At 38.0% G+C, this 72,089-nt stretch overlaps 4 protein-coding genes across 7 annotated transcripts; 3 read left to right on the plus strand and 1 right to left on the minus strand.

Moving 5' to 3' along the window:
* Positions 1-8,057: 8,057 nt before the first annotated feature.
* LOC142627394 (phenylacetaldehyde reductase-like) lies at positions 8,058-32,173 on the minus strand. 2 transcript variants are annotated; one of them, XM_075801244.1, is made up of 6 exons: positions 31,884-32,173; positions 30,292-30,461; positions 11,548-11,739; positions 10,045-10,207; positions 8,793-8,985; positions 8,061-8,397 (listed from the first exon to the last, which is right to left on the minus strand). In XM_075801244.1, exons 1-6 carry the CDS (start codon positions 31,999-32,001, stop codon positions 8,253-8,255), a joined length of 981 nt encoding a protein of 326 aa, XP_075657359.1. In that variant the 5' UTR covers positions 32,002-32,173; the 3' UTR covers positions 8,061-8,252. The 2 variants fall into 2 exon arrangements, with proteins under 2 accessions (XP_075657360.1, XP_075657359.1); XM_075801245.1 differs by lacking the exon at positions 11,548-11,739 and having other exon boundaries at positions 8,058-8,397.
* Positions 32,174-35,704: 3,531 nt separating this feature from the next.
* Positions 35,705-36,409, plus strand: LOC142628877 (F-box/kelch-repeat protein At3g24760-like; the record flags this gene model as incomplete). The annotated part of the gene is made up of 1 exon (XM_075802911.1): positions 35,705-36,409. A coding segment is annotated over one exon (705 nt), but the record flags the coding sequence as incomplete, so codon positions are not given.
* Positions 36,410-38,865: 2,456 nt separating this feature from the next.
* Positions 38,866-43,766, plus strand: LOC142629285 (uncharacterized). Of its 3 annotated transcripts, none has more exons than XM_075803236.1 (3): positions 38,866-39,427; positions 39,588-39,732; positions 43,350-43,766. In XM_075803236.1, the coding sequence occupies exons 1-3, from the start codon at positions 38,934-38,936 to the stop codon at positions 43,416-43,418; spliced, it is 708 nt and encodes a 235-aa protein (XP_075659351.1). In that variant the 5' UTR covers positions 38,866-38,933; the 3' UTR covers positions 43,419-43,766. The 3 variants fall into 3 exon arrangements, with proteins under 3 accessions (XP_075659351.1, XP_075659353.1, XP_075659352.1); XM_075803238.1 differs by having other exon boundaries at positions 39,579-39,732; positions 43,350-43,599; XM_075803237.1 differs by having other exon boundaries at positions 38,870-39,427; positions 39,568-39,732; positions 43,350-43,599.
* A 17,259-nt stretch (positions 43,767-61,025) lies between these two features.
* On the plus strand, positions 61,026-61,568 carry LOC142628878 (uncharacterized). Its single transcript, XM_075802912.1, has one exon. It carries the CDS (start codon positions 61,026-61,028, stop codon positions 61,566-61,568), a length of 543 nt encoding a protein of 180 aa, XP_075659027.1.
* Positions 61,569-72,089: the final 10,521 nt, after the last annotated feature.

The raw sequence follows: 72,089 nt of genomic DNA on the forward strand, positions 1-72,089 counted from the left end.
TCCGGTGCTCAATGTTCCATGGTCGTGGTAGTTTCTGCCCATCTAAGGTTTCTAGGTGATAGCTGCCTTGTCTAGATTAATGGACAACCCGTAGGGTCCCTCCTAGGTTGGGCCGAGTTTCCCATAGGCTGGGTCTTTGGTTGCCAGGGTGACATGTTGTAGGAATAGGTCCCCAATGTCTAATCGTCTTAGCTTTACTCTTTTGTTGTAGTACTCAGCCATCTTCTACTGATACTTCGTCATCTTGTTAGAAGCTTTATCTCTAACATCGTCCAAACAGTCTAGGTTTACTTTCAGTTGGTCGTCATTGCTCTTTTCATGGAACACCTCTTGTCTGATGCTGGTTATCCCTACTTCGACCGGGATTACTGCCTCGGTACCATAAGTAAGTCTGAAGGGAGTTTCTCTGGTCGAAGTTCTTGCTGTAGTGTGGTAAGCCTACAACACATTGGGTAACTCCTCAGGCCAGGCCCCCTTAGCGTCGTCCAGTCTGGTTTTGATGATCTTGAAGAGTATTCGGTTGGTAACCTCTGCTTGTCCGTTTGTTTATGGGTGTCTTGGGGATGAGTACTGGTTCTTGATTCCTAGGCCTGAGCAAAAGTCTCTGAAACCTTGATTGTCGAATTGCAGTCCAATGTCCGATACAATCGTCCGTGGGATCCCGAATCTATAGATTATGTTCTTCCATACGAAGGTCTGGACTTTTGCTTCAGTGATGGTTGACAAAGCCTCTGCTTCAACCCACTTCGTAAAGTAATCAATAGCGATTAGTAAAAATTTTACCTGCCCCTTACCTCGTGGCAACGGACCAATGATGTCAATTTCCCACTGTGCAAATGGCCACGGGGAGGCTATTGTCGTCAGCGTCTCAGCTGGAAGGCATTGGACATTCCCAAATCTCTGGCACCTGTCGCACTTCATGACAAGCTCCCTCGTGTCTACCTGTATAGTATGCTAAAAATAACCCGTTCGGATAACTTTGCTTACCAAGGCCCTAGGGCCTGTGTGGTCTCCACAAACCCCTTCATGGATCTCTTGTAGAATGTACTTGACTTCCTCTTCATCGACACACTTTAGATAGGGCATTGAGAAGCCTCTCTTGTACAGGGTATCATTCAGGATCATAAATCTGGCTGCTCTCTTCTTGACTTTCCTAGCTTCTTTGGCATCTTATGGGAGGTGCCCATCTTGGAGGAAGGATATGATCGGGCTCATCTAGCTATTTATACTTTGGATTACAAATGTAGGAGCCTTTTCAATACTTGGGGTGTCTTTGAACTTCCATTTTCAAGTCCATGTTCGTTGATCCTTCTTCTGATGATGCTAGCTTCGTTATTTCATCTGCCACCATGTTCTTGCTACTTGAGATCTGCACAAATTCTACTTTGTCAAACTCTTGTGTTAAATGCTTCGTCAGCCTGAGGAATTTTTGCATTCTCTCTTCCTTTGCTTCATATTTGTCCCTTATCTACCCTATCACTAGCTTAGAATCAATCTGGAGGAGCACGTTTTTTGCTCCTAGTGCTTTCCCGACCCTTAGCTCTGTCAATATTCCTTCGTACTCAGCTTCGTTATTGGTGGCCGGGAATTTCAGTTGGACCCCATATTTAAGTATCTCTCCTTCCCTCTTTTGGCAAACGAACCGTCGGTCTATATCGTCCAACGCTCTATCTGGTTAGAGGGGTTATCCTCGTCTGGGAAGGTGAACTCGACAATGAAGTTTGTGAAAGCCTGTGCCTTAATTGTTGTCTTAGGGTGGTACTCAATGTCGAACTGGCTAAGCTCAATTGCCCACTGGACCATTCTCTCAGCTGCCTCAGGCCTATTCATGGACTTTTTGATGGGTTGGTCCGTTATTGCCAGAATGGGGTTCACCTGAAAGTATGATCGCAGCTTGCGCGAAGCTACTATCAATGCGAATGTAGTTTTTTCAATTCTCAGGTACTTGGCTTCTACCCCCTGAAAAGCTTGGCTGACGTAGTACACTGGGAGCTGTTTCTTGTCTTCTTCTCGAATCAAGGCTGTGCTTACGGTCGTGGTTGATACTGCGAGATACAAATATAGGTTTTTCCCCTCCTTGGACAGACTTAGGAGGGGAGGATTGCTCAAGTAACACTTGAGTTCTTGGAATGCTGCCTTATATTCGGCAGTCCAGACAAAGGCTTTCTTTAGTGTCTTGAAGAAGGGGAGGTATTTGTCCGTCGCTTTATAGACGAACCTATTAAGTGCTGCTATCCTGCCTGTAAGCTTCTGGATTTCCTTGACGGTCTTTGGCGATGTCATGTCGAGTATGGCCCGTACCTTCTCTAGGTTTGCTTCTATCCGCCTTTGGGATACCATGAATCCCAAAAACTTTCCTAAAGCTACCCCGAAAGCACACTTACTGGGGTTCAACTTCATCTAGTACTGCCTGAGTGTGGTGAATGTTTCACTGAGGTTATCCAGGTGAACAAGCTCTTCTTTGCTCTTGACGAGCATATCATCTACATATACCTCCATATTTTTCCCGATCTATTTGTTGAACATTTTGTTTACTAACCTCTGGTAGGTTGCCCTTGCATTCTTCAGTCCGAAGGACATTACCTTATAGCAATAAAGCCCTTGACTCGTGATGAAAGTAGTTTTCTCTTTTTCTTCTTCAGCCATCTTTATTTGATTGTATCCTGAGAATGCATCCATGAACATTAGCAGTTTATGCCCTGTTGTAGAATCCACGAGCTGGTCTATTCTGGGTAGAAGGAAGCTGTCTTTTGGGCAAGCTTTGTTCAGGTCTGTGAAGTCCACGCACATTCTCCATTTCCCTTTTACTTTCTTCACCAAGACGATGTTGGCAAGCCAATCTGGGTAGTAAACTTCTCGAATAAAACCCATTGACAACTTCTTGTTAACCTCGTCTGTAATTGCTTGATTCCGTTCTGGAGCGAAGACCCAGCGTCTTTGTTGGACAGGCCTCTTCTTGGGATCTACATTCAGCCTGTGTTGGATGACTTTAGGGGATATGCTCGATATGTCCTCGTGACTCTAAGCGAAGATATCCAGGTTCTCTCTAAGGAGCTGGAGGAGTCTCGTCCTCATCTTAAGGCTCAACATCGTCCCTATTCTAGTCGTCTTGGCTGTGTCTCCTTCGACCAGCTCTAGTGTCTCCAGGGCTTCCACTTTGTCTTCTTGCTCCTCCACAATCATCCATGTATGGTTTTCTTTTGCAGTTGGCACAGCCTGATAGCATTCCCTGACCAGTACTTGATCTCCCTTCACCTTTTCGACACCATTTTCTGTTGGGGAACTTCACCTTCAAGCAATAGGTGGATGTGGCCGCTCTCCAACGGTTGAGTATAGGCCTTCCCATGATCACATTATATGATGAAGGGCAGTCAACCACTAGGAAGTCCAATTGACAAGTCAGTTGCCTCGGGTGAGTCCCCACCGTGACCTTCAGTGTCACTATACCTTTAGGGTATACCCTATCTCCACTAAAGCTAACGAGGGGGGAATCAAATGGGAGCAGCTGTTCTGGATTTAGCTTCAGTTGCTGAAAAGCGGAAAGGTAGATAATATCTGCATAGCTGCCATTATCCATAAGGATTCTCCTGGTGTTGAATCCTTCTATTGTGAGCATTATGACTAAGGGGTCGTCATGAGATTGTTTCACTCCCCTAGAGTCATCCTCCGAGAAAAACATGTCTTGGTCTGTCCGTCTCTACTTAAACAGGGGTATACAGTGGACGCTATTCACTTGCCTCTGATATGCTTTCTTGAGAGATCTGAATGAACCGCCTGTGGACGGTCCTCTTGTGATCGTCTTTATCTCTCCTATCACGTTTGGCAGTCGTTGGGACGCGAGATCCTCATCCTTTGGCGTGGATTCACGCTAAATCTACTAAATTCTCCCTTTTTCACAAGCTTTTGCAGTTTCCCTTTTCGTATTAGTTCCTTTATCTGCTCCTTCAAGTCTCTGCAATCCTCAGTGTAGTGGCCATAATCCATGTGGAACCGGCAATACTTCTTTTTGTCGTGCATGTGGGGTGACGAATGCAGTGGTCTTGGCCATTTGAGGTAGTGCTCATCCTTAATCTGCGCCAAAATTTTGTCAACAGGCATAATTGAAGGAGTGAATATTACCGTTCGAAGAGTTTTTTCGTCCTTTCTTTTACTCCTGTCTCTGGACTGATGATCTTGTCCCTCCTTTTTTCGTCCTCTGTGATCATCCTACTTTATTCCTTTGTCATTGGTTTTTTCCATGTCCTTTATTGCGGCAAGAGCATCTTTAGCGTTCATGTACTTCTGGGCCTTTAGGAGCATTTCTGCCATCGTCTTTGGAGGATTCTTGGCAAGTGACACCACGAACTCTCTGGACTTCAATCCAACTTTAAAGGTGGTTAACTGCACCTTGTCATCAGTTTCATCTACTTCCAGAGTCTCGCGGGTGAAGCGCTTCACATAAGACCTCAGGGTCTCTTTCTCTCCTTGCTTGATGGTGAGCAAATGGTCTACTGGCCTCTTCGGGGGTTGCCCTCCTACCAAGTAGCGTAGGAAGGAACTGCTCAACTAGTCGAAGTTGTCAATGGAAGAGACAGGTAGCTTCGTGAACCATTCCCTAGCAACCCCTTTGAGAATAGTAGGGAAAGAGCGGCACATTATCTCGTCGGGGGGTTGTTGAAGACCCAGCGTTGTCTTGAAAGTGTTGAGATGGTCCAAGGGATCTTTAAGCCCGTCGAACTGTTTGAGTTGAGGCAGGTGGAACTTCGATGGTATTGGACCGTGAAGGGAGAATTGTGGTCTTGACCATCCTATCCATACTTCGATCTATTTTTTCTTTAATAGCGTTCCTTAACTCATTCATTTCCTTCCTCATTTCCCAAAGAAGTTCTGAGCTAGGTTCATCTGGAATAGTAGGCCTCTGGCTATCCCCCTCGTCTTCCTGATTGTCTTTAGATCGATTGATCTCCTACTAGAGTCGCTGCCTCATCTCCTGGTTTTGTCTGGTAAGTTCTTCCACGCTAGCTGTGAGTGCTTGGATTTGTAGGGCCAATGTCGTAGGGTCTGAACTAGACTCTATCTAAATTGTTGAGAATGGCTGGAACTGTATTCTCGAACCTTAGTACGAAAATGTCGTTTCCACAGACGACGCCAAACTAATGAAGCCTAATTTGTCAGCTATGTACATTCGTCCAGATGATGTTGAGACCTCGTCAAGGTTCCTGCAAAATGAGAGAAACTTATTTGAGGTGGACAGCGGTGTAACGCCAGCCACAACGTCTTCGATGCTTAAGTTAGTGATTAGAAATTCTTTTGAAGCAAAATGAGAAGTGTAAAAGTATGTCTCTGATGTTGGAGTTGTGTACCTTCTATGCTTCTAATGATCGTATATATATATATATATATATATATATATATATATATATATATATATATATATATATATATATATATATATATATATATATATATATAGTCTTTGGGGGTTTCTAGCCGTTAAGGCCTTGATTATGGTTTTAATGGTCTTCTCGTAATGCCACGGTCTCATGATTATAGAATTTAATGAGATTCCAACCGTCTGCCATTTAATCAGTAACCGCCTGAGGTATTAAGTGCTCTTTATTATTGATTTGCTTGTGCTTGTCCATGCTTTGTTCAGGTGGACAAGTGTGATGTCGTCTACTGAATGTGAGTTAGTCAATCCCATCAATATTTATAGTGGATGAGAAATTATATTTCTTTCATTTTCAAGTTTTGGTCGTGAATGTGGATGGAGGATTTGGTTCAGTGGTTAAATTTGACAGTAGATTGTAAAGTTGTGATTTACAACTATTTTGTGTTGGTTTTAATTTCGCGCCAAATTTGATTGTAATTTTGCTCAATCTTTGTACCCTGTATTTTTTGTGAGATTTAATTGTAAGGGTTGTGTGATAGAGAGAGAGTGTATAGAGACTCAAGCATTTGAAGACAGAAGAGTTTTCGCGGGTAGCTCGCGACTAAGCATCCCGCGAAGTGATGCATGTGCCTTGCACATGACTGGAATGCAAAGAGTCATGATAGATGGTGACAGCTGGTTTTTGAGAGTGTCTCACGGGTAAGGCCTTCCCGCGAGATACCTGCAAAACAGTCTGTTTTGCTATTTTTTCCTATCTGCTCCACTACATCCTCATACAAACTATATATACCATCATTATTCACATATTGAGTAGAGAGCTTTTCAGAAGAGAAAACCCCAGCCTCAAACCCGTAAGAATGTGAGATTGTCATACCCACAATTCTCTACACCATCCATTGTGGTTTTTCTCTACTCCTACCTCTCCATTTCCAAATCCTTGAGAAGTTGATAGCCCAAACACTTATTACACCCATACTGAGTGTCTAGTGAGTTTTTGGTGCTGCTGGGAAGTATTGGAAGAAGCCAAGCTTTGGCGGAAGTATTGGAAGAAGCCAAGCTTTGGCGGATGCAATCGGGCGCATTGCGGGATTCGGAAAGCTAGACAAGACACGGTTCTGAGAAGCCTTATTGGAGTAGGAGCTTGGAGGGCTTAGGTGCACTGGGTTGACTAGGCTTGGAGGGTCTTTTGCTATTCGTGTATCCCAACTTATTGTCTAGTGGATTGATTTACCACTTGGAGGGCGGCGGAAAGGTTTTTCATCGAGTTCTTCAGTTTTCTCTTCGATAACACATCGGAATGTTATCTTGTGTTTTCATCTCTCTTCCCTACTCTTTTAGCTTTCATTTTACTGCTGTGCTCTAATGAATATGGTTTAGAGTAGTTGTTGTGCTTGTTCGCTCTCATTTACTCTATTCCGCACTTAGTTTAAGTTAGAGTAAAATCAATCGAGCTGTAATCTTTTAATTTAGGATCTAAACAGCTCGTGTTTTTAATACAAATCCGAGCTTTCATAGATAACCCACAGTACGGGTTCTAAATTATCATTTTGCTTATTTCGTCATGGCATTGATGACGTGATCGTTGGCCACATCTTACCATACAGATAAATACAAATTTTAAAACAAAAAGTCAAAAACTAAAAATCAAACTAATACCACAATGAGCCTAGTTGCCATTTTCACCATTTATTCTTTGCATCACAATATATTCATAGCTATTCACGAATGTAGAGAAATTGCATGGCAGGACTTTGGAAGCAGAGGATTCAACTACTGTATAGTGTTTATTGAATAAGTTATTGGAGGTTTGGAAATTTTAAGTATGAGAAATTTTGCAAATCACATCCAACCCATTGAAATTTTGAAGTCAAAATCTTGTCGTATGGGGAGTACTGAATAATTTGGTAAACACTAGTTGGACAAACAATTTTATATATATATATATATATATATATATATATATATATATATACAGGGACGGAGCCAGAACTTTGAGTTAGGGGGCCGGTTTTCCTGTTGACTATGTGCAGTGATTTCAACCTCTAATTTTGCTACTTAGCTACTGAGAATTTTTTTTTTTTTTTTGTAGGTAAGAACAAAATTATTTTTGTTTAGAATTTTTTTAAAGGGCAAGGTTATTTATTTTGGATAAAATTAGTTAATTGAGCTTAATTTTGTTTTTAGTTTTACTGGTAATTTTTGTTGTTGGACTTTTTTTTTTTTGGCTTGTATATTTTTTTTTAGATTTTAGTTCTATAAATTTATTTACAGTCACTAAAATGAGGAAAATACTAGAGCTGCAAGTTTTTTTTTTTATATATAAATTACTTATGTAATAAGTGGTTACTGGTAAGTAAAAAAAATGATATAGATGATGTGTCTATATGCGAACTAATAAGAATTTGCTACCAAAAGGTTTGTAAAAATGTTATAAAAAAGTTTGTGAGTATAGCATTACTCTTAAAAGAATCAATGATATTATTAAAGGAAAATAAAATGTAATTTTATAAAACAAAATTGCTAAAATTAATACACATATATAATAATATTTTTTTTAAAAATTTAGGGGGGCAATCCAAGGGTAGTTCTGCCCCTGTGTGTGTATATATATATTTAAGACACTTCTCAGATTATTGGAACAGGGGACTTGAATTTTTATCTCAATGTCTCCAGAAAATTTAAAATTCAATGTCTCCTTACAAATTGAGTGAAACTTGATTTATAAGTTTTTGCAAAAAGATAAAAAGTATTACAGTTCATACATCATACATCTTGACATAATGGAACCTTCAAGTCCAACAAACACTAGCCAATTAAGATTGGACGTACACAAATTATTTGTACTTATCTGCGCGCATTGCTTCCCTTTCAGTAACATAATTCAGATAGTGAGGAAGCCGTACTCCTTAAAGCTTTCCATAGTGTCCCTAAGACTCACTTCCAAAGGAACGAAGCTAATACCCAAACTTTCGGCCTTATCTTGGGATATCTTGTATGCTGGCAGCAAAGGCTTGTCATCTTCACATCTGCCAAAAATGTAAAATACAAGTGACTATTCAACTTTTGTGATGTGTCACAGCAATTGCTATGGATGATAAAGGCAAATTCTTAATTAAACGGATCATTATGATTATTTTGTTAAATGAAACATTTATTTCACCTTAGTCGTACTTAATTTTAAGTTACACAAAAGGCACCAATAAGTGATGTTTAGTATCACCACCACGCACTCTTGGTGCAGTGATTACTCCACAAATATAAATACTTGTGAGGTGTGGGAGATAAGGGCCGGGATTCAAGTCTTCAAGAGGGAGCTTCACACACATGTATACTTAAATTAGTCTAGAGTAGAAATTCTGTCTGGTATAAAAATAAATAAATAAATAAGTGACATTCAGTATCACGCAACTAAATAACTTACTTTTCAAGTAGATTGAAAGTAGGGTAAAGTCCATGCAATATCTTGAAAACCTCAAAATAGTGTATAACTTTCGCATTTATACAATATCTACCACTCGCCGCAGGAATCTCAAATGCTTGAATATGTGCATTTGCAACATCTCTAACATCAACTAATATACACATTCCATCAGGAAATACTTCAGTTCCTGCATCTAAGAGTAAGAAAGAAAGACAACAAATTAATCACCTTTGTCTATACTACAATACCACTAATATCGAATTCAAGTACTACTACTATATTTAGGTTTTATCAAGGTATAAGTTTTGCTTTGATTAGAAAGAGATATTTTGTTTATGTTTGTTGGAGAAAAGGAGCCACGAATGCAGCCCATGAAGATAAATTTTTATCATGTTAGGGATACTACAAATTTTATTACACATAAAACTTATAAACTGTTGTGTCACTAATCACAATAAAACAATTTAAAATGCGGTGGTTAAAGTCCACCAATCTCATTCATTGCTACATAGTTTGTATGCTTTATGTAGTAAAATTTATAATAGCTTTAGCATTTTTTTTTTCTGTTTTTCTTTGATAAAAACTTAATTTTTATCTGTCTACAATATTTGGGAATCTATTAGTTAAAATTTGTAATAGCTTTAGAATTTTTCTTTTCCTTTTTATTTTTTCAGATCTTTGATAAAAAATTTGTTTATTTTTATCTATTATTGACTAATTTTTGGTACTTTATTGGTTAAAATTTGGAGGCCTTCTCTATGTGGGGCCTTAGGCGATTGTCTAACTTGCCTATTGGTTGGACTGACCTTGGGTATGGTGATGGAACCCTAGGACAAGAGAGAGCCTTATTGTTTGATTGCCTGTATTTATTGGTGACCATCGAGAACATTACACATCAATTGCACATTGCAAAACTATAGGTCTAGGGTTTTGTATTAATGGATTGCCCGCATGAATGCCAACTTGGGCCATCTTAAAAGGCCTAAATGTCGACACTGTCAGATGCCATCTTAATTAGATGAGACACTTGAAGCAGTACAAAGGAAAAAATGATTTATTGGGATTTACTAACGTAGGGCATACATTAGTAAATCATTTTAGGAAACTTTTTATGGAAAAACAAAAAAGTAATTAATAGTTTTGTCAGTTTTTTCAATTTCTCATAAAAACTTTTACAAAATTGAACTTTGGTTTTCGAGGTGAAGCACATACTTGAATATTTAGAATTTTATGTAGAAAGAACAAAGAACACCCTTTACGAGCTTTAGAACTGTCTCCAGACTAAAACCAAGAGTTGGCTGTATGAGTGGACCAATAACAAGGCCTGGGTTTATTGCTACCAAGTCAATACCATTCTCTTCAGCAAATTTCCAAGCAGCCTCCTCAGCCAAGGTCTTTGACAATACATACCAAAGCTGAAAAAATACAATAATAATAAATAAATAAAAAACAAAACAAAACAAAAACAACTTCGAATAAGAGATCCTTTCTTGGTCAGTACGTAATTAATTGTTGGACCAAAAAATAATAATAATAATTGTAGGGGTATTATTGTAGGGGTATCGGGCCCAGTAATTTATGAAGGACGGCCCAACGAGGTATTTTGGGCTAGAAACCCAAATCCGAAAACATCAAAATGATCGTAGAGTTATTTAAGTGTCCCATACCATCCGAGGAGTAGATTTGTCCTCGGAATGTTAAGCCGAGGATACACAGTATACGTGGAGGACAGTAGAAAGAGCGGTGGAATGTCTAAAGTAAAGCTGCTACCACCGCCCATATATTAAAGACTCTGTAATTGATACGCTGACAGTATAGATGGAAGGATGGGACCTGAGCATAAAGCTTGGAACTTGGTCCCAAAATCCCAGCGGGCTTTAGGGAAGAATGGATGGGACAAGTATCCAAAAATCAGGGTTGCAACCATAAAGTGAAAGATGATGAAGAGAAGAGGAGGAGTATAAATAGGAGGGAAGGCATACGAAGAAAGGTGGAGGACTTTGGTGAGTAGAAGAGATAGAGTCAATAGTAATCAACACTTGTATCCAAACTTGAGAAATATTATTATAAACCATCCTCGGAAACAATCCGAGGACGATTTCTCAGTCTTACTCTTTGCAAACGATTCTTTGTTTTGTTCCATTGGGCCCAAAGCCCGTTCTTTTTGTAATTGTCTAAACAATCCTTGAAATCTAAATTACAAACCCATCCTCTACAAATTCATTGTGAAGAAAGGCCTTTCAAGCCCATTTTCCTCCCAGCCGTGGTTTGGGAATTTGAATTGTGTCCTTACAATAATAATATGCTATATATCTCATTTCATTGAGAGCAAGAATCCATACAATTTATGTTTAGAAGTATCGAAACATAGAAATTTTTTTTAAAATTTTTTGATATGATTCTAGCAAATAAAATGAATTACTAGGTGAAATGATTACATTAAAAAATATTTAGGAAAGTATTATTACAAGAAAGAGTAAAAAGAATCTAGAAATTGACATGGATATATTCTCATGACTCATGAAGAAGCAAAGTAACAAAATTTATGATGCTAATCTCTAATGTTTCTCAAACAACAACTATAATTATTGAACCTCATGTATAAAGTTAAGATATTATGACTTATTTTTCTTGTATCATCATCATCAGAAAATTACCTTAGATCTTTCATTAAAGGTATCTTGAGATCAATTATATGTGATAGTCCTAATAAAGACACACTGAAAATTTAAAAAGCAGAATAGCAGATACACACCTTCAACTTCTCACAACTAATTGGATCCGAAAACCATGTCTCATCAATAACCACATCAGGGGACAAGGTTTTTCCGTTGAACATAACTGAAGCCAAAGAAGATGTTATAATCACTCTCTTAATAGAAGGAACTTTTACACATGATCTAAGAACGTTAAGTGTTCCCTTCACCGCCGGATCAATTAATTGCGACTGAAATATAAGAAAATATGAAAGTAGCTCCCATAAGAACAAATTTATGAAACTAAGTTATCAAAAGCATAATAATATTGGATAAATTAAATACACTTTTTTTTGAGGGGGTATTAAATACACTTCATTGAACAAGTTTATCATGTACCAATCTTATTATTGTTTAATATGGTAGAACTTCTCTTTATGTCTTTGTAAATAATAATATATACATTTACACCATAGTTGTTAAACCCGATCCGGACATTGATTTAGTGAGCCAAGTCATTAGGTCACTGATTGAGTTGAAAGATCAAATAAAAAATTTAAAAAATAAATATACTTAAAAATAAGTTTGAAAATCATAACATAAATATATAATTTTTTTTTAAAAAGGCATATGCCAAAATTAAACTGGCCATTGTAATTCAAAATCAAGGTTTCACAATATGAGTCGAGTTACTATGTCACCAGCCCAACCAGTGGGTCATTGATTGAACTGCAAGATCAAATATAAAAAAAATATACTTGAAAATAAGTTTGAAAAATCATAACATAAATATATACATTTAAAAAAATTTTAAAATAGGAATATGCCAAAATTAAACTGATCATTGTAATTCAAAATCAAGGTTTCACAATAATATAGTAGTCTTTTGGTAGGATGTGAGTCTTGGAGGTAGGCAAGTGCATTTTTTTCTTCTTAATGCTTTAGGTTTTCTCCTCTTTAAATTACCATATTATAGCACATTAAATAGTAAAGAAGTCAATAAAATGAAACTATATATAATTTTACAAAATTCACAAACCCAACCGGGTATTAAAAACTTATCCAGGTTACACAGGTCACTACAAACTCGTTAGGATTGACCAAATCTCTTGTGCATAAATGATCTATTTAAACAGCTGGACCGGTCTACGTACCAAGTCATCGCATTCCCAATTGGGTTTAATAACTATGATTTACTCCATTGTCTAATTCAATGAACTATTACTATGAGCTCTCTACTTTATATATATATATATATATATATATATATTTTTTTTTTTTTTTTTTGATTTTGATATTAATAAAATGTCCTCTCTAAACGATATGTCAATAAAAGTAGTTCATTGAAAATTACCAAAAAAAAAAATCGCTTCAATGTCCTCTATCAAAGTTTCAAGCTTTGGCTATGGAGAGAGTGAGAGAGAGAGAATTTGGGTTTGTGAAATGCTTGAATAATATGATTGATTCTGCAGTTTTAGCCTCTGTGTCTTTACACTAAACGAATGTAGTTTAAGCAACAGTTGATTCTGCAGTTTTAGAGCTTGTCTTCACCTTTTACATTTCTTCTTCAAGCTATAGATTACCTTCACAGCCCCTCACATTTCAACACTACCCCTCAAGATGTAGCATATATATTGAGTATGCCCATCTTGGAAAGGAGCTTGAAGAATTGAACCTTGCCAAGAGGCCAATGGCAACTCTAGGATTATTTTCTAGGGGGTTCAATAAGAAATATAAATTATACAAAATTTTAAACAAACGATAAATTAAATATATCGACATTACAAAAAAAAATCTTTAATACATAAAGTTTTACAATTGCTTTCTACAATTTTTCATATTTTGAAATTATTACATGATATCTTCATTATCAATCATACTAGCTACATATGTTTCAATGTACATAATCAGACAATCATTCATTCACTAATTTCTCATTTGATTTATTTATTTAAAATTTCTTAAGAGCTAAATGAGTTTTTTTTTTTAAGGTTTAAGATTAGCAAATTCTACTTTTGCTATTGGGCTAATTAAAATTTTTTCCCAAATTTTAGATCAAATTGATTTGTTATTGAGATATTTCTTTGTGTTTAAAAAGGTCAAGATATCTTATAAAATAAAAAGGCTAAGATATTGTAAAGATGATTATATTTAAGATTAGAGTGTTAAAATTTTTATTTTAAGTGTCAAAACAGAAAAAATAAAAAAATACTATAATAAATTTTTTTTTTTTTGGGGGTTCAATTCAGGGGGTTCATTTGAACCCCCTGGGCTCCAAGTAGAGCTGCCCCTGCAAGAGGCTTTGTGAAAATATCTGCTAGTTGACGTTTAGTAGGCACATGAAATGATCTAATTGTCCTTGATTGTTTTTTTTTTCCTAATGAAATGGAAATCAGCCTCAATATGTTATGTTCTTTCTTGGAAGACAAGATTGGCAGCAATGTATAAGGCTGCCTTGCTATCACAGTAGAGAGAGGCTGACTGTTTGTGTCTAAAACCAAAGTCTTGCAAGAGACCAATTAGCCTCACTAACTCACTGACCATAGCTATCATTGCTCTATATTCAGATTCTACTGATGATCTAGCCACTACTTGTTGTTTCTTGCACTTCCATGAGATTAAAGAATCTCCTAGAAAAACACAAAAACTAGAAATAGATATGAGATTAAAAAATCTCCCAAGAAAACACAAAAACCAGAAATAGATTTTCTAGTTTCAGGGCAGCCTGCCCAATTAGCATCACAATAGGATTTTAGAAGTAAACTGTGCAGAGAAGGAAAGACCCTATCCTGGACTGTTCTTTAAGTAATTTAAAACTCTATAAGCAGTTTAAAGGTGCAGAAGCTTAGGAGAACTGATGTAGGAGACGTAAGAAGATTTTTATTTAGTATTATTTATGCTTGCAAGTCAATTGTATTTTTATGTTTTAGGTCTTAGTAGTTTATTAGGCTATTAATATTTTAATTTGGAAGCAAGACTATTTTCTTAATAAGGCAATTAGGGTTTCCTAGCCAATTAGAACTAGGGTTTAGTAATCCTTTATAAGCAACCTATTGTACTCGTTGAGGAGATAGTTGATATTCTGATAAATGAAAAAATTGCCGTTTGGTTTCTCTTTTGCTTTGGTGTTGACTCCTGGTCTACCCTAGGTGCTGACTCCTAGTGGTTTCCTTGCTTGGTGTTGACTCTTAGGTTATATCTCTTTATTTTATTTTTGTTTTAATTTTGTTCTGGTTGTCCTGCATCAATTTTGGTATTAGAGCAAACACTAATCTGTTTGAAGCATCATCGCAGTCAATCCACAACCCAAAAAAAAAAGAAAAAAAAAAAGAAGCTTTCAACGTATATTTTCCACCACCAGAAATCTAGCCACCACACCACCTTCAAAATCCCTTCACAACATCTCTGCCAAACCAACAATAGAAAACCATCTCTCAATACCCACACGTATCAAGCCACCAGAAGACAACCAAAGCCCTTTGACCCAAAAACCAACAAACCCATCTGTCAATCTTGGCCATTGTTGAAGCACCACACCAACTACCAGAAAAGCCAACCACCAGACCAGAGACAGAGGAGTTTGAAAGCCAAGGAGAGCCGCCTACGTCAATATCGAATTTGCGCCGCCGAGAACCACCTACGCCGACTTGTTGTCAACATCGCTCCACCGTGCCGCTTCATGCTTCGCCGGTTCCATCACCGCGGTCTGACGAGCAAGCTCCGATCTGCACCATCGAGCACCGCTGATCGCAACGCCGATGAGCCCAGGCCGCCTCTCTATAGTTGATTCCAACGTTGCTTTGTGCTTGCTTCGCCGCCCTTTCTCTTTAGTTTCTTTTGCTTCTAGTTTCTAGTTTCGGTGTTTTTAATGTTTGAACTTGGAAAATTTAATTTTAAGTTGTAGCTCTTTCTTTTATTGTATTTCACCAACAAAAAAAAAATCTGACCAAGCAAGTTCCAGGTATGTGACAGACCAATCCAAGCCCAAGAGCATGTCATCCTAGTAGACTTCTCTTACAAGGATCAGGTTCTTGTTATCTGCGTCAATTTTGTTCTTGTTCCAACTTCCTACTATTTGTTGAAGCACTATTTTAGAGAATTATGGTAATATTCGAGGCACCTTATTTTGATGGTTGTAAAACTAATCCACGGGATTTTGTCAACTAGATGAATGGGATGGAGCAATTCTTTGAGCAAGCAAATTCGGAAGATAACAAAAAGGTTAGATATGCAAAGTTGAAGTTAAGAGGTGGAGCACAAATGTTTTGGGAGAAGCTTGAATGTTTCTGCTATCTAAACTATGAACCTGTCATTAGTGTGTGCGAAGATATGAAAGAAAAGATTTGTGATGAGTATTTGTCACCATACTTTCGAGTTAAGTATCTACCCCAATCTCAGCGTGGTACTTTTCAAGTTGAAGCAAATACGATGAATTCTCATTCTATTTCATGTCCTCAGTGCACTTTTGAACAATCTATCAAGACATTATCTACCATGGAATTAAAGGAATTATCTGTAAAGCTCATGAAAGATTTTCAAGACAGGATTACTCAGATGAAGCAAATGAAGACTCAAACTGATTCAATTGGGAAACTAAGGATAATTGATCACAATGAACTTATTGCTGCCCCCATAGAAGACAACATTGATGATTATATCTTGGTCATGGAGAATCCTTAAACAACACCAAAGCCTAATGTTGACACAAATGTACATGCCTCGACAAGTGTTGCCTTAACATGCGCGCAAGGAAATGAATCTATTGAAGAGCAGCAAAGTGAAGGGATTGTTTCTAAAGAGAGTATTATGTGATATTGGAAGCTAATGAATCTGCTTTTGATCAGCCTTCCATGGTGCATGAAGACAAACAGTTTGCTAAAATGGAGAAAGTGGATAACATAGTGCTTCCAATTGTGCAAGATAAGATTACGTTAATACCACACATTGATTTTGTTATTCCAGAAGAGTTTGACATGGTGGAATTTAAGGTTTTTCTTTTTCCTGTGTCCCTAAGCTAATTCCAGAGTTGACGCAAGTGTTACTTGTCAGCATCCTAATCCTTCAATACTTAAAAACTCAAGGTCAAGTTTTCTCCAACCAGAGGAGAATGATGCAGGAGAAGCAAGAAGATTTTTATTTAGTATTATTTATGTTTGCAAGTCAATTGTATTTTTATGTTTTAGGTCTTAGTAGTTTATTAGGCTATTAATATTTTAATTTGGAAGCAAGGTTATTTTCGTAATAAGGCAATTAGGGTTTCCTAGCCAATTAGAACTAGGGTTTAGTAATCCTTTATAAGCAAACTATTGTACTCCTTGAAGAGATAGTTGACATTTTGATAAATGAAAAAATGGCTGTTTGGTCTCTCTTTTGGTCTAGTGCTGACTCCAGGTCTACCCTAGGTGCTGACTCCTAGTGGTTTCCTCGCTTGGTGCTGACTCCAAGCAAGGCCTAGATGCTAACTCCTAGGTCATATCTCTTTATTTTATTTTTGTTTCAATTTTGTTTTGGTTGTCTTGCGTCAAGAACCCATGTACTGACTTAGTTTGTGAACTGCATAACTAATACCAGGTCTAGTCAAAGTCAAGTACAAAAGTTTTCCTACAAGTCTTCTATACATACCAGGACATTTGTCTCTTCTATACTACTGAACTTGCAAATTGTTCCATAGGCATATGTGCTAGTTTTCTTGCTAAAAAACCTACATAAAAAAGAACCTTTAGGGTATACTTCCTTTGACACAAAGATATCCCTTTTGTAGTTCTTGCAACTTCAAGACCTAAAAAATATTTTAAAACTCCAAGGTCTTTAAGTTTGAATTTGTTGTCCAAGAACTTCTTAAAATTATCTACAACTGCCACATTGTTGCTTGCTATTAAGATATCATCCACATAGACAAGCAAAATGATGATTGAAGACTTCTTAACCTTAGTAAACACTAAATAGTCTGACTTGGATTGGATGAACCCTTGCTGAATGATAGTAGAAGACAACTTAGCAAACCATTGTCTACTAGCCTGTTTGGGTCCATATAAGGACTTTGTTAACCTGCACACCACTTGATTAAACTCCCCTTTGCTGCCAAAACTTTAAGGAGGAAGCATATAAACCTCTTCATCCAACTCCTTATGTAAAAAGGTGAAAGTTCGGAATTGTGTTAAAAACACAAGAGCTTGTTTAGACTCCAAATTAAAAATTACGGCTCGGTTGATTTTACTTTAACTTATCTAAGTGCAGAAACAAGAGTAAATGCAAGCGAACAACCAAAAAACTACTCTAAGCCATATTCAACAATACACAGAAGTAAAATAAAAGCTAAAAGAGTAGGGAAGAGAGATGCAAATACAAGATAACAAGCCGATATGTTATCGAAGAGGAAATCGAAGAACTTGGCAAAAAACCTCTCCGCTGCCCTCCAAGCAGTAATCGGTCCACTAGAGAATAAAGTTGGAGTACACGAATAACAAAAGACCCTCCAAACCTAGTCTACCCAATGTACTTGAGCCCTCCAAGCTCCTGCTACCAACGGACTTCACGGAATCATGTCTTCTCTAGCTTTCCAGATCTCACAATGCGTCCGATTGCATCCGCCAAAACTTGGCTTCTTCCAATGCTTCCCAGCAACACCAAAAACTCACTAGACACTCAGTATGGGTGTGGTAAGTGTTTGGGCTATCAACCTCTCAAGGATTTAGAAATTGAGAGGTAAGAGTAGAGGAAAACTACAATGGATTGTGTGTACAATTGTGGGTATGACAATCTCACACTCTCAAGGGTTGAGGCTAGGGTTTTCTCTTCTGAAAAGCTTTCTACTAAATATGTGAGTAATGATGGTATATATAGTGTGTATGAGAATGTAGTAGAGCAAATAAGACAAAATAGCAAAACAGACTGTTTCGCGGGTGTCTCGCGGGAAGGCCTTACTCGTGAGACACTCGCAAAAACCAACTGTCACCATATGTTATGACTCTTCACATTCCAGTCATATGCAGGGTACATACATCACTTCGCAAGATACTTAGTCGCGAGATACCCGCGAGAAATCTTCTGCCTTCAAAAGCTTGAGTCTTCACACTCTCTCTCTCTCTCTAACACACAACCCTTACAATAAAATCCCACATAAAATACAGGGTATAAAAGATTGAATAAAATTACAATCAAATTTGGCACGGAATTAAAGCCAGCACAAAATAGTTGTAAATCACAACTTTACAATCTCCCCCTTTAGCTATTCCGTGACAAAACATCCTATAACAAACTCTAGACTTAACGTGAGTTTGGGAACAGTGGCAAAACTCACTCACACTTAATCTAGAAGCTGTGAAGCACTTGCACGAATACACCTGTATCCTAAACACTCGCATACAAACAAAACTTTCATTAAGCTTATGACAAGTTGAATACAAGGTACGTATATAAGCAAGTATAATGCGATCAAGGTAAACAACAAGATATAAGCAATGAAACATATCTTGATCATACAAGACCAATCATTACAAAATGACTACAATGATCATTTAACTAGTAAACGATCATCCGAACACACAATGCAATTAAGTGCAGAACAAGAATCAATTGCATGTCCAAAACACTCAACCAATGTAAAATACCAAAGTATTTGCATTAAGGGTACACGATCCAACAAGGGCACAAGCGTGTAATACTCAAGATAAACTTTAAGTACACAAAAAAATGCTACAAAGCAAGGATATAAAAACAAAGTACCGAATATAGACTGAATTTAAATCAAAGTACTTAAAGTTTTAAAAGAAAGCAATGTAAATAGAAAGAGTTCTAGACTATGGCATAAGCAAAATTAAACACTAAACCAAAAAAAATAACCAAAAGTCTAAGTCTCTATGTATCTGCCCCTCAAAAAGTGCTACTCCCCCTCAAAATTTTCTCCCCCATTTTTGACTGGAATGGCCAAATGAACTAATCTTTATCCTCCTTTAGTTTCCTTTGAATTTGATCCAATTGAGTTTGGAGAGAAATGAACTTTGTGTCGATGCGAATATGATGAGAGTGCATGATAGAGGCAAGTTCGGATAGCTTGGTGCTGATGTCTTGCATGGATGACATAATGATGTCTAACTTCTCATCTAGAGTCTGAGAGCTAGAGCTTGAACTAGCCTGAGGATTAGTACTCTCCTGCTTGGTTGCTTTCCAAGTGTGACTAATGCTGGCATTGAGAGAACGCGCGCTGATTGGAGTAGGTCGAGAGTATGGTCTCTCATCGTCTATTGGGTGAACACCTTTCAGCTTTAGAATTTTTGAGATAAGATAACTGAATGGAAGGCAGTTCCTTGAGGCAGTTCTCTCGGTAGTTATGTGAAGGATGTGGAAGATATGCGAGCAAATGTCAATCTCTTCATCATGGACCAGGTCATAGAGAAATAAAGCTCGTCCGAGATTCATGTACCCGGTACTTGAGAGAGGATAGAGGTTATGGAATATGATTGATGTGAGCAGCCTCAATTCGGGTGATAATGATGCAACACTTACCGCTTTGCCAGTGGAAGAGAATTCCAAATCCTTTCCCAGAGTTTCCTGAAGAAAATCCTTCTTAGGATCTAACTCATCGTACACCGGTGGCTTTGGAAACATAGGTCGATTGATGCGTAGAATGTTAGCAAGGTAAGTGGGTGTTATTATGAAATACTTTCCTCTAACGCAACATTTTAGCTCATCTCCCTCAACAATGACATTTGAATAGAATTCATTTACCATATTCTCGTATGGTTCAACAAAACCTGACAGAAGGAAATTCCAATCCTCAGTAGCAAACCATTTCGGAATGCTAGTATCGAGGAGAGAGGCTTAATCCACTACTCCCTCAATCAGCAGGGGGCATCTTTGAAATATTTCTCATAATTTTGAGAGGCAGCGTATGACCTGAACTTATTAACATCATAAAGCCCTATAAAAGATTTGGTCCTCTTTGGCTTCGAGGTAAAACTATCAAGGTCTATCACTGGTTCTTTTCCTTTGCTGCTTCCCCTTTTTACAGCTGATTTCTTGAAGGGTGACATCTGTAAAATAGAGATAAAACACAAAAAGAAAGAATAGAAACACAAAATAGACCACTAACACTTGATTAGATTCAAGTTAGTCCAAAAACAGAATTAAAAACATCTTAAACAAAGTAAAATAAACTCAAAACAACATGTTATAAGAAATAAAACATGTAAACATGAACACAATGCATAAATCAAATGACTATGCATGTGTGTGCATGTGCTGATGCATGTGAGTGCAGCAGGTGGTGCATAGTGTGTGCCTAGATGATGCATGGCATGGTATTGTGAGACACAAAATGGGAAAAATGTGTAAAACACGCGCCCAATGGTTAAAACATGTCAAGCATGTCTAATCAAGGGTAAACCCAAAAATTGGAACTCATTTAAGTCCAAGATCGCACAAAAATGTCACTTGGACATTTTGTCAAACACCTAACATGCAACCGAGTTCTACATAAATGAACAATGCATGAGCACAAAGAAATCTACCTAAATACATGCTCAAAATGCCACAAGGGGCCAACACAAACACAAACACAGCAAATGGGACTCAGCCTAATCAAAAATTTTGAAGAAAAAATCACACATTAGAATCCCAACCCATTTTTCAAAAATCCCTAATTTTTAAAACCATAAGTTAAAAACTACAGAAATCTAAGACAAAAGTGAAAAACAATGTTTAGATAAATATACCTCGAAGTGATTTTGCAGAGATTTTTGCTTGAAAATGATGGGGTTTGAGTAAGAAAGAGTTTTGGGTTTAGAGGAGCTCAAGAGGCAAAGTGAGGGAAATGAAAATGTTTGAAAAAATGTCACATCTGCTACATAAAATCTGAAAACATGCGTTTTTCGCGAGTTAGAGAGTCGCGATATTAGTCACAAGACACATAGAAGCTTTCGCAAGAAGCTTTTAGTTGCGACACAGTCGCGAGACACTCGCGAAAGTTTCTATGTAAACTTGAAAAATTCCAGATTTTGCTAAAAAAACATTTCGCAAGTTTAGTCGCAAAATACTCGCAAGGCAGTAACGAGACTCTCTGGATGAAAATGTAATTTTTTAATTTCCCTTAACCATTTTTCGCGGGTAGCTTTAAGTCGCGAGATACTCGTAAAAATGCCTCTGAACTAGTTTTTAAAGAAAACACAAAAATGCATTTTGAAACAAAAACTTAAAGCACAAACGTATAAAAACACTTTCAAAAACATATAAAAATACTCAAAAATCTTTTTGGTTTTGATTGACAAGTAATTGAGTATACACATCACATTTGATCATGTACAATCATACAAATAAAATAAGCATTCATTGAACAAAGTCTTGTGTGTTGTGTGTGAGTATCAAATGTGGAATAGTCCTTAGTTTAGATTGAAACTTCAATAATCAATTCAATAAAGTCATACACAACTAGTACTAAGACAAGTGGACTATCTCAATTATAGAAATGAACATATATGATCTCCCACAAGAATGATTACATAACTTTGAAGCTTTTCATTTGGCTTCTTTACAAAACATAACATGTGATCATTTTTTGAACAAAATACATCTCATTTTGAGATCGATGCCTGAACTTTTAATATTTTAACTTTGAAAGTGAATAAGCCTATGGCTTTTTAAGGCATCATACATTTCAATACAAGTCGCTTTCCCTTTTTCCTAATCAAATACTAGTTTGTGCGACAACTTTTACAGCTCAATATCTCTTTTCGAGATTTGACATTTGACGAGCTCTTTAAGCAAAAACATAAAAAACATGAGAAGAGATATAGGCACAAGTCTATGCATGTATCAAGACCAACAAGATTATTGACTAATCATTTATGACAAGCTTGAAGATCGATTTACAACTATCACACATAGATTTCAAGATATGTCCCACAAAGATAGATGTGCATAAAAAACAAGCTAAGCTCGCAAATGCACTACGCCATTAGCACGAATGTACTAGGCCAAACTCACATGTGATATACACAACACAAGCGATCAAACTTTTTGAAGATTTTTCAAATTTTTATGAGTTTTTGAATTTTTCAACACACTCAAAAACAAAGCATGAAAAGTAAGATCAACAAGGACAAAAGCAAAAACAGGTAGCAAAAGAAACATGCTACGAAATGGAAGCAGTGACACAAGAAGATATTGTATGACATGATGCATGAACCTATGACCCTACACCTTGAAAGAATTAAAGCATGAGCATAGGAGATAAATCATGTATGGGTACCCTTCTTCACCCACACTTTTCGAGTGTTTTGGGTGAGAGCCTTGGATGGAAGTGCACAACCAACATAGCTTTCCAACCTCGAAGTGAAGCTAGCAAGGCATAGAGAAATGTTTTTCAGCATTTCCATGACGTTGTAAGAGGCAAAATTTTAAGCCAATTATAAAATGCCACATTAAAATTTAGTGGCAAATTCCAAATTAATGTCATTAAATTAATTAAATTAGATAATGACATGTGTCATCCAAATTGACATCACACTGGCATATCAAAATTTGCCACATGTCATTTGGCCCACAAGATAAAGATAAACTTCCTATTCAAAATTTATGGATAATTATCTTTATTAAAATAAACTAAATAGAGATAATGATTTATCTTTGTTGATTATTATCTTTATCAAAATATGATATAGATAAATAGAGATAATTATCTCTAAGAAGAATTTGAGCCAATCAAAAGCCTACTACATACTTTCAAGCATATCAACTCAAAGTGGAGCTTATCCTCTAAAATCACTATAAATAGGGGACATCCCCTCTCATTTTAGAAGAGAGGTTTTTCAAGAGGCCCAAGCTCTGGAGAAATTATGTCAAAAGAATTTTTGAAGAACTTGAAGAACATTCGAAGAACTTGAAGAACATTCGAAGGGCTTGAAGAACTTGAAGGACAACAAATCTCTAACAAGCTTAAAGCCAGAGATTCGTTGTGAAAACCATTTGATCCATCTTTCAACCAAATTGAAGAAAATTTCGCGTTTGAGTCAAGACCATAAAGAAGATAGAATCAGAGGAGCATTTGTCAAAACTGAGATTGAACTCATTACTTGATTAATACAAAAAATATATTTGTAGAACTCATTTTTTTCAATTTGTTTGATTTTTCTTCAATTGAGAAATTTGTGTTTACAGACGTCTCCAATGAGATGTCCTTCATTTTCTCCCTAGGGTTGAGTTCCCTTGGTTTCTTCTTTGAACTTTCTTGGCCATGCATCGAATAAGCTTTTTTGAGTGCATGTAGCTTGAAACAGTTGGATCTTGTATGCCCTTGAACGCTACAATGATGACACACATGCTTCACTTGAGGCCCCCTCTGATTTTTGGGTAATGACTTCCCTTTAACTTTTGATCTAACACCACTGGTTTTTTTCTCAGCAATTAGGGTCTCAATCTCAATCATCACTTCTTTAAGTTTCTCAACACTCTTAACTGATATGAACCTTACTTCCTTTTTCGGTTCACTGCTGGAGCTTTCTTCGCCGGTATAGCCCAAACTGGTCTTGTCATGTGAAGATTTTTGTGATGACAACACACTGTCAAGTTTCTTGGTGGAGATACGCTCAACCTTGACATTGGCTTGGATTATTTCAAGTTCTAGAAACTTGATCTTAGAGTAAGCTTTAACTAGCTCTCCCTTGAGTCCTTCAACTTCACATTTTGCCTCATTGAGTTACACAAGAGTACACTTATGCTCTTCTTCAATTTTCTTCATCTTTCTCACAGCATGACTTGCAACCTTGGCATATTTTTCACAATCTTCTAGCAAAGAATCGTATGCTTCTTGAAGATTGCTCTCTCCCTTAGTTTGGCATATATCTTCATCTTCCGATTCTTCAACTTCCTCACCCTCGAAATGCTCACTAAGTTCATTTACCAAATTGCCCAAATCATCTTTAGATTCAATGGAGGTAATTGTCATGAAAGCCCTATAGTTTTCGTCGCTGTCACACTCTTCTTCTGAGTCTGAATTTGAGCTTTCGAAGTCGCTAAGAGTAGTGGCAAACACCTTGCCCTTCCCTCTCAAGTAGTTGGGACATTCTTTCTTGATGTGTCCATGGCCATTGCGTTTAAAGCACTCAACTTCTTGGGAGGTATGAGAGTCCTTCCCATCTTTCTTCTTGAACTCCTTTCTACCACCTTTGGATGATGAGAACTTTCCTTTGCTAAAGGACTTCCCACTGTTCTTCATCTTCAAAAATTTCTGGAAATTCTTTGCAAGGAATGCTACTTCTTTCTCCACATCATCTTCTTCAGAAGATTCGTCCATCCTCTCATTGATGGTTTTAAGTGCAAGAGATTTGCTTAGCTTGTGAGAAGGCAGTCCAAGTTCCTATGTTTGGAGAGATCCAATTAGCTCTTGAATCTTAATCTCATACAAATCTTTGATTTCTTTTAAAGCAGTAACCTTCACACGATAGCTCTCCGGTAAGAACCTCAAGATCTTTCTCACCACCTTAGCATCCTCAATCTTTTCACCGAGATTGAGCTTGGCAATCACGATTTCATTGAGCTTCCCATAGAATGAATCGAATGACTCATCGTCACTCATCTTAAGCTCTTCAAATCGAGTGGTAAGCATTTGAAGTTTTGTGTCCTTGACCTTCTTGGTACCTTCATAGGTAATCTCAAGAATCGTCCAAGCTTCATTGGCGATCTTCACATGTGATATCTTGTGGAATTCATCAGTAGACACACCACAAAATATAGTGTTAATTGCTTTGCTATTGGCATTTGCCAACGCAAGAGCTACCTTATCCCATTTGGACTTGGCTGTTGTGGGTCTAACATACCCATACTCAATGGAATCCCATACGGACTCATCTATAAAGCAAAGAAATTCCCTCATACGAACTTTCCAAAAAGCATAGTTGCTTCCATCAAAGAATGGTGAAGCATTTAGAGATTATGACCGATCCATCACACAAAGGGTCTTGGATCGCACTTAGGTAATGAAACCACAGCAAGTGTACCCACTTTGATACCAATTGAAAGTTCCGAATTGTGTTAAAAACACAAGAGCTTGTTTAGACCCCAAATTAAAAATTACGGCTCGGTTGATTTTACTCTAACTTATCTAAGTGCGGAAACAAGAGTAAATGCGAGCGAACAACCAAAAGACTACTCTAAGCCATATTCAACAATACACAGCAGTAAAATAAAAGCTAAAAGAGTAGGGAAGAGAGAGACAAACACAAGATAACACGCATATGTGTTATCAAAGAGGAAACCGAAGAACTCGGCGAAAAACCTCTCCGCCGCCCTCCAAGCTGTAATCGATCCACTAGAGAATAAAGTTGGAGTATACGAATAACAAAAGACCCTCCAAGCCTAGTCTACCCAATATACTTGAGCCCTCCAAGCTCCTGCTACCGACGGACTTCACAGAGTCATATCTTCTCTAGCTTTCCGAATTCCCCAATGCGCCCGATTGCATCCGCCAAAGCTTGGCTTCTTCCAATGCTTCCCAGCAGTACCAAAAACTCATTGGACACTCAATATGGGTGTGGTAAGTGTTTGGACTATCAACCTTTCAAGGATTTAGAAATGGAGAGGTAAGAGTAGAGGAAAACCACAATGGATTGTGTGTAGAATTGTGGGTATGACAATCTCACACTCTCAAGGGTTGAGGCTAGGGTTTCCTCTTCAGAAAAACTCTCTACTCAATATGTGGGTAATGATGATATATATAGTGTGTATGAGAATGTAGTGGAGCAGATAGGACAAAATAGCAAAACAGACTGTTTCGCGGGTGTCTTGGGGGAAGGCCTTACTCGCGAGACACTCGCGAAAACCAGCTATCACCATCTGTCATGACTCTTCGCATTCCAGTCATGTGCAGGGCACATGCATCACTTCGCAAGATGCTTAGTCGTGAGATACCCACGAGAAATCTTCTGCCTTCAAAAGTTTGAGTCTTCACACTCTCCCTCTCTCTAACACACAACCCTTACAATAAAATCCCACATAAAATACAGGGTATAAAAGATTGAATAAAATTACAATCAAATTTGGCACGGAATTAAAACCAACACAAAATAGTTGTAAATCACAACTTTACAAAAGGCATTGTTGACATCTAGCTGGGCTAGATGCCAACCATTGATACCTACCAAGGCAAGGAGAGTTTGGACAGTAACAAACTTCATCGCAGGAGAAAAAGTTTCATAGTAATCAACCCCTTCTCGTTTGAGTATATACCCCTTTGCAACTAATATGGCTTTGTATCTCTCAAGAGAACCATCAACTTTGAGCTTTATTTTGTAAACTCATTTGCAACCAATGGGTTGTTTATTAGGCAGAAGCTCAATCAATTCCCAAGTATGATTAGCTTAGGGAGCATCAATTTCAACTTGCATTGCATCCAACCATTTAGGAAGTAACCTTTGATGCCATTGGGATAACCAAGAAATATACAAAGTTTGGCTCTAGTATCAAATTTGGTTATGTTTCTAGTGAGAGTAGAAGCATAACAAAGGCAGCCAAATATTTTCAAATGAGAATAGGAAGGTGGATGGCCTAGAAGCTTCTCAAAAGGTGTAAGACTATGAAGTATGGGACTAGGTATTCTGTTAATAAGGTATGTGGCTGTAAGAATACAATATTCCCAAAATTTTAAAGGCAAATTAACTTGGAACCTCAGAGCTCTAGCCACATTTAAAAGATGTTGATGTTTCCTTTCAATTATAGAGTTTTGCTGTGGTGTTTTAACACAAGAAAGTTGATGAAGTACACCTTTTGAAGCAAAGAATGATGACATTGCAAACTCAGGTCCATTATCAGACCTTAAAACTTTAATGGAAGCATTTAAATGAGTAGTTACCATGTGAAAGAAGTTTTGAATTAAAATAGATGTATCAAACTTGGATTTCATCAAATACACCCAAGTGCATCTGATGTAATCATTAACAATTGTGAGAAATTATTTGGAACCATTCAAAGAAGGTACAGAATATGGTCCCCAAATATCTACATGAACCAAATCAAAGCTAAACTTAGAAATACGAGGAGTAAATGGCAACCTTCTTTGTTTAGCGATGGGACAAACAGTACAAGAAGAAGAAGTTTAGTGCAACATGATTTTTTTTTTTTTTTACTGAATTGCAACATGAAATTGAAGATAGAGAGTTTTGGAACAAATGCATTTTTTGAGAAGATGGATGGCCAAGTCAGTAGTGCCACAGATTGGAATCATCCACAATAGAAGTTTAATTACAAAAATGAATGGAAACTTTAAAAGAAGCAGGTACAAGTTTAGAAAGAACAGCAGAGACGGAAGCAAGCAAAGCAGTTGAAGAATTCTGCAGAATGTACACTCCACCAAGCTTCTTACCCAACCCAATCATCCTCCAAAGCTGTAAGTCCTGAATGAAGCAGAAATTGGAAAGAAAAAGACAACACCAATGGATATTTTGGGTGAGTTTACTGATGGAAACAAGATTAAAGGAAAAAGTTGGAACACAAAGAACACTGTCTAATCACTAATGTCAATGTGGAACTTAGTTTGACAGTACCTATATTGGTGAATTGTGCAATGCCACCATTAGGTAACTTGACAGAAATATGTACCAAAAATGTAATAGAAGAGGGAAGATGGACAGAGTGGATCTTATATGATCAATGGCTCCACTATCGAGAATCCAATCAATGGATGAGATAATGAAAGTAGTGTTGACATGTGAAGAAAAAACAGAATATTCCAAGGAATTAATAGGTATTTTAGAAAGATTTTGGAAAGAGATACCCGGCATTTCATGTCCAACAAATCCCATGGTAGGTTGAGCAATGATGTTAACTACTTGATGACTCTCTGAAGCCAAATCTTGAGGGCCTTGTGTGCCAAAATGAGACTGGGAATTCAACAAACTCAAGAACTGCTGATACTCAGTACGAGTGAGAGAAACATTGTCATCCACTATGTTATCTACAGCAGAAACAGCAACACTGTTGGCAGAGGCTTGACCTTTATCCTTGAACTTATATCCAGGAGCATATCCATGCAATTTGTAGCATTTGTCTACTACATGTCCCATCAATCCACAATGTGTGCACTGAGGTCTACCATTCTTGCCCTTGCCATAAGTGGAAGAAGATTTCTGATATGAATTTGTTGTGTTGGAAACCAAAGTAGCAAATTCAACTTTAACCATGTGACCAGATCCTACTTTTCTTTGCTTTTTCATCGAAGAAAAAGAGAAAACACCTTAGACAATGTAGGAACTGGACCCATGAGCAAGATCTCTCCCTTATCTCCTGCATAAATCTCATTAAGTCCCATGAGAAATGCCATAATACATTCTTCATCTTGATGACCACAAGTACAGGTCCTATAGTTAGAAAACTCATCCCAAACACCATTAAACCTGGTGTAATGAGCATTGATGCTTGAATCTCCTAAGTTAAAGAACTCACAGTTTTCCTCAACTCAAAAATCCTAGGGCCATTGCCTCGAGAATACCTGTATAACAGATCAAGCTAGACCTCCCTAGCAGACTTAAAAGTAGATCACACTAGTCTGAATATCCTCTGTAATAGAGTTGAATAACCAAGCCAAAACCATGCTATTACACTTACACCATGCTATATAACTAGGATCAGATTCAGACTGTGGTTTTGGAATGGATCCATCAATGAAACCAAGCTTAGTTTTTGCATCAAAAGACACTAGTATAGACCTACTCCAAGAATTATAATTTTCTTCATTCAATGGTTGGGTCACGAGAGTCATACCAAGATTATCACTGTTAGGAAGAAATTATGGGCTTGAAGCCTTGAAGAAATCTCCCAAAGCTGAAGTTGAGGATGAGCAGGTGCTGCTGTTGAAGTTGAGGCAGATTGAGTGCTCATGGTGTATAATCAAGTTTGAAGAATCAAAGAAATTCAATCAAATCATGAAGAATCCAGAAGAAGATTGAGACTGAATTGACTGAGAAATTCAGAAAGATTTCGTACAAATTTAACTCAGGTAAGACAAAATTCTGACCTAGAATCAAAGGAATTCTAATCAATAAATCAAAAGAAAAGATGAAAAGAAAACAAGAATTGAAACTGGGATAACAGCAATGAAAATCTGAACTTGCTGAGCCAGTCAGCTCTGATACCATATCAAAGTTTCAATCTTTGGCTATGGAGATCATAACAGAGAAAGAGAGTTTGTGTTTGTGAAATGCTTGAATAATATGATTACACTAAGCTCTGAGTTTATATACACTAACAGTGCGGGAAAATAGCTAACAAAATTTCTAACTAATTAACAATTTCCCGGAACCAATCATCAACTAACACCTGTCAATATTAATTAACTAATTAAATAGAACTATACTACAAGTAGCCTTACAAGTATTTACACTAAACGAGTGTATTTATGCAGCATTTGATTCTTCAGTTTTAGCCTCTGACTTCACCTTGTACATTTCTTCTTCAAGCTATAGATTACCTTCACAGTTCCTCACATTTCAACATCCTCTCTAGTCTCTACTTTTGGATTAAGGCTTGGAAACGCTTCTTTAAAATATAAAATTAAAGAACATAATTATGTTACCTATTTACCCCATTTCACTATTTTGCTTTAACGTATTGAGCATTGAATTGTCCAAGACACATGCTCAAAGAAGAATCACCAGGTTGCTAAAACAGGAAATCTGATATGAGATTTTTTCAAGTTTTTCTAAATCATTTGAGAAAAATTTAGCATTCGTCATATTATAAGAAAAATTATCACAAAGATTAATTTGATTATACATTCCACAATGCTTATGGCAAATAAATGATAATACAAGATGAACCTGTGGGTCACTGGCTGTTATGAAAACAGGTGATGCGGTGTGAAAAACACCTTGGCATCCATCAACTGCAGAATCAAAAGATCCTTCATCTAGTAAGTTTGCTTTGAATAATTTTAGTCTTTCTTTAGCTCCATCAAGTGCAAGTAAATGCTCAGTTTTCTTCAGATCCTCTGTGGAATATATTATATATATGCAGAGAATTAAATTGAAATGCTAGATTATTAGTAGCAAGCGCTGCATGAATAATAAAGGTGAGAAAAATGGGAAGTTAAAAGACACGTGGTTCAGTTGCTATAGGGAATTTCAAGAACTCTACCTTAAACAGAACCTTATTCTGGGGTTGGGGTAGGAGTATTCCTAGAACAATTCTTAATAAGAATCTTTCTTGTCATGGAGTTGATCAGTGGTTTGTTTTGAAGTTCTGTTTTTTGTTTTTTATTTTTATTTATTTATATTTTTATGTTACTGAACCTAGCGTATTTGTTTTTGGTGGGAGTGCAGTATTACTCTCTCATTGATATTTGTGTATTTTTTTGGGGAGCTTTATGTTATTTCTTTGGTTATTGGAGTTCTAGTCTTTGTGTATGCTGTGCAGAGAGTGCAGGGTGGTTAGAGCTCTTTAGCTTTGTGGTTTTGTACTTAGTTTCTTGTTAACAACATATCTCTCATTCATCCAAAAAAAGAATAATAGTGCACACTTATGTAGCCAAAAAATAAGCATGAAGGTTTTCAAGAAAGTGCTGACCGAGGGAATGAAGACTTCTGGTGTGTCATTTTTCACAGTAGATCTATCATCTATGTAGACAATTTGTTAGTTGTAACTCGCTTTTGATGCGCAAAGTGAAGTGGGTGGGGACATTTACAACAAATTTTTTTTTTTTCCCTACATTAAAGTTGGGGGTGGGGGATAAAAGTACAAATCCCTAACGATACCGTTAAAGATGCCAAAAAGGGTCAATTGAATCATTGGATCATTGACATCATTTATTTATATACTAAGTACCAAAATCATGCGTGTATTTCCAGCACACACTAATAAGTTGATTTAAATCATTAGTTTACACATTTAAATAAAATAATAAATATAAAATAAAATAACTGAACCACCAAAGCCTTATAGCTCAACTGGGAATGGAAATGAGATTCATATAAACGAAGTCTTTTAAATCTTAATTGAACCAATAACACTGGTTTGGTTGTATAACTTTTTGTTTTGTTCTTTTGCAAAGCAAACCTCTCAAAATGAGAAATATGGTTCAATAATTAAATTCGTTATTTCTTAATAGCTCAAGTTTTTAAATCCATCAGTAATTAATCATTGTATCACAACATTAGGCCTTCGAAAATTTGAGATCTTTGTTGAGATTTAGATGATGCAAAGCTTTAATCAAGAAGTGGAATAACACGTTGATAGAAGAAAAATAGAGCAGAGGCTATGAAAATGAAAAAACTTTGAAAGTGGGAGAGAGAAGAAGATTTTGGAAATTTCAAGCTCTTGCATAAAATGAATTTGTACAAAGAGATTTTTTTATATACTATACGTAAATGTGTAATACAAATTGGAGAGAAGGAAAGAGAATGTGTGCACAGACTTGTGTCTCGAACCGTAGCTTTTACAGTATACCCACGTTGGAGCAGGAGCTTCACAAGCCATGATGCTATGTAACCCGAAGCTCCAGTCACACACACCACCTTCTCTTCTCCACTCATCCTCTGTGACTGTGACTGTGTGCGTGTGGGAGGCTTTTTCTTAGCTTTGTGGAGTTGGTGCTTCTTTTGCTGAGGAGAGAATTTATGATTAGCACTGTAGCAGGAAGTGATTTCTGATTGATGAGTGGCATTTGCTGTGGTGCCTGCCTATGTAGTAGTATGTATTGGATAAGCTGAAAATCTAAACGGATATCGAAGGTACTATTTCGTCAAATAGTACCTTCCTAGAAATTTTAGAAAAATTTGGCAAGCAATATGGTCCATACAGCTTGGATATCAAGTCTGACAAACTTAAGTTCTAAAATATACTGGATAAGCTGAAAATCTAAGCGAATGTCGAATGGACCGAAAAATTTGTCAAATAGTACCTTTCTAGAAATTTTAGAAAAATTTGTCAAGCAGAATGGTCTATACAGCTTGGATATCAAGTTTGGCAAACTTAACTTCTAAAAATGTAATACATAACTAAATAATTTCATTTGGATACTATTCTCTTAAAATTTTTCTAAAATTGTGTTATAGGGCAAATTTTACCTCGATTGGACTGTCCTACACAGACTCACTCTCCAAAATTGTATTCTTCCTACTATTGTTTTTTTATTTTAGTAATTTTATTGGCCATAAGTTATAGCATGGGTAAATTTTTGTTTTCTTTTTAATTATATTTTAGCAAAAATGCTATTTCGATTCCTACATTTTCAGGTCACACTCAATTTGATAACTACATTTTTACCCGTCAATTTGGTCCTTATTATTTTAAATCTATAGTCAATTTGATCCTTACCATTAACTCGCTAATAGAAAATGCTTATGTGGCACACGGTGTGCATATTTGGCATACTTAATGCCTATGTGGCTACTAAAATAATAATAATAAATTTATTTATCATTTAAAAATGCCATGCCAGCATTAAATAAAAAATTTAAAACAAAAAAATCCACAAAATTGAAAAATAATGAAATCCGAACCCAAAATATGTTCATTGAGGAGTTTAACCAAACCTAGATAAAATCCCTTAACCAGAAAAATCCCAAAACCAAAAACCCCACAACACCTTTCACAAAAATCAGGATTCAAAACTCAAATACAAATTTAATTATTTAATTTTTTTAGTTATTGTTATGATTTTTTTACTAAGTGACTATCTTTTAAAATTACTAGCCTTTGAGCATGCGCATGAGGCTCTTCTATTTTTTTTTTTTTATAAAGTTTTATACTTTGCATCTATTATAATATGAGATTACTACATTTTTTTATCACAAAAATACCTAGGAGTGTGATGAATGTTATGCGTTTTGGATGAAATAATTTTTTCATCGCACCCCTAAGTATTTTTGTGATTTGAAAATGTAATAATCCCAAATTATAATTGATGCAAATTATTAGGCGAAACTATACTATTGATCCCTAAAGTTTATTCTATGAGCACAATTAGTCCTTCAAATTTCAAGTGAGCACTATTGGTCCTTTTTATAAAATGAGCGCAATTAGTCCTTCTGTTAACTGCTGCTAGTGTTATTACTTATGTGGCTAACGAAACAATGATGGAGCAACTTTTTGACTAATATGACATTTTTTATTATTAAAGTATTAAAAAAATGAATTTACATGTCAAGAAAAAACCCACCCAATTGCAAAATCAAATCTTAATGCTATCCCGAATATTCTGTTCAAAGTGAGACTTTTGCAATTTCAAGCCACATCACACTTGGTATTAAGGCTGGCCTTTCATTCTCAAAAAAAAAAAAAAGGTTGGCCTTGATGTTGCTCGTGATGGACCACTTTCTTCCAGCAGCACACTTGGGACCATCCCATTTGGGTTCAATTCCAGCTATGAACAAGTGAAAATCAGCATTTGCAAGCAACTTGCTGGGCTTGAATATCTGATCATACAATATGCACAAAGAGTTCACATTTTTTATCAAACTTAAACACTAGTGAAGCCAATATAAGTATTGATCAACATGAGGAAAAATGAATTAATACACAACCTATCTAGATCTAAAAAATAAAATCCTCTTTACAAGCAAGCTACAGTTGCACTTCTTAACCAAACAAAAATAAAAATGAAAGAGGGGAAAGATGAAGAGGAACCAAATAGTTGAGGAAAATTGGAAAGGTACCACTAGAAATCTTCGACTGTGTCAGAAGTGTATATCTTGGGGAGAAAGGTGCCCATGCAACACCTTGCTTGGGTTTCATTTGGTTGTCAAACCAGAATGTCCACTTGCTCTCCAACCTTTGCAATTCTTTTGTCACTACCACAGGCACTGCCTTCGTCTCTATCACCGCGGCCACAATACCACTACCTTCCGAAATCAAATCTTAATGCTATCCCTGTTAAAAAGATTTGATCTGGGAACTCGGTCAATTTGTTCTCAACTTGTAATTTATTTTTGTAATATTTTAATAAAAATGCCATTTCATTTAGTAAATGCCACATCATTATTACATTAGTCACATAGACAATAACATTAACGGTAGTTAATAGAAGGACTAGCAATATTCATTTTTTAAACATGAGGGACCAATGTTGCACACTTGAAATTTGAGGGACCGATTGCGCTTTCAACGTAAACTTCAGGGACCAAAAATGTAGTCTCGCCAAATTATTAACTTTTACTAAAAAAAATAGAAGAGCCTTTGAGCACGCACGCTCAGGGGCTAGTTTCGTGTTAACAAATTTATAGCCACGCAATGGGCAAAGGAAGTTGAGTTGGTTTGTTTGTTGTGTTCAAAACTGCAGATAGGTTTACACTTCTATCTTTAAAAACTTTTAATTTGAACAGTTAGAGAGCATGGGTCTTTTGGTCTTTTGCCCCTAACTCTTTGTTAGCTTTTTTGGTCAGCCAACTACTTTGTTGATGGACACGAACATAGGCACGCGTTTGAGGGAGAAGAAGAACATTGGAGAGGAGTCTGCTTTGCTAACTACTCCACTGATTGACAGAGAGAAGCTATGAGTAAATCATAAAACATGAGAGAGAAAGAACTTTTAGTGTGTGTTTGGATTTGAATGAAAAATGAAAATTATTTCACTATTCAGCTTATTTTTACTACTATTTATGAGCTCTACAGCACTTTTAGCACTATTCATGAGCCCATTGTACTATTTCAATTAACTTTCACTTTTATCTACAGTATTTTCAACAATAATTTTTCAATTTTAGCAAAATAAACGATATCCAAACACAATCTTAATTTGAATAGATGGAGAGCGTGGGCCTTTTATCTCTGTTGAAAAACACAAACATAAGATCCAAGGGATTGACACTGAGACAGAGTAATGGTTGGACGTGGGGGCAGTGGGCCCCAAATATTTTTAAAAAACTTTTGGCAAAAAACCCATTCTCTATATTTTTACGCAATTCTCACTTTGGTCCTTATCTTTTATTTTCACTGCTTTTAGTCCCTAAAATCAAAAAAACAATCTCATTTTTGTCCCTACCGTTAGTGCCTTAACAGCAAAGTCCTAGGTGGCGAACGGAAGAACCTACTAGCTGACATGGCACTTATGGGCATTGATGTGGTGATTAAAATATTATTAAAAAATATTATTTGACATTTTTATAGGCCACGTCAGCATTTTAATTTTTTTGAAAAGCCATGTCATTAAATTTAAACCAAAAAAAGAAAATAAATTAAAAAACAAAACTTAAATCTAATTAAAAAACGGTTTCCAAAAAAAAAATCTAATTAAAAAACTCTCCTCCTACAATCTGGTACTCCATCATCTCCTCCTCAACCTTCTCTTCCTCTTCCTCTTCCTCTTCTCTTCATCCATGGTTCTTCCTTTACGGCCTCCACAACACCTACTCCAAGAACCACCAATCCTTCGCCTTCGACCCCATCTCCAACCTCTGGTTCCGCCTCCCTTCCAACACTTCCTTCTCCAACAACAACACTACTTCTGCCGCCGGCTTCCTCTTCACCACCGCACCCACCTTCTCCTTCTCCCCAATCCTCTCTCGCCACATTTCCACCACTTCCCCTTTACACTACTCTCGCCTCAACCCTCTCCTCGGAGTCTTCTATTCTAGCCACAACCACAACTACAACCGACGCAGTTTCATTGTTGTCAGTGGTGTCAGATTCGTCGGCAACCTTGTTGACATTGAGGGCCGTTTAGCCGTCGAGATATACAACCCTGATCTTGATTCTTGGGACATCTGTCCTCCATTACCCTTTGATTTCCCAACTGGGTTTTTCTTCTCATCCTTATCTTCAGCCTTATTCAAAGGCAGATTCTACGTGTTCGGTATTAACTCTAGCTTTGTCTCGTCCTTCAATTTGGAAAGCCACGTTTGGAGTAATGATCTGTTCATGTGGGTTTCAAATTGCAAAAGTAGTTGGTTGGTTGGTCAGATCGGTGATTTTGGTTGGGTTTGTTGTTGGTTTGTGCTTTAGATTGCAAGGTATTTTCTGGGTTTCGATGAGGCGATTGACCAAAAACGCTGAGGACAACAATGTCGGGCTGGGTTTCGGGTTGCTGTTGTGCTTTTTAAAAATTTCTGGGTTTTTTTTTTTTATTATTATTTTTTATGTGGGTTTGATGATTTTTCTGGGTTTATGGGGTTGATTTGTTGGAGGTTTCGGTGGAGGATGGTGTTTGGATGGAAAATGGGAACATCGCCGATGTTAGGAAGAACACGAAGAACAACTTCAGTTCTTACGAAAAAATAATGAAAGTAAAAAAAATAAAAAATAAAATTTTAAGTTTTGTTTTTTAATTTAATTTATTTTTTTGTTTAAATTTTTTGACATGGCTTTTAAAAAAAATTTAAAATGCTGATGTAGCATATAAAAATACCAAATAATATTTTTTTAATAATATTTTAATTGCCACATCAAGGCCATGTCAGCTAGTAGGTTGTTCCGTCTGCCACCTAGGACTTTGCCGTTAGGGCATTGACGGTAGGGACAAAAACGAAATCACTTTTTGATTTTAGGGACTAAAAGCGGTGAAAATAAAATATAGGGATTAAAGTGGGAATCGCGTGAAAATGTAGGGACGAAAATGGATTTTTCGCCATAACTTTTAGTATATATATATATATATATATATATATATAATATTACTTTTAGCAATTTGTTTCAATAAATTTGCACTTTGTCCACTCAACAAAAAAAAAAAATTCCTAAGCCAATTCTAATTAGCTTAAAAGCAGTAGAACACCCGCACAAATCTCACAACACATAGCAAGACACAAATAATAAAAGAGGAAAAAAAGAATAAAGAAAACATAACTTACTAAATACAAAGACCTGAGAGTGGGTGGGGTTGGGCAGACGGTAGTGGAAGCAAACCAAACCAAGCCAAACCAAAGGAATTGGAGTAGCAAATTAGACCAGCACCACACTACCACCACCAGTCCACCACAACACTACCCAAATTTGGTATTTATATCTAATCTCTCTTTTTTTAAATGATATTATTTTATCCCTCTCATATATGAATCTCTAGAGACTAGTGCTTGGTTGATTTGATGACATGAGTTGTGAAAATAAAAAGAGAGGCAGTGAAGCGAAATCTAGTGTTCATGGCGACACTCTCAAGCGAAGAGGAAGATACTCTACAGCGAAGCACCAAAAAGATAAAAGATGGACACACAGGTGGCTTCTCGTTCCACCCCACTGAAACAAGCTACAAGAACAAGCTGCTAGGACAGTTGCCTGGAGCATACGAAAGTGCGTTCAGCCTCTTAGATCAAATGCAAGAAGATGTGGAGTCAGTCACGGAGGAAGATAACCTCTGTGAAGGATTTGCTTCAGTCTCTCTAACTAAAGAAGATAAGGTGTGCATCAGGTCCCATTGGTCTCATGCACTCGTTCTAAGAACTTTTGGTCGCACAGTTGGCTACCAATTCTTGTCACAGCGGGTCAGGGAGCTATGGGCGCCATCAGGTAAACTTGAACTTGTGGACCTGGGTTATGATTACTTCTTGGCAAGATTTGAAGCTGAGGAAGACTTGGACCTTGTGCTAAGAGAAGGTCCATGGTTCATTGGACAGCACTTTTTGGCCATCAAACCGTGGCAACCAAAATTCTCTGCGTCAAATGCCAACCTCTCACAGGTGGCAGGCGGGTAAGATTTCCCGGACTTCCCATAGAATTTTACGACACAGAGGTCCTAAAGAAAATAGGTTCCTCCATTGGTCCGGTGCTCCGCATAGATAGTCACACAGCTGCAAATGCCAGAGGGCGATACGCAAGGCTTTGTGTCCAAGTTAATTTAGAGAAGCCTTTAATCACTACTATCCTAATTAGCAAATATAAGCAGCAAGTCATGTATGAAGGTATACACTCGCTGTGTTTCACTTGTGGCCGTATGGGGCATAAAAAAGTGGCATGCCAGTATGAAGTCAAACGATCCCAGCAACCCCCTATCCCCACCCCTGCTGATGCTTGTAAGGATCAAGGGGACCACTCCCCCGAGACCCCTGATGCAGTAACCACCCCCACTACCACTGAGTCAGACACCTTCGGCCCTTGGCTGCTAGTTTCTCGAAGAAAACAAAATGTCAGAAAGCCAACCCATCCCATCAGCAGTCTGCAAGCACCACCCATGCAGCTACTAAGCATGGGAAGCCCCTTCCTCGGGTCACATCAGATGTAGTCATGTACACTGACGCTGATTCTTCAAATGGGAAAGGGAAAAGAAAGTTGGTTGCTTCCCCTGAACACCACCAAAGCCCGTGGCCCACAAAACCCAAGAACCCTCCCAAGCCCACATCACAAAGCATAAAGATTTTGACCCAAAAAGGTAGTCTAAAGATTGGAAACTTTTCTAAGCCCACAAAGCCCATTACATCCCTAAAAGCTTCAGATAAAGCCACGAATCCACCAAATTCTACAACCTTCCAGTTTAGTGCCAGAGCACCAACAAATTCCACTGACGCTCCATCCTTTCCTGCTTCACATAAAACCGTCAATGCCGTGGGCAATCTGGATCAACAATCATGCGATGGAGCTCAGCAACTCCACGATCAACAACATTCGTTGGGATCCACCCAGCATGGCACAACACCCCGAATCCATGGTGGAGATTCACCCTAGACCAACCACCCCTGCTTTCACTGGGTCTAAGGACATCGAACACCTCAGGGGATCGCTTGCAATCCGACCTCTTAGAAATATCACTGGACCTACTAGAAAGGGAGCTAGCTCCAGTGGAAATTTGTCAGAGAAAGTTTCTCATGGGCGAGACAACAGGGGTTTTGATTCAAGGGACCCTTTCGCAGCTCAAGCTCATCCAAACTCTATCATTCACGGAGAGCTTCACCTTGGGGTCAGTCACGAGGCAGACGCAAGTGCAATTGCTGGAACATGCCATCACCCTAGCAGAGAATCCAGTGATGCCCAGAGAGGAATTGAGGCAGGTGTGATGGAAATGGATGACATCCAGGAGGGCCTTTGCCCAGGAATGTGAGTCCTACTCTCCCTCTCTATCCCCAAAAATGAATATACTTGTCTGGAATTGTAGAGGGGCTATGAAGCCCTCCTTTTGTAGCACTATCCGTGATCTAACAAATTTTCATTCTCCTGGCATTGTGGTTGTCACGGAGACTCGCATTAGTGGCTCTAGAGCTGGTGAAATCCTCCGTACGTTGCCCTATGACGGAATACACACAACTGATTCCATTGGCTATGCGGGAGGAATTTGGCTCTTATGGCGCAGGGACATGGATGTGCTCACTGCCACGGAACAGGAGATACATGCTATAGTGAAGGTAATCTCCTCTCCCTCTCCATGGCTTCTTTTCTCTATTTATGGTAGTCCTAGATTTGAGGAACGTCAAATTCTCTGGGATAATTTGTGTTCAGTCTCTCTTCTTCATGATCTTCCTTGGACCATTATGGGTGATTTTAATGATGTCATTAATGGCACTGAGAAGTTAGGGTGTAATCCTGTTAGCCTTTAACGCACTACTGCGAATTGCATGAACTTTTGTAACATGATTGACTTGGGATTCTCTGGTGCCACTTACACATGGACCAATCGTAGAGATGTCAATGTTTTAATCCAGCAAAGAATTGATCGATGCTGGGCCAATTCTACCTGGACTTTACTCTGCCCTGAAGCCAACGTCACCCACCTTCTTAGGGTGAGCTCGGATCACTGTCCCCTCCTCTTGAGATTATTTGAGAATTGCCAAAGGAGGCTGGAAAGGCCCTTTCGTTTTGAAAAAATGTGGCTTAGCCATCCTAGACTTCAACAGGTTGTGGAAAAAGCCTGGGAGAGTATGCCAAGTCTCAGTCTAGCCATTTCCACTTTCAAAACTTTGGCAACTACTTGGAACAAGGAAGCTTTTGGGAACATTTTTGCAAGGAAAAGGCAGCTCCTTGCCAGACTTGGGGGTCTGCAGAAAGTCTTAGTTGCCCGACCCTCGGCTTTCCTTATCTCTCTAGAACAAGAGCTCTCCTTAGAATATGCCGCCTTACTCAATCAAGAAGAGGAGTTTTGGGCTTTAAAATCTCGGGTGGACTGGCAACTTTTTGGTGACAAAAATATTGTATTCTACCACACAAAAACAATTATTAAGAGGAAACATAACCGAATTCGAAGGATCATGAACCACACTGGGGAATGGGTTGATGATGAAGATCAGGTGATGGACATTATTCTTAGTGGCTTCATAGAGCTCTATCAATCCCATCACCTGACCTCCATCTCCACTGAAGACTTTGAAATCGATTGGGCTGTTGCGCTCTCTGAGGAGGACTCTCATAAGCTCTCAATCATGCCCTCAGATTTGGAAATTCTCAAGGCTCTCTCCTCTTTGAAACCTTATAAAGCCCCAGGAGTGGACGGTCTTCATGTTGGCTTTTTCCAACATTTTTGGCACATTCTTGGACCATCAGTTAGTGAAGAAATCCTGGCTGTCTTCGCAACGAGGCGAATTCCCTCATACCTAAATCATACTTTGGTGACTCTTATCCCGAAAAGAAGTGGTCCGGAGGTCCTTGGCCATTTTAGACCAATTAGTCTTTGCACATCTATTTATAAAATGATCTCAAAGATCATTGTCAACAGAGTAAGGCCCCATATGCAGTATTTAATTTCTCTACTCCAAGCTGCCTTCATCCCTGGAAGAAAAGGGCTAGACAACATGATTATAGCCCAAGAGATCCTGCACACTATGGAAAAGAAAAAAGGGAGGGTTGGCACGATGGCATTAAAAATCGACCTCGAAAAGGCGTTTGACCGCCTTGAGTGGAGTTTTATCAAGGAAGTCCTCGTCCACTTCAATTTTCCCTCTAATCTTATTGCCATCATCATGGATTGTATTTCGTCAACCACTGTATCCGTGCTCTTCAATGGTGGTAAGCTCCCTACTTTTAGCCCATCTCGAGGTATCCGCCAAGGAGATCGCTATCGCCCTACATTTTCATTATGTGCCTTGAATATCTTGGGCTCCTTATCCATGATAAAACTGCAAGTAATTCTTGGAAGCCCATCAAAGCATCTAGGTCCGGCCCAGCCTTCTCCCATCTATTTTTTGCCGACGACTTGATGCTCTTCGGCCAAGCTAGTCTCAAGAACAGTGAGGCAATTGATGAAGTGATATCTACCTTTTGTAAACTCTCTGGGCAGAAAGTTAGCAAGGAAAAATCTAGAGTCCTTTTCTCAAAAAACACTCCTAAAGATACTAGAAGAGCAATTTGTGGTTCTCTGGGCATGCTAGAAACCAGAAAATTTGACAAATATCCGGGTTCCCGCTAAAATTTGCTGACTGTGGTGCTCGGGATTTTAATTTCATCATTCACAAGGTGCAAGAAAAACTAGCAGGATGGCAAGCTAGTCTCCTTTCCCTTGCTGGTTGGAGGACCCTTATCCAGTCTTCATCAGGCGCTATTTTTGACTATGTCATGCAAGGCGCCTTGCTTCCAAGTAAAGTTTGCGAAGAAATTGACCGTGCAAATAGGAACTTTCTTTGGGGCTCAACCCCTGAAAAAAGGAAGATGCACCTAGTGAACTGGGACACTGTCACTCGGCCTAAAGACCATGGTGGGTTTGGTATTCTTCAAACAAGACCGCAGAATCTTGCTCTTATTGCTAAACTTGATTGGAAATTGCTGTCTGGGGACCACTCCCCTTGGGCAAGGGTTTTAAAAGCTAAATACCTCCCCAGCAATACTAATAGGAACCCATGGACATCTAAAGGCTCTTGCTCCCGCACATGGGCAGCATGTAAAGCTGCAAAACCCCTTCTGGACAGTGGAATAAGGAAAGTAATTACCACAGGTGCCTCTACTTCCCTTTGGTATGATAACTGGACCTCACTCGGCCCTCTAAGAGCCCAATTAATTGGCCCTCTCAATATTGGAGAGGAAAACCAGCTTATAAATCAAGCCATTGACAATTATGGTAACTGGAACCTCCAGCTCTCCTTTGATCTTCCTGATAATCTTATGAAACTTATCCAAGCTATCCCCACAAATTTAGCTTCTCAAAGGGAGGATCCGACTGCTTGGGCCTTCACTAATGATGGTGACTTCTCTCTTCGGACTGCCTACAATGCAGCAAAAGGTTTAAATGCATTGAACTTGAACACTCCCTCTCTCTCTTGGATATGGAAACTCCAAAGCTCGCTCTTTTTACCTGGCTTTGCACTTATAATAGCATACCTGTGAAAGAAGTTTTGGGTTCAAGGGGTTTAAGCCTGGATCAGCGCTGCACCATTTGTAAATCTCACACCGAATCCATAAGCCACATGCTCAGAGAATGCCCTTACTCTGTCAGATTTTGGAACCATCTTCGCCCTCCTTCAGGTCTGTACAACTCATTTGGTCTCCCCCTATCAGATTGGATGCATAAAAATTGCTCCTCAGTTCTGGTCTCTCGGCACCACGGCATTCCTTGGTCCACCCTCTTTCTTTTTGGTCTTTGGTCCCTATGGACTAACAGAAACTGTGTTACCTTCCAAGCCAAGCTTCCAAACGAGCAGCTCCTAAAAGAGTGTGTTGCAAAAGCTTTGGAGTACCATTTCCTTACGGCTTCATCCAAAGTCCCCTGTGCAAGGCCGCAGCGCAATGCCAAATGGGATAAACCCCCTCCGAATTGGCATAAGCTAAATACTGATGCATCCATCAGCCAAGGCCACGCTGGTGCTGGCGGCCTTCTACAGGATTCGAATGGGAATTGGGTCCAAGGCTTCTCAAAACCTTTAGGCACTGCAACGGTTCTAATGGCTGAACTATGGGCTTTGCTTGAGGGGCTCTGCATGGCAAGACAACTAAATATAAATGATCTTATAGTAAATGTGGACTCATCTGAGGTTGTCAAGCTCATAACCTCCTCATCTTCCACTAATAGACTAACTTGGCCATTGGTAACTGATTGTAGGGACATACTCCAAGCTTTCCAGCAGGTCCAGCTCAGCCACTGCTTCAGAGAGGCCAACCAAGCAGCTGACTTACTTGCCAAAATGGGAAGTTCACAACGGGAGGATTTTGTTTACTATGTTTCTCCGCCTTTGACTTTACTTGATGTTTTAGCTTTTGATTGCGATAGCAGCAGCGCACCTAATGTAATTGGAAATTCTGAAACTGTTGTATCTTTTGATACCCGTTGCCTTGCGGGTTAGTTTGCAAAAGAATCCTTGTTCAACCAAAAAAAAAAAAAGAGAGGCAGTGACGCAGAAATGAGATTAAGAGAGCTCCACACTCCCCGAAAATAGAACAGAAAACTGAGAAAGAGAGCTTTTGACTCTGCCTTTCTCTTTCTCTTTTGAATATAGCTAAAAGTAATAATTTTTTAATATACAATAGTTGTGAGTATGAGTAAGTATTGTATGAGACGGTCTCATAAGAACTATGTCTCAATGACATTGAGTCCCGTACAAGGATTTTCCTGTGAGTATTGAGTCTTGCCTTATTTTTTCGTTCCTATTCTAAATTTCATGACGTCATGCTTGTTTTAATACATGGTTATCTTTTTTATTCTCATATAATGCTTCATTCATGGTGTCTTGTTCCTCCCTTATAATTTTGTGTCTTCTCATATGCTACACTCTTCAATGTAATCCCAAAATGTAATTCAAATTTTTGAATACCATCTCATGATATCTCACATGCTTAATGTCTATTGTCCTTTACACCTATAGTTCTGATGCTTTGTCACCACATGTTTAATGTTTGGTTTTCTTCATAAAAATCAGATTGTTGCTTGCTAGGGAATGTCCTAATCTTTGTAGTTCTCCATGATTAAATCTTGAATTGTGTGATCACATCTTAGTTTGCTTTCAACATGATAGATGTATTCATTTTAGTCATATAATCAGATTTTGTTTGCCTTCACGTGACTTGAATCTTTGTTTGCTTACATATGCTTTGTTGCTTAACCTTGATTTTCCTTCACATGCTGAATTTTTTATGCTGATTTTTTAGATTTCCATCTCAAAATAGCATGACATATATTTTTGGTTCTCTTCACCAACGATTGAGACATGAACATGACGTAATTTTCTAACTTTCCTTTAAAAATTTCAGATGAACTAGTCTAGATTTTTTTTAGTCTCTGCACATGCTTGGATAAATGCTTCCAAGTCATTATATGTTTCTTTAATGATATGTGTGGAAGAACATACCTATATATCTCATTGATATTCCTTTTACATGCTTAGATGAACACTTTTAGGTTAATGCGCAACTTTCACTTGAATGCTTAGATGAACATGTTTAGGTAGTTGTTTTACTTTTTTTAAATGCTTAAACGAATATTTCTAAGTATTTTGATTTTCTCTAAATGAACATGTCTAAGGATTTTTCTTTACTTTTTTTTTCATAATTGCTTGGATTATCAAATATGCTTAAATGTTGTCTTTCTCTTTGCAATTGTGAGGATGACAAATAACATGACAATTCTATGTTTTCTTTTACATGCTTGGATGAACACTTCTAAGTTATTATTTGCTTTTCATAACATGCTTAGATGAACATGTCTAGGTAGTTGTTTCTCTCTTTTTTGAAAGCTTAGACGAATAGGTCTAATTAACATTGTGGTTTTCGCTTAAATACTTGGATGAACATGTCTGGGTGATTTTCTTTGTTCTTCTCAAGATTGTTTGGATGATTGGTATGCTTAATTTATTATTATTATTATTTTTCTTTTGTAGTTATGCTGATGACAAATAATATGACAAATTTGTTTTCCTTCACATGCTTAGATGAACATATCTAGGCTAGGAATTCTATATTTACATTAATTTCTTGGATGAACATGTCATTACTTTCATACTTTCTTTACATTTACATTGTTATCTAACAAATTTCACTTTTTGTTTCTCTTTACATTAAATTTTCCAACACATATTAGTTTACAATTCTTGCAAATTAGCATGATTATATGATATATTGTTTGTATTTGTTTGACATATCATGATATTGGCTATCTTAACCTAGGAGACTGGTTTTAGCAGGTGAGATGGGTGCTTAATCCCTTCCCATCTCATAAATTAGCCTCCGAACCGAGATCAAGGGTTCTAGATTAGGCTCTTGTATATGCAATTTTACATTTTTTAGAGTATAACTAGGAAACAAAGCAACATAATTTACTTTCTTAAATTGTATCTAGGACAAAAAAAAACATTGTAAATTTTGTTACAAAATTGATGTAAATTGTCATATATATATATATATATATATATATATATATATATATATATATATATATATATATATATATATATATATATATTAATAAAACAGAAGCATTTTTTTTCATAGATCTTATTTTTCTATTTAAATTAAATATGTGACGATTCCATGTAAAACTCTTGATCTAGGGGAGAGTACATTTTACAGTGGATTCGACATTTTGAGCATCACGATCTCACCCGTTCGCGTGAGTTAGGCTCAATTTGATAAAAAAAATTGGTGGGCCAGAGTTGCGTTCACTCACATTAATATGGTTTTTTTTTTCCTTAAAAAAGAAAAAGAAAAAGAAAATAGATGATGCCAGAGAAGGCAACAATTGGGTGGATTCCATTAAGGGATTTGAATTTTCTACTTGAATATATTTTGATCTAAATATATTCAATCTTGTGTTCTAAAAGTAAAAAAGGTGTATTTTTGGTGCTGTTATATTTTAGGAAAATGTCAAGACCATAGTTTTTGTCACAATTTGCTCACGTGTCAAGTCGTGAGAGGGGTTAGTCCACCACTCGCGACTAGCCACGTGAGCAGGTTGTGGCAAAAGTTGTGATTTTATATATATATATATATTATAGACCCATTTGGGATTATGGTTATAAATAGATAAATAAAAAGCCTTAACTCTAAAGATTTTTTGAAAATACTTATTACAGAAAAGCAATTAGTTTTTTTTTTTTTTGTAAATTATAATTATAAAGTCCTTTGGTGAATTTTTTTTTTTTTTTTTTATTTATAAAAAACGATAGTAGACTTTATTATTTATACAAAATCATATTGTACAATGAGAAAAAAATAAGAATGACATTTTTCTAATCAAACAATAACCTCTTCTTTATCTTTTGTAATACTAGCCAAGGTTAGACCAGCGCGATTACATCGTAAAAGAATGCTAACAAAAGAAAGAGAAAAATAAAAATAATATATATATAAAGTGAGAAATGACAGAGGATATTATAAAATTGCTCCCAAGTGTTTCTTATTTATTTTAAACACTTATTTATATAATTGAATCCTAACAATTTAATTTTTAATTTGTTTGTTATTTTTATATTTATTATTAAAGGTAAATTATACTTTTCATCTCCTAAATCTAGTGTAAATTCGATTTTGATCTCTCAAATTTAAAATTCATTATTCGGTCCACATATTTAAGGGACCAAAATCAAACCAAATCCAAAGAAGGACAAAATTGTTCCCTGTTTTTATGTGAAATTACAGGGGCCAAGTTTAAACACTCAAATTTTGAAGGACTAAAATCAACCTTAGCCCGAATTTCAAGTAACAAAAGTATAATTTACCCTTTTTCTGACTAAATTAGGAAAAGTAATTAAAAGTAGAATTTACCCTTAATATTATTATGGGCATCATATATATATATTTTTGAAAAAGAAAACATGGAATTTGCTGGCATGATACTGTTTTTTTTTTTTTTTTTTATAGGTGAAAATGCAAAACAGTGCTTAATTTTTTATATATATATAAAAAAAAGAACAAATATTACAAGAATGTGATTAAAGAATGAAAAATTCAAAGGGTATTAGATTTGGGAGGTATAATTGGCACTTTAAAAACTAAAACTTTCCCAAGTTATGGGAATGTGGTACCCACTTTTTTTAAAAAGGAATTTATATAGGTTCTCCATTATTTTTTTTCTTTTCGTTGCTTTTGTGGGGGCTTTTCCGGTCTAAAAGCTTTTATAATAGATTTTAAAAAGTTAATTCATTGTTGACTATGATTTTTATCTCTTCTTCAATATTATTTTTATTTTAAAAACAAATAATTTTGACTGACATTGCATGATGTTATGATAAACCGTACAAAATCGAGAAATTCTCTCTCTCTCTCTCTCTCTCTCTCTCTCTCTCTCTATATATATATATATATATATATATATTGTAGGGATGAAAAGCTCGGATAAGGATATTAGGTTGTAGGTCACACCCAAGGACGTCCAAGGGCCTGAGGACCAACCAGTATTAGTAAAGGTAAGTAGATTATTGGGTCGAGGAAGAGATCTGGTCACAACAAGCGGGTGATGTTGTTCGAGAAGCCACCCTTCCTTGGTCAACAAAGTGGAAGCCTAAAGTCCGACCACTATCAAGTACTGGGCAGTGGGCAATTGTGCTTGGGAGGATAAGCTTTAGAGAGAAGTGAGTCAACAGAGAATGGAGAAAAATCTGGGAAGAAAGCTGCTACCACCACATTGAATGCTCTGCACCTAACCAACTGGCCGCATTAATGTGGAAATGATACTTGAACAGTGACTTCTAGTCTTACAGTTATCCACAAAGACTTCAAGAAGGTTCTGATGGGACAAGTATCAAGATGATTAGTTATTTGGTCAACAAGTGGAATGCTAAGATGAAAGGAGGAGAAGGAGTATAAAAAGGGAAAAGATTCCATTACAAAAGGGTGCATCAGAAAAAAAGTGGAGGGACCATTTTGTAATTAAGAACTTGGATACTTGTATAAGTTTGAGAGTTAAATATAAGAACTTATCATCATCAGACTTGACCGATGAGTGTTTTTCTTTTCAACTTATTCATCTTAGTTATTCCAACACTAAACTAGCCCATTGTGATTCACATTTGACTCGTTGAACGTTTAGTGATAAACCTACTCTCTAACAAATTTATTGTTGTGAGCTTATTGAGCCATTGTCCAAATCTTTTGGACTATGGATCAATATATGTCCTTAAAATTGGTGCCATCTATGGGGATTGAACATTCTTGAGCTTGTTTAATCATAGCAGGTTCAGGGCCAAACCAAGAAGAATTTGTGGGATCTCAACATTATGACCATTTCCTAAATCTAGAGTGAAGGAGAGATCGTGTAGTGAGTGTGCATATGACTCACACTAGTAGAAGCCAATCTAGAACTGGGAGTCGTGTTTCACATGGGGAGGATACTAGAAACTTGCAACTGGAGATAGATCATTTATGCAGGAAAATTACGTCATTAGCAAAGAAGGGATTCTCCATTGAGCTTAGGGTCCCTATCTGATGATGATGATAGTTATAAACCTAGATCGAGAACCCTTCTTAACAAGTCCTTCTCTTATAATGAGGAACGCCATCATCAGCAAAGGAGTAAAAGCTCAGCCTATAGGGGCTTAGGAAATGATGTTATAAGCAAGGCCTTGAGCCAAATCTCAAAGTCACTGTTTACACTGAGGATTGAGAAGACAAAGCTTCCTCGTTGGTTCACACAGCCAACTTTTACCATGTATAATGGTAGGACAGAACCGGTGAAGCATGTAAGCCATTTTAATAAGAGGATGGTAGTTCATTCGAGGAATAAAGCACTGATGTGTAAGGTATTTCCATCTAGTTTGGGGCCTATGGCAATGAGATGGTTTGATGGGATGGATGAGGGCTCTAGTAGCTCCTTTTAAGAGCTCACTAGGGCCTTTAAGGCTTGTTTTGTTACATGTAGTAGGGTTCCTCGTCCCTTGGATTTCGTGTTATCCATGGTAATTAGGGAGGGGGAAACTTTAAAGACCTATTCAAATAGATATTGGAAGATGTTTAAGAAATAGATGGAGATTTTGAAGATGTGGTTGTAAGGAAGTTTAAGGTTGGACTCCCAACTGAAAATGAGTTGAGGAAATCTTAGACCAGAAATCCCGTGCGCAGCATGCGTTAATTGATGAATCGTATTGATGAGTACAAACGGGTCAAGGAGGATCAACAGCAAGGGAAGGGGAAGGCTAAAGTGATCCCAGCTAATTGAAGAGATTTTAGGTTGGATAGGTATAATAACAACAGGGCCAGAAGGGACTTTCCAAGGCCTCAAGGGCAGTCCACTACATAAGTAGTTAACACAGTTTTTAGGGAACTTGTGCACCAAATCCTTGACAAGATAAAAAATGAGCCGTACTTTAAGTGGCCAAATAAAATGGGAGGGGATCCTTCCTGGTGCAATCAAGGTTTGCATTGCTAGTATCATCAGGACCGTGGGCACACCATGGAAGATTGCAGAACTTTGTGGGACTATCTTGAGCAGCTGGTCAAGGTCGAAAAATTGAAGCAATTTTTATTCCAACCATCATCACAAGGAAACTAGGTTGGGCCAGTTCCTCAGCGGGAGAACTATTTAAGACCATCATTGGGAACAATTAATGTAATTTTGGCAACCCCAGGTCGGGTGGGTATGTGTCAATCCGAGGTGATGTCTGTGCCAACTTCACACGCCGAAGATCCAACCCCTATGATTAAGTGAGTGAAGATGCAAACTCGACCAGTTATGAGTTTTTCTGATGAGGATAAGGCTAGAACCCATCAACCACATGATAACGCTTTGGTGGTTACCATTCGGATTAGATGTTAGGATGTAAGAAGGGTCTTGGTAGATCAAGGTAGTGGTGCAAAGATCATGTATCCTGATTTGTATAGGGGACTTAAGCTAAAACTTGAAGATCTTGTCAGTTATGATTCCCCTCTACTGGGATTTGATGGGAAGATTGTTGTCCCAAAGGGTATGATTAGACTGCTCGTTCAGGTGGGCTTTAGAGTAGTAGAGGTCAATTTCATTGTAGTGGATGCTTATTCACCTTATAATGCTATTTTGGCAAGACTATGGCTTCATGCTATGGAATTTGTATCTTTGACTCTGCATTTGGAGGTGAAATATCCCTCTGTGGACTGTGTTGAGGAACTAGTTTGAAGACAGGCTATGGCAAGGCAATGCTTGGTTGTTGCTGTCAGACACTAGTCCGAAGATGAATCCTTAATGTCCTCACAAGGCTTTATAGCAATTAAGGGAAGTGGAAGTATCCTCAGATGCCATGGATGAAGAAGTGAAATGTGAAGGGTTAAAGAAGGTTACAATAGATGCTAATGAAGAAAAGTTTTTTCAAATTGGGGTCCAGATGCCTCTTCAGGAGAAAGAGGAACTGTTAGCTTTCTTGTGAAAGAATGTGGATGTCTTTGCTTAGAGCGCCTATGAAGCTCTTGGAGTGGATCTGGATTTCATATGTCATCATTTGAATGTCAATCCAAACATTGTTCCGAAGAAGCAATCACCTCTGTGCTCATCTAGAGAACATGTTGAGGTTGTTGAAGAGGTGGTAAAGTTTAAGCATGCAAGGGCAATAAAAGAAGTTTTTTTACCCAGAATGGTTGTCCAATACAGTAGTAGTGAAGAAGAAGAACGGGACATGGCAATTATGTGTAGATTTCATGGATTTAAACAAAACTTTCCCTAAGGATCCCTTCTCGATACCTCGAATAGACCAATTAGTAGATGCGACGGTTGGACATCCTCAGTTGAGCTTTTTGGATGCCTTTAGCGGTACCATCAAATACCATTAGCTTTGGCCAACTAGGAGAAGGCTGCTTTTGTGACACCTATTGGAAATTATCACTATAAAGTGATGCCTTACAGATTAAAGAATGTTGGGTCTACCTACCAACGAATGATGATTAGAATGTTCGAACACCAACTTGGCAAGAATATTGAGGTTTATATTGATGATATGGTGGTGAAAAGTAAGGTAGTGACCGAGCATGTGGGTGACCTCGGAAGAGTCTTTGAGGTGTTGAGAAAGCATAAATTGCACCATAATACTTCTAAATATTCCTTTGGTGTTAGCTCAGGCAAATTTTTAGGCTATATGGTCATCCACCGTGGGATTGAAGTTAACCCTGATCAGATTAAAGCAACCAATAATTTACAGCCTCCTCAGAATCCCAAAGAAGTGCAAAAGTTGACTGGAATGATCGTAGCCTTGAATAGATTTATCTCTCAATCAGCAGATAGATGTAGGCCATTTTTCCAACTCTTGCACAAGTGGAAAGGGTTTGAATGGAGTGAAGAATGTGCCCTCGCTTTTTAGCAATTGAAGGATTACCTTTCTTGGCCACCCATTATGTTTAGACCTAAAAAGGAAGAATTCATTTTTGCCTACATTGCTGTAACCTCTCATGCAGTTAGTCTGGTATTAGTAAGGGTAGAAAATGGGGTGCAGAGGCTAGTCTATTATGTGAGTAAGTCGCTAGAAGAAGCTGAAGTTCGTTACTTGCCTTTAGAAAAGGCCATTTTGGCCATGGTGCATGCTACGGAAACTTCCCCATTACTTCCAGGCATACACAGTTGTAGTTCTGACTCAACTACCTCCGCAGTTGCAACTGCAAAAGGCTGATTATACGAAGAGAATTGTTAAATAGGGAATGCTTTTGGGTGCATTTGACATAAAGTACATGCCTCGTACCTCAATTAAAGGGCAAGTTCTCGCGGATTTGGTGGCAGAATTTAGTAAATCTCTAATACAGGTAGAGGTTGAGGAACACAGATTAGAAGGAGAGCAAGTTCTAACAATTTCTCTACAGAGGCCCTCACCCTAGAAGTTATATTTTGATGGCACGGCAAATCAAAAGGGATCCGGGGTGGGACTAGTAATAATGTCTCTAGACAGAATCGCCATTGAGAAATCCTTGAGGTTGGGCTTCTCGACCATGAACAATGATGCTGAATATGAGGCTATACTAATAGGGATAACTATGATTTAGAAGATGAGAGTAAAAGTTGTTGATGTGTTCTCAGACTTAAGGTTAATCGTAAGACAAGTAAAGGGAGAGTTGGAAGCTAGGGATTTGAGAATGCAGGGGTATTTGAGTCAAGCTCGGTGTTTGTAGTAAGGTTTTGAGTTTTTCACCATACAATAAATCCCGAAAAGTAGAAATGCACTTGCTGATTCTTTGGTAACTCTGGCAACCTCTTCTGGACAAGATCTACCTCGGGTCATACTTGTTGAGGATCTATATAGGCCTGTCGAGGAGAAGAAGGAGAAAGTCCAAGTTCACCAGATTAGGGTCGGACCTAGTTGGATGGATCCCATAGTTTTATTTCTAAAGGAAGGTGTTTTGCCTCATGAGAGCGAGGAGTCAAAAAAGATATAGAGAAAAGGTCCTCGTTTTTGGTTGTCCAAGGAGTAAACAAACGCTCTTTCTCAGGACCATACTTTCTTTGTGTTCATCCCGAGGCAGTGAAACCATTTTTCGAGGAATTGCATGAGGGAATATGTGAAAGTTATACGGGAGGCAGATTGTTATCGCACAGAGCTCTCACCTAGGGATGTTGGTGGCCCAGTTTGCAAAAAGCGGCACAAAAGTATGTTAAAAAGTGTGATCAATAACAGAGATTTGCTTCAAACATTCACCAGCCTAGAGGACTTAATCCTTTGTCTAGTCCATGGCCATTTGCTCAATGGGGCCTAGACATTGTGAGACCATTCCCCAGGGCTGTGGGAAACTAAAGATAGCTTCTGGTCGGGACTGACTACTTCACAAAGTGGGTGGAGGTTGGGCCATTATCCAATATTAAGGACATAGAAGTAAAAAAGTTTGTTTGGAAGAGTATTGTTACCCGATTTAAGATCCCACATACCCTCATCTCGGACAATGAGCTTCAATTTGACAATGAAGCCTTCAGGAGATATTGTTGTGAATTGGGTATTAGGAACATATATTCAACCTTAGCCTACTCGCAAGGAAATGGGCAAATTGAAGCAGTCAACAAATTCAAATTAATGGACTTAGGAAGAGGTTGGATGAAGTAAAGGGTAGATGGGTGGAGGAGCTACCACATGTTCTTTGAACATATCAAACCACTCCTCGTCGGTCAACCGGAGAAACACCCTTTTCAATTACATATAAGTCCAAGGCCATGATCCCTCTAGAGACTGGGTTTCCAACACTAAGGACAAGCTTGTTCAATTTAGGCAATAATGATCAATGGTTGGAAAGAAGTTTAGATTCGGTTGATGAATGAAAAGAAGCAGTTATGGTTTAACTAGCACATTATCAGCAGAAGCTTAATAGGGGTATGATACAAGTGTGAGGGCAAGACCATTGGCACTAAGTGACTTGGTGTTGAGAAAAATAGTGGGTACTGCAAAGAACCCATCTTGGGGAAAGATAGGGCCCAATTAGGAGCGACCATATTGCATCACCTCGGTAGCTGGTATAGGTGCCTACTTTTTAGAAGATTTAGACGAAAATGTTGTACCACGTCTGTGGAATATAAATAATCTACAAAGGTATTATTACTAATGAAAGGCAGTCCTGCCATTTTCTGTTTCTACTATTATATGTTTTATTCCTATTCATTTAAGTGTTAAACAGAACTTCGGTCATGTCTGGTTCCTCGGACCACATACCTTGGGTAAATTAACACTTCCTATTCATTTAAGTGTTAAACAAAACCTCGGCCATGCCTGGTTCCTCGGATCACATACTTTGGGTAAATTGACACTTCCTATTCATTGAAGTGTTAAAAAGAAACTCGGTCATGTCTGGTTCCTCAGACCACATACCTTGGGTAAATTAATACTTCCTATTCATTTAAGTGTTAAATAGAACCTCAATCATGTCTGGTTCCTCAGACCACATACCTTGGGTAAATTAATACTTTTAATTATTCATTTAAGTGTTAAATAAAACCTTTGTCATGCCTAGTTCCTCGGACCACATACCTTGGGTAAATTGAAACTTCCCATTCATTTAAGTATTAAATAGAACCTCAGTCATGATTGGTTCCTCGAACCACACACATTGGGTAAATTAATACTACTTGTTTTCTATGCATTAAATAGAACTTTGGTCATGTTTGGTTCCTCGGACCACATACTTTGGGTAAATTTATGCTTTTTATATGGCTAAGTGGTGAGCAAAGCCCAACCACACCTAGTTTCTTTAACCAATGCCTCATATCTGTTTGAAATTACGAATGGAGCCTTAATCATACATAGCTTTTTGAGCTGAACATTTAAGGTACACTATTCCTAATTGTGAATTAAGTAATTAGGTTATTGATTGTAAGTGTATGTCAATATGGAAAGTAGTGTTGTGTTTTGGTTGGTAGAACTTGTAAGTTGTGTTTATACTTAAATGGTTAGTCCATGCTAAATAATAAATAGATATTATCATGAGTCATACCTAAGCAGTGGTAATGTAAAGATAAATGTCATTGTTAATTAAATAAAGCCTTGGAAAGGTAAAGGGAATACATACTTAAAAAAAAAAAAAATATATATATATATATATATATAAGAAATAAATGAAAAAAGAAGTAAAATCCTAATTAGTTTTGGATGGAGGGGGGTCATTTTTCACTGTTGGCTGGGCAAAGGGTTCAAGCACTTTGGCTGGAACTGCGTCCTTCACTTTGGAAACCTCCTTAGTCATTAAAGGAAGTTTAGCTTGTTCAGATGCTTGGCTTTGGGTTGCCCCCTTTTCCTAAGAGGTATCCTTAGGCATGGGTAGAGGTTTGGTTGGCTCAGGTAATTTCTCTTTAGTTGCCTCTTTCCCCATATCCAAGGTACTTGCTCGAACAAGCTCTTTAGGGGACTTAGAGGTGGTTGGAAGAGTGCCAGCGGGAGCAGCCTAGTTGGACTCAAGCGCTTTGGGAGTTCTGTCTGCTTGGGAGCTGGGAGGACTTGCTATACACAGAGCTGGAGGGTAGAAAACATTCTCTTTCCTTCTTAACTCTAAGGAGGCGTCTACCCCAGCCAGGTTTAGCACCTAAATCCATACTTTGAGGCAGTATCCTTGGCAGAATCCGGTGACTTGGGCTCTTAGAGTTTCTTTTGTCTCTTTAACCCCTACGTCATAGCCTTGCTGGAGTTGTAGCATCTTCTGCCTTCTCGAACTTTTTCTTTAGAGCCTCTATCTACTTCTTGGCAATGGCGAGCGGATCCTGGTTCTGCGCAATTGTTGGTGTTGGTCCTCGACCTATTTCTCGGCCCCAACCAGTTCAACTTCGACACTTTTCCTCTCTCTATCTATCTTAGTCAATTTAGTGTTGAGGTCTTTAATTCTTTTTTCAGCAATGACGAAAGTTTCAACGGTAGCTATACGTTGTCCCTCCTCGTCCTTCCATTGCTTATGGGCACCATTTACTCATTCTTTGGCAATATTTGTTGCTTGGATTGCCTTTAAAAAAACATTAAAATAAATCCTCTAAGAGAAAGAAAGAGATTGTAAACTTAGTAAAAGTAATGAGTTAAAAGGCTTACCATGGCCAAGTCCCTTTTCAGGGTTAGAAACACCTCGTGCTACTTTAGTGTCCTCAAGTCGACCATGTCTTGAGGCATAAGTAGGGGCTACTCTAGAGCGTCAGCCACGTAGCCAACTTTTCCCTTCTAAAAATCTCAGATGGAAGAGTCCAAAGGGAAAAGGGCACCATCCAACTCTAGGGGAGGGCTCCAAATTTGAACCCTAGGGCGATGGTCAAACACCCTCTCTATGATCGTCCCTTCAGCCGAGGAATTCTTTTGCTCCCCTTTGGCGAGTTTGGCCCCTTCTTGAGGTTCAAGGTCTTTGCCCAGTACCATTTCACCCTTCTCTACTACCTTTTTGCCTTTTTTGTCTCGCTTCCTCTTCTTTTTTGTTGGTTCAGATGGGGAAGTATGGGTAGGGACGGGAGTCGAAGGTTGAGGTTGGACAACCACCTCGAGAGCGGATCCCTCGGCGTGCGATTTGAGGAGCTCGAGAAGGCTAGTTTTTTTGTTTGTGTTGGAGTACCATGGTTGTGGGTATATTGGATGGATCCCGATTGATGCTTACTTGTGCGAAAGGTAGGGGGAGAAGGTAACGAAGGGGGACTTTGTAGGGAAGGACTGGTCAAAAACTCCAAATTCCTCGTCGGAATTCTCTTTGGAAACTACGACCTCTATTACTTTGGTTGTTTCCTCCTCGGGAACTGGATTTGAAGAGGTTGCTTCTTCCTTAGAATCTCGTTGAGCGGGTAGTTCAACTGGGTGAGTGCTTGCAGGAGAAGGACTGCTAAGAAAACCAAGTAATGCGGTGTTGATTTGGAGCAACCGAGGATCCTTCACCTTGATGACGTATTTGGGAGATTAGAAGCTTGTGGATATTGGTTTGTACCCAAGGATGACGTGAGCTACTCGTAGTTGCCCATCTGTATGGAGAAAGATCTCGAACTTAAGAATCCTCATTGGATCAGGTTCGTTAACAAGATTGAGATTGGGGGCTGTGAAGTTCTTATATGCAAAAGGTCCCAAAAATGAAAATGCCATTAGAAAGAGAATTCGTTAAGTAAAGGAAAATTAGCTTACGAATTGCAAGAAGAGGAACAAGAGAATGTGAGTTTGAATTGTGCATTGTTAAAATAGGGAACCTAAGCCTAAGTACCCCACCTGGTTTCACCTCTTGTGTCGGGCAATGAAATCCATCATGCCATTCACCTGAGATAATTATAATATCTTGGTCCATGCCCTTGTTAGTTTCGGGAAGACACGAGATGAGTCTGACTTCAGGGACCCTAGTTTTAAGGTAGTAACCCGTACTCTTAAGGAGCTGGCAGTTATACACCCAATTAACATCGTGATGGGTGAGGTTTACACCTATCTTCTTGTTAAAGGCGTCTACAATACTTAATATCCTAAACATATTTAGGGAACACTGGGTCTAGCATAGTCTGTGGGCAATTAGGAAATCCCTCGTTATTCTACCCATGGGGATCCTCATCCCTCCCTCTATAAATGCAATCATAGGGATCACCACTACTCCTACTGACCTTAAGGCATGCCATTCCCCTTGAGGGCAATGCTGAATAGAGACCCCAGCTGGTAGGTTATACTGAGCCTTGAAGTTTTCTAAGCCCTCAGGGGTGTCTACCAAGCTAGCAAATCTACCCATTTAGGAAGTGAGAAAGGGTGTTAGAAAAATAAAGTGCAAAATGAAGGGCCAAGGAAGAAAAGGTCCTAATAATCAGTAGTTGGACTAAATGTTACTTACAAAGGACAAGAAGGAAGCACCTTAGTCTGTTTCTTGAGAGCTAAAGATTCAAAAAGTGGGAAATCTGGACTCTTCGGGCATTTTAAATAGGGTGAAAGAGGGAGTGGGAAAGTTCCCGCTCGAATCCCTAAGGAAAATCTATACCGTAAGATTTTCATCATACCGTAGAATGTGGGTGCCATGTGAATAATTGCTAAAGCGTCCAAGATGCCGAAGCGTTAGGAGCGTGGTCATTGTAGGTGAAAAGACACTTACACGTGAGGAAATGTCATAAGCGTGGGAAGTACAGTAACATAAATTCGAAACTCCATTTTTCTCAAGGGAAAGAAAGAACAGAGTTTCAAGGGGATATTGTAGGGATGAAAGGCTCGGATAAGGAAATTGGGCTGTGGGCCACACCCAAGGACATCCAAGGGCTTGAGGACAAAGCAGTATTAGTAAAGGTAAGTAGATTATTGGGCCGAGAAAGAGGTTTGGTCATAACAAGTAGGTGATGTTGTCCGAGGAGCCACCCTTCCTCGGTCAACAGAGTGGAAGCCTAAAGTCTAACCACCCATCAAGTACTGGGTAGTGGGCAACCGTGCTTTGGAGGATAAGCTTCAAAGAGAAGTGAGTCAACAGAGAATGGAAAAATATCTGGGAAGAAAGCTGCTACCACCATATTGAATACTCTACACCTAACCAACTGGCCGCATTAATATGGAGGTGATACCTGAACAGGTACTTCTAGCCTTACAGCTACCCACAAAGACTTCAAGAAGGTACTGATGGGACAAGTATCAAGAAGATTAGTTATTTGATCAACAAGTGAAAGACTAAGATCAAAGGAGGAGAAGGAGTATAAAGGGAAATGATTCCATTACAGAAGGGGGCATCAGAAAAAAAGAGGATGAACCATTTTGTAATTAAGAACTTGGATATTTGTATAAGTTTGAGAGTTAAATATAAGAACTTATCATCCTCGGACTTGATCGATGAGTGTTTTTCTTTTCAACTTATTCATCTTAGTTATTCCAATACTAAACTAGCCCCATTGTGATTCACATTTAACTTGTTGAACTTTTAGTGATAAACCCACTCTCTAACAAATTTATTGTTGTGAGCTTATTGGGTCATTGTCCAAATCTTTTGGGCTGTGGATCAATTTGTGTCCTTACATATATGTTATTTGGAAATGTTAAAATATTGTTTAAGAAGATTTGACTTAATGCACGTCTCATATTATTTTTTCTTAATTTTTATTAAATAAATTACAAAGTATACCCTTAAAGTTTAGAATTGCTTGAATTTTACAAGTTTGAGAAGTTGAATTTTGCACCTGAAGTTTTGTTCCAAATCAACTATACAACACCATTTCAAAGAAAGCAAAATCACTAGCAGATTGAAACGACATTGTTTCGCCTAAACTCAAAACACAAAACCATTACTCCTACGATCCATTTCAGCACACTGTTTCACATTCCCAAAATCCCTGAACCAAATCTTCTAAGCCACAAACCCAGCCCTCAGCTCCATCGGTGATGTCTCCAAATTGGGTCCAAGATGGCGGCGATGGTGACGGTGAGTTTCTCTTCTCTTTCTCTCCAATTGGTCTCTCTCTTTTACCCAACTAATGGTTAAAGCTAAGGAACTACTAGTTGGTTAAAGCATCAAGAAATCAAAATCAAAAGCAAGCCCTATCCAACCCACTTATTTTTTTCCCTGAGATGGCACATAACAGAAAAGCTCAAACAGAATCCAGAAGATTGATACCCTGAAAACAAAATTGAGTAATTGGCGTAAAGTTGCATTTGGGTTAGTAAACAACTAAGCTAAAAAAACAACAACGTAAAAGCAAACCCTAGATGTCTATGTGGGAGGGAGAGACATAAAAAGTAATAATAAAAGTACTCTCAAATCAAACTAAATTACTCAGTACTCAAATATATTTTTTAGTTATTCCAACTTCTAAACATTTCAACAAAGATGTGTTATACGGGACTTTTTTCTTCTCACCTAGGGTGAGCTTTTTTCACCCAACCAGGGAGAGACTTTTCTTCTCATCTCAGGTGAGCCCACGAGGTTTGACTGCTTTCAAAACAATGGCGTGCGTGTATTGTTGGTTTTACGAATATGGACGGTGACTTCATAGAAAGGCTGCAATAGATAAGTTTAACGGAGGAAGAGGCTGAAGTGATTAGCGTTGGCGGCGACCGGCGAAAAAAAATCCTGGACGATTGCTACCTTAGTTTAGTGGAGAGTTTTCTCACAACTCGTCCATGCAACCAAAGGGCAGCAAAGTCCCTGCTAAGGTCGGTGTGGAAGTTTGGGTCTGATGTAAGGATTGCGGACGTGGGCGACGGTTTGTACCAATTTAAGTTTGCTATGGAGAGTCAGCTACAGTGGGTCCTAAACAATGGACCATTGAGTTTCGAAGATCATCCTTTAGTTCTCCGCATGTGGGAGAGGGGCATGACCGCGGCAACAGTGGCTTTTACGTCCATCTCTTTGTGGATGCAGGTTTGGGGCTTACCGTTCGACCTCTTCACAGAGGAGGTTGGGGCGAGACATTGGAAAGGGAATTGGGACCGTGGTTAAAGTTGATAATACAGCTTTTAAGTTGGAATAAGCTCGTTTCATACAAATCAGAGTGGAGTTACCACTGAATAAGCCAATACATTGGAGTGGTTTTGTCATAAGCCCAGAAGGAGACAAGGTTCAGATTGGTTTTAAGTATGAAAGGCTGGCGAGGTTATGCTTCCAGTGTGGTTTGTTCGGCCATGAGGTACGAGATTGTCCAAAGCCCAAGGACTAAGGGTAGCTAAAGAGTCCTTACGGCGAATGGTTGAAGGCGGGGTTTCGAAGGAAGGAAGGAGGGGTCGACAGGAGACCTAACAGCCCGCGGAGGAAGGAATAGCCACCGTGTGAGGTTTACTGACCTAAGTTCGGGTTTTTGGGTTGGAGAAGAAAGTGAGTACATCCACGTGGATTTTCTGAAAGCGCAAATCACGGAAACGTCAAATCTTGATATTATGGACAATGACTACTCCATGGGACTAGTAACTGACAAGGACCCTCAAAAGGGAACAGATCAACATACCCCTACAAGACCGGTGTCAAATACGAAAGGAAAAATATTGGAGGAGTCAACTTGTAACGTATCCGAAATTGGTGGAAAAGAAGCCGTTGAAACTGACATGGTCTCTCCTGTGAAAGCCGCCCATATTAATGAAGGAATAATGGATGTGCATGGTTTGAGGGATATGACTTATAACAAGGGTGGGGACAGTAATACTTTTGGGCTAATTAACGTGAACATCCATGCCACTTCAAATACTAAGCAACCTACATGGACAACAAAAATTAGACAGCAGACCTATGAGAGTGCGGAGAAGCAAGGCAAGCAAATACAAAAAGTTGGCCAAAAAAGGGAGTTTAAGGAGAGTGAAGCAACAACGGAGCCAGAAGCTCTAAAGGATGGAAAAAAGATTAAACAAGGAGAGTTCAATGTTCAACCCAACATATCAACGGTGGAGGCTGCCTTGCAGCCCCGCCGAGCACAATAATCATTATAAGCTGGAACTGCTGGGAGCTTGAGAACCAACGAGCAGTGGATGTACTCACTGATATGGTGAGAAGTAAAGGACTTGCCGTTCTGTTTCTTATGGAGACGAAGCGGTCTATCACAGAAATGCTTAAACTTTGCTACGACCTAAATTTTCAATCAGTCTTGGCTATCCTGAGTGATGGCCAAAGTGGAGGTTTGGGACTTCTCTGGAAGGCAGAGTGTGATCTCCATATTCAAACTTTCTCTCCACACCATATTGATGCACACATCATGGTAAAAGATGAACCACCTTGGCGCCTAACAGGTTTCTACAGACGGCCAGAAGGACACCGAAAGCATGAGTCATGGAGATTACTTAGACACTTGCATGCACGGGCCTCCTTGCCGTGGGTTTGTCTAGGTGATTACAATGAAATCCTCAACTCTGGAGAGAAGCAAGGTGGTATCCCAAAAGCTTTGACTCCCATGTTAGCTTTCAAGGAGACCCTGTTGCATTGTGGATTGGAAGACCTAGGGTACCACGGGTACCCATTCACGTGGCACAATGGCCGATCGGGAGAAGCTTTCGTTGAACTACGTTTGGATAGGGCATGTGTCTGTTAGGATTAGTGCCTTTAAATCATATTGTATGATGTTATGTATGATATTATGTATGACATGATGTATGACTTAATATTGTGATTAATAAAGTTGTTTTATTATTATCTAAAATAATGGTAACATGGATATCGAGACATTATCATACAGTCCATGAGATGCATAGTATGTGATTTAGTCACAGAAGATATAAGTCACAAGTTCTTTATAACTCAAAATTTTAGTTCGTAGTTGATGATGAAATTGCGCATTTCATTTGCGAAGACTATAACGTATCAACTAAGATGATTTGTCTTGATCATAGAAGTGGAGACTTTTAGTTGATTTGTTGATATGTTTTAAGAGTTAAGACATATTGAACTGGACTGTTGTGAGATTTATTATTCTCCTAACGACTGGCAAACGAATAATAAATCTCACAACTTCTATTTGCATGAACTCTTAATCCTGAGAGAATAATGGACCTAATCATGAAGTGTAGGTTGCTTTGATATATCAGGAGTGAGATCTAAAGTAACGGTCAAAATCTCAGTATGTTGGGCAGCCACATTTAGTGTTGATGGAACATATATTCTCAAGATGGAATTCATAGTCTCTTAACGGAGATATAAAATATTCCCTTGAGAAAAGTTTAATGGGATCAGTTATTCAGAGAGTTATGCCTAACCACTTTAGTAAGGAGTTACTAAAGTGTATATTTATGAAATTGGATTTCATAAATATATGATGAATAACTTAAATGATTAAACCGGGTACTCAAGGATTAAGATGTAGTAATTTTAAAGTGATAGTCTATATTCATGACTTTATATTACTACAAATATTTTTTGAAGGGGTTGCATGTATAATAAAGTCTTGTGATATAATTTATTAATAAGGCCTAGAGTGCAATTATATTTATATAGTGGTATTAAATATAATTAATGGTAACTTTGGACTTGTCAAGAGTTGACGGAAAAGCCCAAGGCCCATTGGAGCTAGTGTCTTATTGGTCCCACTCTAAGTCACACACTAAAGCTCAATTGGAAAGGCCCAATAGGTCAACCCAATTAGATAATCAGTTAGTTATAAAGGAAGAAACATACATAATTTTTATTAGAGATATAAGAAATGGTGTGTATGTGAGAGTGAGACACACTTTCATTCTCCCTTTGAAAACTGATTAAGAGACCACACATCTTGGGCGTAAAGTGGAATTAGAGTGAAGATTAAAAGTATTCCCGAATGCTTCAATCTTTGGTTTTGAATTTCACCACACCAAGGTACACTATCTTGTTCTTAAATTCTGATATTTACATAGTGCATGTTATCAATCATGAATGAAATAGATCCTTGTTTGTTGCTTCCGCAATGTGTTTTGTATGAGATACAAAATAAGTTTTTTCCTTCAATTGGTGAGCCAGGTTTTCATTTCATGATTGTATAACATGTGATTGCGTTTTAGAATTTAAGAAAACCAGATTCTTCTGTAGACATGGTTTGATAATCATGGTTTTATGTATTTACATTATTAGCGTTGGAATTCATATGCCATGATTCATATATGTAATATATAGATTGAAGTTTATGAAACTTCAAGATGAATTTTATATATATATATATATATATATATAGCCTTTACAATTCTGCACAGCAACATTCCATATCTATAGCCATGATGTTCATTCAAATGGAGGGAAGTTATTGAAATAGAAGGAAGTTATTGAAATGGATGGTAGTTATTCAAATAATAACCATCATTTCATGCACGGCCTTGGTCTATTCCTTGCACTGTTTGGCTTGGTCAATTGTTAGTTATATATAATGCACAGCTTGGTGAATTCAATTGCATGGTTTGAATGTTTTTCACTGCTTGGACTTAATGCAATTGCATGGATTGCATGGCTTGCATTTTTTTGCATGGCTTGGCTATTCAAGGATTCTTTTGTCTTGCATATATTATGGCCATGGAAAAGTTGAATCCGTATATAAAGGATTCCAACCATTTGAAGGTTATATATATATAATGTAATAATTATATATTACATATATTAATTTGTATATTATATTATATATAATATAATATGGATTTTTATATACTATAAGGGTTTTTATTACGTTATATATATTTATATATATTAATATTAGGATTAATGAAATTTATTCCTAAAAAAATTAGGACTATGTTTTTCACGTGTCTAGCATTATTATGGTTCTTCATCTTAAAAATCTTTAATTTAAAATATCTAGTGGGAGAGAGATACAAGGGTTGCATCTCACGGCCTCCATTATCGGTTCATAGTAGTGAGGGTAAACACCTCGTCTTGGCGTATATGCCTCCCGATCTCAAAGGAGGGTGTTTACTTCATAGTTTTACAAGATTGAACTTACCCGTTTAAAGTAGTGTGGACAAACACCTCGTCTTGGCGTATATGCCTCGCGATCCCAAAGGAGGGTGTTGTTTCATGGTACTACAAGTTTAAACACTATAAAAGGGAGATGAAATGTGGCTACATATGACTCTAGATAATGGTGTACACTAGACTAAGTGTAATGTTAACCTCCCAAAGAAGCTATGCCATTATTACTTAGAGACTAAAGGTAATACGGCATATTGTTAGTGTTTCATAAGAGTTATCATGATAGCACGAATAATGAGAATAGTTCTCAACCAATTAATGTGTTTATAATAAACTTGCTACCAAGGAATTATAGACATGGATTGGGTTGTCATTGTGTATATTATTTTATGGTTTTATTAAGGTTCCATATTATATGGTTATATGCTAAATTGATAATGTCCAGTTTACTTATTATATTCTTGTTTATTATTTTCAGATTTAAATCATGGCATCATTTAACCTACTTGTTGCTATTCTTAACCAAAACAAACTGACTGGATCCAACTATGTTAACTGGAAAAGAAATTTGGACATTGTTTTTACTACTGAAGAGCAAAAATATGTGCTTACTCAACCATGTCCTGGCTTTCCTTCATTAGATGCTCCTCTTGAGGAAAGACAGCGATATGATCGTTGGCAGAAATCTAATGAGATGGCTAAGTGTTATATCCTAGCATCTATCTCAAATTTTCTACAGCATCAAATGCAGGATGTAGAACTAGCTTCAGACATAATACTAAGTCTGAAGGAGATGTTTGGTGAACAAGGCCGTTCTGCTAGGCAAGAAACTATGAGGCAAATTTATAATACCAAAATGGCTGCAGGAAGTTCAGTAAGGGAGTATTGTCTTAGGATGATTGCTAATCTGAACACATTAGAAGTTTTAGGTGCCGACATTGATGGAGAATCCCAAGTGGATATGATACTCCAGTCACTACCGGAATCATTCAAGGAATTCAGACTCAATTATAATATGAACAAAAAGGTTTATTCTTTGTCTGAATTAATGAATGAGTTAGTGGCGGCGGAAGGCATCCTTGGTACTTCTAGTGTTGAAGTTAATGTGGGTGTAGCTTCTACTTCTCAACCTAAGTCGAAAGGCAAGGGTAAGAAGAAGAAGAAGGACTTCACTAAGCAAAAAGGTAAGCAAATTGCCTTAGTGGTTGCCGACAAAGGAAAGAAAACCAAAGGAAAGTGTTTCCATTGTGGTGAGAAAGGACATTGGAAGAAGAATTGTCCAATATTCAAGGCTACCAAGAATAAGGGTATGAAAAGTTCATTTCTTCTTGAAATATGTTTGGTACAGAATCCAACGGATTCTTGGTGTGTTGATTTAAGTTGTACTTATCATATATGCAATTCTTTGAAGGGGTTCCAGAAGACTAGAAAGTTGAATAAGGGAGAACTATTTCTTAATTTTGCTGATGGGAGCAAGATTCCAGTTGTAGCTGTTGGAGTGTTTATTTTATGCTTTAAGTCTAGAGTTTTAATATTGGAAGACTGTTTGTATATACCTAATGTTCGTAGGAATTTAATTTCTGCAGCTTACTTAGGTAAACATGGATATTGTGTTATCCTGAAAGACAATGTTGTAATAAAGAATGATAAAATATTTATCTGTTCTGGCAATATTGTGGATGGTCTTTATATTTTAACTCCTAATAAGTATGAATTATACAATTCTGAATTAGATAGTAGCTCTCATGTAAAATCATTAAAGAGAAAGTTTCCTTCTATTAGTGATGCATATCTATGACACTTGTGTTTGGGTCATATTAATTCAAATAGGATTCAAAGACTAATCAAAGATGGACTTTTATAGCCCATGGACTTTGATGGATTTCCAATTTGCGAATCTTGTTTGGAAGGTAAAATGACCAAACCTTTTAATGCAAAAGGTAGAAGAGCCCAAGAGTTACTTGAATTAGTTCATACAGATGTATGTGGTCCTATGTCAACCCAAGCAAAAGGAGGTTATGAGTACTTCATCACTTTCACGGATGATTACTCAAGATATGGTTATGTGTACCTAATAAGACGGAAGTCCGAAACCTTTGAAAAGTTCAAAGAGTTTAGGGCGAAGTTGAAAATCAATTAGGTAAACGCATAAAGGCCATTCGATTTGATCGAGGTGGCGAATACCTTCTTGGGGATTTTAAGGATTACCTAATTCAAAATAGGATTGTCTCCCAATTGACTGCACCTGGAACTCCCCAACAAAATGGTGTAGCGGAAAGAAGGAATAGGACTCTTTTGGAAATGGTTAGGTCCATGATGAGTTATTCAACTTTACCAATTTCCTTTTGGGGATATGCACTAAAAACTGCTATGCACATTTTGAATTTAGTTCCATCAAAATCTGTTCCCAACACACCTAAGGAATTATGGAGTGGGCGCAAGCCTAGTATGAAATATCTCCACATTTGGGGATGTCCAGCACATGTGTTGAAAGGGAAGTCTGATAAGTTGGAAGCCAAAACGGAAGTATGCATGTTTTTCGGGTATTCAAAGAAAACCAAGGGTTATTTATTCTATAATCATAAGAATAACAAAGTGTTTGTTAGAACCCATGCCAAATTTTTGGAAGATGATTATATGAATAATTTTAATCCTAGAAGTAAAGTTGTATTGGCTGAATTAGATGAACATGTAGTTGAACAACCAATGGATGAAACTAGGGATGATGTGATTGTGTTAGATACACCACAAGGTACTACTCATGAGATGTCTAGTACACAGGTGCCTCGTCGTCGTGGGAGAATTGTTCGGCCCCTATAAGATTTATAGGTTTAGGAGAAACTTATGAAACTATCTCAGAAGAGGCTGAATCGGATCCTTACACTTATAAGGAGGCAATGAATGATATAAATGCACATTGGGTCCAAGCTATGAAATCTGAATTGGATTCTATGTATTCCAATCATGTATAGGATCTTGTAAAGGCGCCTAACGGCATTAAATTTGTTGGTTGCAAATGGGTTTACAAGAGGAAGAGATAGATAGATGGAAAGGTTGAAACCTTTAAAGCAAGACTAGTGACGAAAGGGTATACATAAAAAGAAGGTATTGATTATGATGAAATTTTTTCTCTAGTAGCCATGCTTAAGTCTATCAGAATTCTCTTATCTATTGCTGCTCATTATGATTATGAGATTTGGCAAATGAATGTCAAAACTGCATTTCTTAATGGCAATCTTGAAAAAGAAATTTACATGTTGCAACCGGAAGGTTTCATAGCGAAGAACCAAGAGCATATGGTATGCAGGTTAAAAAGGTCCATTTATGGACTTAAACAAGCATCTAGGTCATGGAACATCAGATTTGATCAAGCAATCAAATCATTTGGTTTTGAACAAAATCTTGATGAACTATATGTGTACAAAAGACATCGAGACAAAGTAGTAATATTCCTAGTGCTTTATGTTGATGATATTCTACTCATTGGGAATGATGTAGGGGTAATGTCATCGGTTAAAGTTTGGTTGTCAAGCCAATTTGATATGAAGGACTTGGGTGAGGCTAACTTTATTCTAAGGATCAAGCTTTGGCGAGATCGCAAGAATAAGATGTTAGGCTTATCACAAATTGGATATATAGATAAGATTCTAAAACGGTTTAGCATGCAAAACTCCAAGAAATGATTGCTTCCTTTTAGACATGGAGTTCCTTTGTCTGATGACCAAAGGCCTAAGACTCAATAGGAAGAAAATATGATGAAACAAGTTCCTTATGCTTCTGCAGTGGGAAGTCTTATGTATGCCATGCTTTGTACTAGACCAGATATCTGTTATTCAGTTGGCATGGTCAGCCGATATCAATTAAATCCCGGACCAAATCATTGGCAAGCTGTAAAGCATATTCTCAAGTATCTTAGGAGAACGAGAGATTATATGCTTGTGTTACCGGTGTGAGAATTTAATTCCCATTGGCTATACAGATTTAGATTTTCAATCGGATCTAGATTTCAGAAAATCCACTTCAGGATGTGTTTTCACCTTAGGAGGTAGAGCCATAAGTTGGAGGAGAAGCAATCTTGTATTGCGGACTCCACCATAGAAGCTGAGTACGTTGCTGCTTGTGAAGCAACAAAGGAGGATGTTTGGCTCAAGAAATTCCTTTCTGATCTTGGTGTTGTAAGAATGGAGCAAGTTCACATTGTTTTGTGACAATAGTGGAGCGGTTGCTCAATTCAAAGATCCAAGGAATCACAAGAAAGGAAAGCACATTGAGAGGAAGTACCACATCATTCGAGATATTGTTGCTCATGGAGATGTCGTGGTAGCAAAGATTGAAAGTGCAAAGAATCTAGCAGATCCCTTTACCAAAACCTTGCCCCAAAGGACTTTCGAGTCACATTTGGAGGGAATGAGAGTTAGATTAGTGCACAATAGTCTTTAGGGCAAGTGGGAGATTGTTAGGATTAGTGCCCTTAAATCCTATTGTATGATGTTATGTATGATATTATGTATGACATGATGTATGACTTAATATTGTGATTAATAAAATTATTTTATTATTATCTAAAATAATGATAACATGGATATTGGGACAGTATAATATAGTCCATGAGATGCATAGTATGTGATTTATGTGATTTAGTCACAGAAGATATAAGTCACAAGTTCTTTGTAAACTCAGAATTTTAGTTCGTAATCTGTGATGAAATTGGGTATTTCATCTACGATGACTATAACGTATCAACTAAGATGATTTGTCTTAATCATGGAAGTGGAGACTTCTAGTTGATATGTTGATATGTTTTTAGAGTTAATACATATTGAACTGGACTGTTGTGAGATTTATTATTCTCCTAATGACTGTTAAATGAATAATAAATTTCACGACTTCTATTTGCATGAACTCTTAATCCTGAAGGAATAATGGACCTAATCATGAAGTGTAAGTTGTTTTGATATATCAGGAGTGAAATCTAAAGTAACGGTCAAAATCTCAGTATGTTGGGCAGCCACATTTAGTGTCGATGGAACATATATTCTCAAGATAGAATTCATAGTCTCTTAACGGAGATATAAAATATTCCCTTGAGATAAGTTTAATGGGATCAGTTATTCAGAGAGTTACGCCTAACGACTTTAGTAAGGAGTTACTAAAGTATATATTTATGAAATTGGATTTCATAAATATATGATGAATAACTTAAAGGATTAAACCGGGTACTTAAGGATTAAGATGTAGTAATTTTAAAGCGGCAGTCTATATTCATGACTTTATATTACTACGAATATTTTATGAAGGGGTTGCATGTATAATAAAGTCTTGGGATATAATTTATTAATAAGGCCTAGAATGCAATTATATTTATATAGTGGTATTAAATATAATTAATGGTAACTTTGAACTTGTCAAGAGTTGACGGAAAAGCCCAAGGCCTATTGAAGCTAGTGTCTTATTGGTCCCTTTTGGTCCCACTCGAAGCCACACACTAAAGCCAAATTGGAAAGGCCCAATAGGCCAGCCTAATTAGATAATCAGTTAGTTATAAAGGGAAAAACATACAGAATTTTTATTAGAGATATAAGAAATGGTGTGTATGTGAGAGTGAGACACACTTTCATTCTCCCTTTGAAAACTGATTGAGAGACCACACATCTTGGGCGTAAAGTGGAATTGGAGTGAAGATTAAAAGTATTCCCGAGTACTTCAATATTTGATTTTGAATTTCACCACACCAAGGTACGCTATCTTGTTCTTAAATTCTGATATTTACATAGTACATGTTATCAATCATGAATGAAATAGATCCTTGTTTGTTGCTTCCGCTATATGTTTTGTATGAGATACAAAACCAGTTTTTTCCTTCAGTGTCACCCACCTAACGGGAGCCCAATGTTTAGACTATTCGAGAAGATTAAGCGGTGTCGAATGAGTTTGGTGGCATGGAGCCGAGGGGTGTTCGGCAACACTAGAACCTGTCTAGAGGAAAAACAAGCCACACTTATGGACTTGTCCAATACTGGGTATGGTAGCAACCTAGCTTAGATTAAAATATTAAGGGAGGAAATAAATGAATTGTTGCACCAGGAAAAGGTGTTTTGGAGACAAAGGTCCAGAGCTATATGGCTCCCAACAAGCGATAAGAATACTAAGTTCTTTCATAAACGGGCAAGCCAGCGATAGAGGAAGAATCAAATCGATGGGTTGATGGATGAAGATGGGACATGGAGGACGGATGAGCTGGGGGTGGGCGTGATAGCAGAGGAGTATTTTTTAAAAAAAATTTACTATGTCCAACCCCAGTAATGTGGATGGGTTTCTAAGCGTGGTGGATGGTGTAGTGACAGAGGAAATGAACCAGTCTCTACTTCGCCCATTTTTCGGAGAGGAGCTGTGGCAAACTCTATTCCAAATGCACCCGTCAAAGGCACCGAGTCCAGATGGTATGTCTCCCTTTTTTTTCCAGAAATATTGGCATGTGGTAGGTGGAGATGTAACAGAGGCAGTACTCTCCGTGCTAAACTCAGGTCATGTCCTAACGAAGATGAACTTTACCCATATTGTGCTTATACCTAAAAGGAAGGACCCACAAACTATGTCAAATTATCACCCCATCAGCTTGAGTAACATGGTCAGTAGGGTGGTGTCGAAAGTGCTGGCTAATAGAGTGAAGAATATCCTACCGAATATTATTTCGGGCGCCCAGAGCGCATTCGTTCCAAATCAGCTCATCATCGACAATACCGCAGTAGCATATGAGATGCTCCATAGGTTGAGAAATAGAAGAAAAGGAAAGGTTGGGCACATGGCGATTAAACTAGACATTAGTAAAGCTTATGACCATGTGAAGTGGGAGTTTTTACGAAAGATAGTGTTGAAGATGGGATTTTCGTCTATGTGGGTGGACCTAGTTATGCAGTGCGTGTCGTCGGCAAGCTACACGGTCCTGATCAATGGCGAGACTCGAGGCTTTATCTCCCCAACACGTGGCATTAGACAGGGTGACCCACTGTCACCGTACTTGTTCCTGTTCTGTGCGGAGGGATTATCCACCCTACTCCGAAAAGCTATTGAATCACAGCAGGTACAAGGAATCATGTCTTGTCGTAATGGTGTACGTATCTCCCACCACTCTTTGCCAAAAATAGCCTATTACTTTGCCCAGCCACCCCCTTGGAATGAACACGTCTTCTTAACATATTTAATACCTACGAGCACGCATCAGGGTAAGCCATCAACCGGCAGAAAACAGCCATGTTTTTCAGCCCAAACACCAAACCAGAGATAATGGAGGAGACTTGAAGAATGTTCAACGCCCAAGTGGTGACTGCATTTGAGAAATACCTGGGTTTGCTGATGGTTGGAGGCAAAAATAAAGTGAACACGTTCAAAGATCTTCGGGAGAGAATAGCTAAGCGGATTACGGGGTGGAAGGAGAAGTTTATTTCAAAAGCAGGGAGGGAAGTCCTCATCAAAGCAGTGGCGCAGGCGATACCGACATACTCGATGAGCTTATTTCAGCTACCGAAAGTTCTGTGCAGCGACATCAATTCCATCATGGCAAAATATTGGTGGGGGTAGACGAGTAATGAAAGAAAAATACACTGGATTAATTGGAAACGATTATGTGAGCCGAAGAAAGCTGGAGGAATGGGCTTCCATGACATCCATGCATTTAATTTGGCCATGTTGGCGAAACAGGCATGGAGGCTGCTCAACCGCTGAAACTCTCTGTTTTTCAGAGTTTATAAAGCTAGGTATTTTCCTAATGTATCCTTCCTAGAAGCTAAGTTAGGAAGCAACCCATCATACGTATGGAGAAGCTTACTGAAAGCAAGGGAAATCATACTGGCAGGAGCTGGATGGAAGGTGGGTAGTGGAACTTCGATAAATATAGTGGGTCATCAGTGGTTGCCAAGACCACCATGTCTTCGTAAAGAGGGGCCTGGACCGCTAAAAGTGAGGGACCTGATGGACGAAGAAATTGGATAGTGGATTAGAGCTACGATAGGCAAATGATGCATTGGTATTAGAGCTACGAAGAAATTGCCGCATACATGTGCTAATATATTAAGTGTACCCTTGCCCAACAGACAGGCAAATGATGCATTAGTATGGAAAGAGAACAAATCCAATGCTTTCTCGGTTAAATCGGCGTACTCCGTGGCCTTGAGGATGCTGCACCAATCAG

This window comes from Castanea sativa, chromosome 3 (assembly GCF_040712315.1).
Source record: "Castanea sativa cultivar Marrone di Chiusa Pesio chromosome 3, ASM4071231v1".
NCBI classification, from domain to species: domain Eukaryota; kingdom Viridiplantae; phylum Streptophyta; class Magnoliopsida; order Fagales; family Fagaceae; genus Castanea; species Castanea sativa.

Coding starts and splice junctions, on each gene's coding strand:
- LOC142627394 (XM_075801244.1), bottom strand. CDS start 32,001: ATGAGTGGAGAAGAGAAGGTGGTGTGTGTGACTGGAGCTTCGGGTTAC. Junction 11,740..30,291: donor TAACAGCCAGTGACCCACAG/GTTCATCTTGTA, acceptor CTTATATTTCAG/TCGCAATTAATTGATCCGGC. Junction 8,986..10,044: donor AGTTCTAAAGCTCGTAAAGG/GTGTTCTTTGTT, acceptor TCTTACTCTTAG/ATGCAGGAACTGAAGTATTT.
- LOC142629285 (XM_075803238.1), top strand. CDS start 38,934: ATGCCGTGGGCAATCTGGATCAACAATCATGCGATGGAGCTCAGCAAC. Junction 39,428..39,578: donor GAGGGCCTTTGCCCAGGAAT/GTGAGTCCTACT, acceptor GACTCGCATTAG/TGGCTCTAGAGCTGGTGAAA. Junction 39,733..43,349: donor AGATACATGCTATAGTGAAG/GTAATCTCCTCT, acceptor AACTGATTGTAG/GGACATACTCCAAGCTTTCC.
- LOC142628878 (XM_075802912.1), top strand. CDS start 61,026: ATGGTGAGAAGTAAAGGACTTGCCGTTCTGTTTCTTATGGAGACGAAG.